Source organism: Pholcus phalangioides, unplaced genomic scaffold, assembly GCF_987345545.1.
Source record: "Pholcus phalangioides strain wild (caught in Gottingen) unplaced genomic scaffold, Ppha-v1.0 ptg000009l_1, whole genome shotgun sequence".
Lineage (NCBI taxonomy): Eukaryota > Metazoa > Arthropoda > Arachnida > Araneae > Pholcidae > Pholcus > Pholcus phalangioides.
The window spans coordinates 19,936,582-20,000,000 of NW_028301602.1; the positions used below are offsets into that span (position 1 = coordinate 19,936,582).

A 63,419-nucleotide genomic window follows, 5' to 3' on the forward strand; every position below is an offset into this window, starting at 1 on the left:
ATGACATATCGTTTATTATATATTATACATAATAACTACCGCAAATGTAATCAATAACATGTAAGTTTCTTTTTTTGATGTTCCTATTTTGCATACTTCACTTTAAAAGTGCGGTTGTCATTACTTCGAATTTGTGAATTTTTTTTTTCTGTGATTGCCAGAATAATATGTTCTCTCAAGGTAAAAATATAAAAAAAATTGATGTTTCATAGTTGTATGAACGGAATACTCACTACTATTAATGTTTCTACAGATGATGTGCAATATTTGGTTTTTTTACTATAGCTGATAGATTTACTTGATGTTGAATGTTTCTGTTTCTTCACAGAACTTTTTTTCCCACTGTTGATAATAATCGTAAAAATTTGGTTTATAAGCATAGAATTGTTTTTCTTCTTCACGACGTTTTGGATCATTTTCTCAAGTTTGAATCACATTTTTGAGTTGTGTATTATAAATAGTGTGCATCTTGTACGAGGAAAATCTTTGTTCAAGGAAAAAAAATTAAATATAATAAGCTATGTGCAACATTAATTTTGTGTTAAATTGTTCTTAGACCCATCTCTTTGTGCTCAAACTTTATGCAAAATGATCACTATGTATCTAGCTATGAATGTTTTAGATCTGGTAATTTATTACTTTTTTGCGAACAATTTTATGAATGATTTTGTGCTAAAATAAGTTTTTGGTGTTTTTTCTTCTCTTCAATTTTTTTCCCTCTCTCTCCTTGTCATAAAATGGAGTTCCTTGTTGATCTGTACATATATATATTTTTACATTCATCTCTGCATCAAAATAGCCTGCACGTATTAGTTTTAGTTACGATATTCTTGTTTATTTTTTTTTAATGTTTTCAATTTTTCTTTTTCAATTGTTAATTTATAAAGTATTTCTTCTCTTCATGCACTTGAATTAAATCGAGTGATTAGTAAAGTAATATTTTTAAGCAGGAGATTTTTACAAATAATGTTGGTTCAGTGTTTGTCAATACCCACATTTAGATGTGGTATTCACTCATCAAAAATTGATTTCACTCCTTCAAATTTTAGGGTTTTTTCTTTTAATAGAGTTATTTTTCACACTCTTATTTTCTAGTAAAAAAAATATATCCTTTTTCGTACAAAAGTAACCCCTTAAACTTTTGGAAAAGAGCGGTAAAATCACTCTTCAAAATTATATTTTCGGATAACATTTGTTGGTAGTATAATAAAAATTATTCTTGGGGCTTGGAGCCTGAATGTTTGGTTTCATCTTTCAATTGAGTCTGTATAATTAAAGAAGATAGGGGCAAAGACTGGTAATTAATCTAGTTAGTTTATGAAGACTTTTTTGTATCAAGTAAAACCGAGGTTATCAAAAATTCAAAGGCTTTAATTAAAAGAGATTAAAGTTTTGTTGTAGTTGATTTTTTTCAAACTACTTAGCATTTAATTTTTTTTTAATTACAAATTAAGCAAAATATGGTTTAGGACAGTTCATGAACATGTGTTATTGATTAAAAGAATTTATTATGACTTTTATTGGCATTTATAGACGATTTCAATGGAAGAAGTTATTCATATTTTTAATGATGAGGAAATCAAGAATTTTGTTGCTAATAAATTGATGTAGTGCATTTTTTTTAAGGATATTTGCTGTCGTTTACAAAAACCCTTTTCTCCACTCGACTGATAATATTTTGAAAGAGGGAAAAAAATTTAAGATCAATAGAGGGCATTGAATAAAAAAAAAATTTAATCAAATTTCTAACTAAGAAAAATAGATAGAATAAATTCAGTTAAGAAAGAGTATAGTTCTTAAGAAAAAATTGCTAGAAATAAAAAATTTGAAAAGATTTTTACATTGATTTCAGCATTGTTGTGTTCAGATATATTCTTTAGTAGTTAGAGCATTTCTATGCTAATTAGTTGATAACCCGAGATGAAGTTCAAGAAAACACATCCGCCATCAAAAATTTCACTTACAGCTTAGCTTATAAAATGTTAAATGCTAATTAGCTTTCCCATTGTGATTTACTTCGATAACTTTGATCAATATAGAGACTCTTGTGTTATATTTTTAAGGTGTTTTCTCAGCGAAGTTCATTGTTTTCTTATAATATTTGTTATCTTCCCCTTTCAGTTTATCTGTAACCTCTAGTGTAATTCACTCGCAACAGATATTCTTGACGGATTCAAAGAAATATTGCGTTGGGGGCAAAAGTGTACTGAATAAATTTTGCTGTGCATACCATACATGATCTAAAAATTTCTTTGTGCTCAAGTGCGAGAATTTTCCTGAAAGTCTTAAAAAAATAAAAGTAAGTTTTGGTTTGTTTGTTAGTTTGATTTTGAGAGTCTGTTTGTACATGTTACCCTTTAAAACGGGAAAATCTGTTTTGTAGTTACTAACTCCCATGCCCATTCTTCTTACAATAAATTTTATTCTCTTGAATTACCAAGTATAAAATAATGCCCTAGAAATTTTTTTGATAATCAAAATGTGTTTCAAAAATATGTCATACTTCATTGTCTGTACAGATATTTTAGGATATATTTTTCTTTTCTTTTTCTTCCTTGTACATAGTGGATATTTTGAACTTCGTTTTTATTTTCTTACAAGTTCGTTACTTTTTAGAGTGGTCAAGATTTATATATATTTTGTGTATATGCTCCTCAGTATCAAACCTTGTTTTATTTTATTGATTTGTGTGTTCTGGTGTGTGTGTTATTTTGTATCATAGTGTACAATTAATTATTATCTTCTTTATACATTTCACTATTTGATGATTTTATTGTGTTATAAAAAGTTATACTTGGATGCATTTTGATTTGTTGATATTTGTCATCTATTCATTTCTGGTGCCTTTTACTTGCCCTGTGCCTTGTTTATAAACGTTATTATCATTTAAAAGTCTTCATTTTTTACTTGTATTTCATTTGGAAATGCAGAATATAGTTTTCTCCCTGTGAAAAATGTCAAGATTGAATCCATAAATGCATGTTTTTCTGACACTTAACGAAAATCTAAAGTTTATGTAGAGCAGCTCTAGTTTGTATGAAAGAGTGAGAAATCTATCGAGTTCTTATAGCCTTGTAGTGAAAGATATTCTGTGTGATGCTGGTGGTAACTTATGGATAGTGTTTTGTATTTGAAGTTTGGATTTGGATAGAGGTGTATATGATGTCTGTAAAGTATGAATGATCAGGATTATATTAATTTCATTTGAATCTCAGAGTTTTCAAAATTGATTCAAAGGTTATGAGGAAAAATGAGAATTCTCAAGAATCTTATTAAGTTAATACTTTCCAACTAAAATATTTTCTTTCCAAAAATCATTTTAGCTTGTCTGTCAGTTGGGTTATATATTTGTTTCGACCTGTCCTTAAGTGTGCAGCTTCCATAAGATATAAAAAAAGTTGTCCAATTTGTTCCCAAAACACTTCATATAGGGAATATCTCTGTGATTCATGCTACCGTTGAACAATATGTAAACATGATTTTTAAAAAGACCAAACTCTTACACAACAAGGTATGGAAATATTTTAATTCCAGTGGAATTCTTAGGAAAGAAAGTAGGTTTTTATTGATATGTTTAGTATATGTATTTAGACATTATGAAAGATATTTATTACTTTAAACCGTGAATTATATTGCCTGCATGTACAGCTCATTTTTGCTGTCATCAATAATTACAACAAGATTATATTATGAGCAGTGAAGGGGAACTCTGATCAGCTAGTATGTGGGAATTAGTACACACACACACACATGCAATATGAAGAAAATGTCTTATGTTGGCTGAAATCTTCATTTATATTCGCTTTGCCTATTAAAAGAAAATCCCATTGTCATCCTCTAATGAAGTTTGACTTCACATTAATATCATTATTTTTGTTATAGCATTTTTATCTTTTTTTATGAGATCTCTGCATGTTAACCTGTCCTTCATGAATATGTGTTGCTCCTGTGCTGTTGAAAAATTCTGTTTTATTACTGCATTTTTGTAGCAGTCATTTGAGCTTTTTATCTTTAATAGCAAGAGATGTGCAATGCTTACTGACTGGACAACAAGCGTTAAAAAAATTCTATTATTGCTGTAAGCTGTCATTCAATTCCTGAACATTAAATAGTACAAAAAAATGGCCTTGCTGGTATATGGTACAAAGAGTAAAAAAATCTTGACTATGAAAATGTGATTAGTGTATTGTCTCTCATAGCATGAGTACTAGCAAGACAGATATTCATCTTGGAAAAAATGTGAGACAGCTCTTATTACTCTTCTGCTTACAGTTAATCCTTGTGATAACGCGGAATGCTTCTCCAGCTTAGTTTCTTGGGGGGGGGGGGTCTTCAACCTTTCAGATATGGCAAGCCAAATTCAAACTTCCAACGAAGCCTGCGGGCCACCAACTTGAGGTATTTAGAATTATAAGATGGAATCCATATTTATTGTGTTTTATCTTAACAGAAGGGTCAATGGGGGCCCAAAATAATTAGAAACTTCATTTATTCTCAAATTATACCTTTTAAATAATTCTGAAATTACTTTAATTTACGATTATTTACTGAAATTATTTATATCGGTAATTCTGTAATTCCAAAAATATTACTTCCATTAATTTCGAAATAATTTCAATGATTCTGAAATTCTTTTTGTGTGCCAATTATGAAATAATTTTTATCGCTGATTCTGGATTTCTTTCACTAATTTTGAAAATATGTGTTTCAAAAATTATTTATTTCAGTAATTTTGAAAATTTTCCCATTAGTTAAAAATAATTTTATGAAATTCAATCACAAAATAATAATAAATTCAATAATTCCAAAATTATTTCTTTCAAAACTTCTGCAATTATTTCTTTTAATAATTCCGAAATTATTTTTCTGACATTCTGAATTACTATTATTATTCCAAAATTCCTTTTCACGAATTTCAAAATCATTTCTTGCAAAAATTCTGAAGCTATTTTTTCATGAAGGTATTTTTAAGAATTTCTGTGGATTCTGTAGGTGGATATGTCTTTTTTCAGGCCGAATTTTCCCTATAAAGCTGTTTGGGCCTCGTGCTCTCTCTCTCTCTCTCTCACTGCCCTACTGGTGTAATAAAATTATTTTTCTTTTCTTAATTGTCTGTCTTCAATGTTTTTAACCATCTTCTAAAAATGGTCAGCGGGCCACGACAAAAAAACTGAGAGGGCCAAATGTGGCCCACAGGCCTTACATTGAAGATCTCTGGCTTAGTCTGTATCCTTTGCTGAGATTCAAATCAAACGAAGATGAATGTATCTCATATATTGTTTTGAACCATCATATTCGCCCAGTGGTCTAAGTGTGTGTTGCGACTTCCAGAGGTATCTCCAACTTATATCAGGGGCATCATAGAGAGATTAATGTAAGCCTGTTTTGAAGTGATCCTTTGTTAGACTATTCTAGGCAACTGCAGATGAGCGTTGATTAAGTCAAGGTATACCAGTAGGGTGACAAAAGTTTGAAAACCATTGTATTGACCTGTTGGCCTCAATCTATTTACCTCGTAAAATTTCTAAGGAATACTTATAAATAGTATCCACAGCTTTTTAGTGAGCATTAAATAATTCTTTTGCGGCATTTCAAGCATGATCATCTATTTCTTGTGTGCTTGCTAGGACTCATGCTTTATTAACCTTTCTGCCAACTCCTCAACGAACATAATTTATCCAACTATGCATGAAGTGCTGCCAAACTATTTTCAGACTCTTATAGATGACGAGTATTTATTCTTCTATAATTTTATAATCAAGTATACATATTTATAATATATATATATCACATATAATTATATTGAGCATCTCTCTCTCTTTCTCTCTCCAACATCTATGCAAATTAAGAAGTGCTAGAGCTTTTCTTTTGTAGGGTATGAAGTCTGCACCTTGCACTATATGTTGGTGTGATTTAGTATCGTGTAATGATGTTGCTGTTTTGTATATATGCAAGCATGTTATCGAATTATATGCTTTTTATATTGTAAGCGTGGATGCTGTAAAACTCGAAAAGATTTATTTTCTCTTTTTTTTTGTGCGTGTGTATGGCTTGTGCTTAATTCCTAGTTTCAAATTTAAGATAGAAAAATAAAACATATCATATGGCAAAATTCCTTTCGAACAGAAGTTGACACGAGAAAAACTGAAATGTGTGCCATATACGATAGAAATGGTTGAATCCTAATTAATTTGTATAATTTGTTGAATTAAGTTTTAAAAATGTTTCATCTGAATGTTTTGTTTTTTTACCGATAAAAAAAAATATGCGGAAAAATATGTGATTTTTTTTCCTTTTCTTTGTGTGTGTGTGTGCGTATGAGTGTGTATATACATACACAGTATGTAGAAGAAAAAAGGAGGTAACAGTTGTGTACTGCTTCAGTCATCTATATATATTATAAATATATATATATACATACATGTAGTGATCGCTTAAGAATTTACATTGTCATCGAGTGATTTCATGCTTTTGATGTCTTGTTTATCATGAATTCATATCTGTACATATGACATCATTTTTTTTTCCTCCCCCCTGTGGTCTCTGGACTGAAGACACTCTTGAAGCAATGTGTACATTTTTTTCTTTCTTCTCACAATTGTGGTAGATAAATTTGACAGATTGGGTGTTATGGTTTTTATGCAGAAATAAAAATGTTGTTGTAAGTTATGCATAATTTAGTGTCTGGTATGCTTGAATGATTAGAATTATCAAGACATTGAATTTCGTGACTACTTTGTTACAGTAGCGATCGGGAAAGATTTTTTCTAGTTTTTAAAATAGGTGTCTATATGAAGTGAATTAAATATAGTGGTAAATGATCAAGCAGATTTTGCTAAGTACCCAGTATTTTCTTATACTCCTATATACTATAATTCTGTGGTCGGATGGCAAAATGTCATAAGTCACTTTTCTCAAAAAATTTAGTTCACATTCCAGAGTCTTGTTTGCCAAAATTTTGGAAGGTAACAAAATTTTGTCTATCCCTTTCGGTCTATAAGAAACCAATGGAGGCAAATTGCAATAAGTCAAAAAACCTTAGTATCACATTTTAGCAAAGTAGTGTTTACACATTTTCCATTGTGAAGTTTTGAAAAAGTAACATAACATTTTGCCATCACAGCACAGAATTATGGGTAATCCAATATCAGGGAGCCAATTACTTATCACTTTTCTTACTATTCGTGCTACTTTTTGGCCCAATGTGTTCAAATTGTCACTGTCATGAGCCAGTGATTGATCAACTAACCGGAATTTTAGTGAAACATTTTTATAATTACTCTGGACGCGAAGATCTATCTCTCATAAGGCAAAAATGATTGTCATTTGTTTTGGCATAGCTTGACCTAATTGGTCCTTGCACCAATAAAATCGAAATCCAATCCACGCAAAAATGTCAAAAGCTGTTTAAAGATGAAGTTATTGAGGACTGATACACATGTAATCATCTAAGATAAATGGCATCCTGAGACAACATTTGTTTCAACCAAAAGTAGCCATGTGAACATTGCAATGTTCTTTGCTTTTCCAAGATGAAGATTTATGAGTGAATGGTACTATATTACAATATAAAGTATTAAATCGAATATAAGATTTCTATGTCTTTTATAAGCTTTCTATATTTCATGTATCTCTCATTCCTTCTCACATAAAAGGAAGGAAGGCTAATTTTTTTTCACAGAATTTTTATCTTTAATTCAGAAATGATGAGAAATAATTATATTCTGTTTCAACGAATACTGTTACAGTGAAAATCTCGTTGTAACGAAAACATTTTAATCCTTAAATAATTTTGCATAGGAACAATTTATTGCAAATTCCGATATAACGAAATGAAGAATCCGTTATTACAAATTCAAAAACAAGTTTGAAAATTAACGAAAGAGTACAGAATGTTCCAAAAATGAACACAACATTTGTTTTAGAGAATTAATTTGCTGAACTGTTTGAGGAAGAAGGGATCTTCTATGGCTTGTGGGGAAGAAATTTCGAACAATACTGTGCGTGGAAAAGAAATAAAATCTATGGTAAGCCATTGCCTAGGAATGTTTCATACATGTACAGTATTTCTTCTGTTTCAAAATGAGTGGCCTCGAAAGGAAACTGTGTTTCAGATTTAAGAAAAACTTGAGATCATTTCTGAAGTTGATCTGGAGTAAATCAAGGAGGTTGCAATCTCCTGGAGGTGATATCACTTACTAAAATTGAAGTCGTTATGACAATTCTATGGGCCATGGCTCCCACATCCTGGAGTAGGGCCCCTAGGCTGAAATCTTTTGCGGGGTCCCCCCGACCAGACTTTCACGGGCCCTTTTATGATGGATTTATAGCGTTAAAAAACAAAAAATAATGAAAGGCGTACCGGGCCCCAGGGCTGGAGCCTTGTCAGCCCACCCTTTGTGGGAGCCATGCTATGGACTGACTCTAAAAGTAAGCCCAAACAAACCGTACTTTCCCCTATACTCAACGTGTTTTGCGAATGTAAATAACTGCTCATAACGCGGATTGTCGTCGCTGCGGCAGACATCAAAAGCATGCCTGGTATCTTCGAGCGCTTCCGAGAATCATTTTGACGTACGTAGTTGTAGACTGCAATGACGTCAGCGGCCACCACTTTTCCAACTCTTGTAATAATTAATCAAATAAGCCTTTTCGTATAGTTATATTATTGTACGTTTTGTTGTTCCAGTGTGACGTCGAAACCGTTTTACGTTTTAACGTGCGTTTTTCGCGATTTTCACCCTCTCAACGTCGTTTTCGACACCATGTCCCATTGCAATTTTCGTTCCTCTTGATGTCTACTAACAACCTTCTGTTGTCTCTAACAATCCTCGGAGTCGGTCGGTCCATTAACAGAACACCCTGTAGGTATGGACCCCTCTTTAGTTAATTTATATCGCGAAAAAACAAACGCGTATTTTTTTTACTGAAATATATTGCCCAAAAAGTGATGAGAATCATTCCGGGCCCAGAGCTGGAGGCATGTCAACCCCTTCCTTGGGAGAGAGGGCATGGAGCTGGCATAGGACAATTAAAAATATTTTTTTGTTTTTCATGCCATAAATGCATTATAGAAGGTTCCGTGGCTTGGGGGGGGGGCATGTCGAGCACCCCAGTATAAATTCATTAATCAAAATTTCGTACACAAACTTCAACACAGCACCCATAAGTCTAAAAGTCTTTCGCTGTCCCTTATGTAGGAAATATTTAGATTTCAGAATCAATTCTGAGGGTGCTCTGTCCGTGCTACAAAATACTTTGTGTTCGAGCGTCCTCCGCCACTGTGTATTTATGGTTTTGTTGCCTTCGGGGTCTCCAAATATCCTGGTGCAGAGCTCCTATGCTGAGATTTTTGGCGGGTCCCCAAGCCAGACTTTCCACGGGCCCTTATATGGTAAATTTATAGCATGAAAAAATAAAAAATTATCTTATTTGTACCGGGGCCCTATTAGTCCCACCCTTGTGGCAGGGCCGTCTTAAGAGCATCATGGGTCCTAGGGTTGTAGTGCGCTTTTTTCGGGGCCCTGGGGCAGACTTTCCTTTGGGCACTTCTTGAAAGGGTTTTACAGTCGAATCCCATTATAACGAACTCCAAGAGACCGGAGAAATCACTTATTCGCTATAACGAAATTTCGCTATAAAGGAATTGAAACTTTATGCATTGTTCCTACGCTAGCTTATCTGGGGGATTAGAAAAATGTTCGTTAAAACGAGATCCGACTGTATTTTGCAAAATAAGTGTAAATTCTTTTGTGGTGCCCCCTATTCTGCTCAAGGACCTGGAGCAGTGCCCCGGTTGCCGCAGCCTAGTTACGGCCCTGAAGGCCCCCTCCCCCCCTTCCGTGCCAAGTGATTATTCTGAGGCCCCACCTGTCCAGTTCTCGAAAAATTCTACTACTTCTCATTTTTCCAAGGCCCTTCTTGTCTTGAGGCCCCCGGGCCGTGCCCAGGTGGGCCCATACGTTAAGCCGGCACTGCGTTGTGAGGGGTATGATCGCGTCAATGAACTATAGGGATCGCGAGAGATTCTCAAAAATGAAAACGTCATAATAAGATGTTCATTTGCACACGTAAGTAAAAATATATCAAACTGAAGAATGTGTCTCAACTCAGCTGAGGATTAATGAAACTTGAAATTAATTGAAGAAATAATTTCAGAATCACTGAAAGATAGAACTGTAGATACCTTCAAAAAAATTCTAATAATTTGAGTGCCCTTTTCTCCAGGCTGACCATGTTTATTCACTCATGGAAAAATGCGGAAATGGGGATCTCAAATACGGGAAATCGCCAGTTGTCCCCAAAAATAATGCTAAACGCAAGCAAATACTGCTTGAGAAGAAATGGAGTTCACTACAAATCACAGTGGATTTAAATAAATTATGCGAAAAGAAAGTTTGAGATGATAAAATGAGAGGAGAAAGAAGAAATGTGTGGTTATATATAAAAATTTGTAGTTTCACATCAAAAAGAAATTTACTAACAGAATCTCTTTTTTTTTTTGTCATCTAGCGACAGACAAAGACACTAAAAACTCATTTATCCCATAACAATAGTCAAATTATCATTATCTAATTTATACATTGGGGAAATTGACTTCTATTTCTTATTTAAATTTTAAATAAAATTTATAAAAAGGCTTCATTTGGCAACATGGAGGGGAAAAAAAACTGGCATTTTTATGAAAAAAGCATCGAGCTTATATTACTGGAGGGAGCATGACGTCAGCGGTCTCCGCGAGGGCCAGACCCACTTTTGAGGTGGATATTCATGCAATAACATTAATTTCAGCTTCTTTTTTTATATCTTCTCAAGCACGAAAATGAAAATTAATGTCTCCGTATCGTCTTATATTATCCAATTGCATCAATCCGTATAGTTTAGGATGTTTTGAAATTAATTATGGGCCCATATAAATTAAATTCCGCAGCTTTAATCAAGCATTTTTTGAAGAAAAAACAGGCAGATCGATTCATTTCTGTTTCTTTCATTTAGATTTGTTCCTTTCATGAGTCGCATGTGGCATTCCTTTCATGAGAGTAATCAAAGATAATTCCAGAATTAATGAAAGAGATACTTTCAGCATTGACGAAATTGATAATTTCAAAATTAATGGAAGTAATAATTCCAGAATTAATTAGTGATAATTACATAATTAATGAAAGTTATAATTCCAATTCCAAAATTAATGAAAGTGATAATTTCAGTTCCAAATTATCTTTCATTATCTTTCATTAAGATAATTCCAGCGTTAATGAAAGATAATTTCAGCTCCAAATAAATGAAAGATAATTTCAGCTCCAAATAAATGAAAGATAATTCCAGCATTAATGAAAGATAATTTCAGCTCCAAATAAATGAAAGATAACTTGGAATTAATGAAAGATGATTCCAGAATAAATGAAAGAAAAATTCGTTTTAATGAAACAGATAATTTCAGTTCCAAAATAAATGGAAGCGATAATTTTAGCATTAATAATGAAAGAAATAATTCCAGAATTAAGAAAAAGGGATAATTCCAAAATTAATGAAAGAAAAATTATAGAATTAATGGAAGTGATAATTCCAAAATTAATGAAAGCGGTAATTCCAGAATTAAAGTAAAAGACAGTTCCAAAATTAATGAAAGAAAAATTCTAGAATTAATGAAAGAAATAATTCCAGCATTAATGTAAAAGTGATACTCCCAAAATTAGTGAGATATAATTCCAAAATTAATGAAAGAGATAATGCCAGAATTAACGAGATATAATTTCAGAATCAATGAAAGAAATAATTCTACCATTAGTAAAAGAAATAATATCAGCGTTAATGGAAAATAATTTCAGCAATAATGAAAGAAACAAATCCAGAATTGATTAAAGCAATTACTCCAGAAGTAATGAAAGAAATAATAATTAATAAAGAAATAATTCCATAATTAATTTCAAAACATCCTAAACTATATGTATTGATTCAGTTGTATATTATAAGACAATACGGAGACATTAATTTTCATTTTCGTGCTTGAGATATAAATAAAAGTTGAAATCAATGTTATTGCATGGATATCAACCTCAAAAGTGGGTCTGGCTAATTAATTTATATTTAATTTTCTGGACTTCGTATCTCTAAGCGAACTCAATATTTCGAAAATCGAGAATTCAATTCAATTTTTAAAATTATTGATGCGGCGGAAAACCTTACTAAATTTCCGCAATTCTATGTTAAAATCGGCAATTTTAACATTGATCTCTATGGGAGATCGTGTTTGTTTGCACCGAATCACGTGGTATCCTTGCATTAGATGTAGACGACGTCTCGACGGCTGAATGCTCCCTCCAGTAATATAAGCTCGATGGAAAAAAGTCATATGGTAAAAAAAAAAGGTTACATGGTCATCCTCTTTGTTATAACGTCACTGCTGTGGAGGCGGGGCTAACAAGATTTTCTAACGAGGAAGAGAAGACTTTTGTGAAAGATGACCGTCATACAGTAGTCATAAAAAGTTGCATTCTCACCAAACCGAGCAAAATTCTAAGGGAAAAAATTTAATCATCATGAAGATTTCATGATATAAAAATGAGGTTTTTCCAGGAACACATTCCTTCTTACCTTGGGTGACCTTAGGTCCCGTATTTCCCGGGACAGTCCCAGTATTTTCTATTGTTCAGGCCATCCCGACTTTTTGGCAAAAGTGTCCCGGTTTTTCCCGTATTTTACACGAAGCCTATTCGAATTTTTATTCTTCATTGAAGTCAAAGATTAAAATCATTTTTCAACGCATAAATTATATAATAATTACAACTAAATAAGAATATTAATCTCCCACATTTGTTTTGGTGAAAGTGGTTTTTTTATCGTGGAATTCATTTCAATCCACTGCAATTCGCAGTAATGCTTCATTTCCCGCCATTGTGATTGTTCCGTAATTTCAGCCGTATTTAGCAACTTTGGCGTCATTTTTGGCGATAATTGGCAATGTCCCGTATTTAGAATCCTAATTTCCAGTATTTCTCTCGATAAAATATGGTCAGCTTATTCTAACCTGGAAAGAAATCACGTAATCCAATCAGAAGTATCGAAACGAGCCACGCTCGCAAGTCCGTAGCCGTCAATGAAAACGAAATAAATTGCATGAAGCGCGTAGTAGCGGATCGTCCGCGTGTCTAGATATTTGTGTTTGCGCTTTCCTCCCTCTCCCCCCACCCCTCCTTTTTTTTCGGTGGTGTTTACATCCGAAGTTCACCTGTCATCATCATCAGCAGCAGCAGCCATTAGCTGCTTCTGCTAATTTATTTGGTGTCGCGTCCCCTCCTGCCGCGAACTGACCCTGAACTCTCGCTTATCACTTCCGCTTTTTATTTTTTTTTATTAGCCTGCTGATTTCTTTTTCTTTTTTTGACCCTGTGAGAAGTGTCGCAATAGGTTTATTTTATTCCCAAGAAGATTGTGTGTGTGTGTGTGTGTTGTTTTGCTTCTTCCGCGGGGAGACACTCCATTGATCTCAACCACGGCATCACCATTGAGATACAGTGTTTACAAACCGTGTTGTTATTAATACTTGAGATGTTTCCATATCACTTCTCATAAAGACAAAGAGAAAAAAAAACATATTATCTTGATTAGGTTAGTATATTAACCTCCACAGCAAATCTCGTATCGTTATCGTGTTTGTTTCCATATCTTGTGGGGAGCCCAGCCATGTTTGTATTGTTTGTTCTCCCCCCCCCCCCCCCATGAAATATTTCCAGTTTTTAAATGGTTTTAGCCGAGTTTGGAATAAAAATGTGCTGTTGGGGGTTGAGTTTTCGTGTAATTGCCATTTGATTCAGGACATGATAATGTAGATGAAAGAGTTGTGGGGGGCCTGAGTACTGCACTGGAGGGACCCGTGGGCTGAGATACGGGGGCGTGGGGGGGCATTGCCTCCCCCCAGCGTCAAGTGCGTTGGAGTCCACTGATCTAATGTATATATGAATTCACATCATCATGCCCCCAGACAGAAGTTTGAAGGTTCTGTGCTGTAAAAGGTAGCATAAAGGTGTGTCTACATGAGCTGCGCTGGGCTGTGCATTGTCCTTGAGTGGTTTGCCATCCATGTGTACGTTGTCGCAAAATATTTCATTCATTATCGCAAAATATTTCATTCATTATCGCAAGCCAAACAACACACTCATTTGAATAGTGATGGGCAAACTATGCCCCATGGAATAGATGCGGGCCGCCGCAGAGGGTTTCCATCTTGCCGGTGTTAAGGTGGGAAAAGTGCCAATGCACGCAACACAATAATACGTAGGCTTACCATAGTTACTTTGGAAAAATATGGGAAACAGAAAATTTGGATCCATATTAGGGGGGAGGGGAGAGGAATCAAAAATGGCTAAAAATCTGCTTACTTAATACTTGATGTCTGCAATACAGTAAACCTCTTAACAGACACCCCTCAGATGCAGTCATCCATCTTTTATGCCAAATAACAATTTCCTCCGTGTAATAAAAGTATGGATTTCAAACCCTGCATTAGCAGTCACCTCACCAATTTGAGAATTGGCCTCATCAATTTTGAAAAAGAACCTTATCCACTTGCTTTTGCCTTCTTTTTTAGGTTTTCTCAGAAATGGCAATTGCATGGCTACAATGCTACATCTAGTTTCGTATCGTAAATATTCACACTTGCATCTTTGTTAATTTTCCGAGTGAGGCACGCTTACTGGAGACTTTAGGAGAGAATATTACCCACAAATCCATAATATGTGTGTTGGCGAAAGTGAGAAACCATCAGCTTAGTTATAATAATATAAAAATAAACAAAGCGTAAAATTTTTGCTTATAATGCAAATCATCATCCCTCAATAACCGAATCAAATCTTAAATGCCTTAAAATCCTTGCAATAATAGGCTTACTTATATCATATTTTATCCCAAAATCATGTTTTCTTGTACATGATACATATTCTGTGGTTTTTCCCTTTGTTTGATGTTTCATTACATAATACAATTACAATGCAATAATACTGTGGCGCACTGTATCTACATAGGCTTGTATATACATATATATTTTTTGTGGTTTGGTTTTGCGAATTTGCCATGTCTTTTGTCTCCCTTTTTTTCTTCTCTCCCCCTTCCCAAGCACAACCCAGTTCAGACTGCAGCCTTGGATATCCAAAATCAGAGAGGCAACACAAGTTCCTTTCCCAAATCCATCATGAGCAGACCCTTCAAATTTTAGTATTTGTTTTGCGCAGTATTTCCCAAAGTGGCCAATATCGCTTCCTGGGGAGCAGTAGAAGCTTTAGTATTTTAGTATAGGATCCTATGGATTAGCTTGATTTGGGGAGGGGGGGGGGGCATGAAAAGGAAAATTTTCTGAAGGTGAGGATGGAACAAAAAGTTTCGGAATCTATAGGGGTTTAGCATTCCTGTTGCTTGGCTCGCAATGAAATATTTGTGACAGCCGTACCACCCCCCACCCATGAATAGGAAACCATTCAAGGCCAACACCAGTGTGCACATGTAGATACCCACTTGACTTGTGTAGCACAGAACACTCCAATTCTGGCTCTTGACACTATTTTCAACGATATGCCATATTTACGACTTTTTCCTCCAAAAATCCAACCTGGTTATCTGGACGCATTCAAATCAATTATAGCATTGAGGGGGAAAATGTGCATTTGTACAGCAGAAAAAAAAAGTAAAAAGAAATACTGTCTGCCCAGCTTAATCGTATATCAATGATTCTAGCACACAATATCCGATTGTGCAGGGAACAATTCAATTGTCATTTTACAGTGTTAGTATAGTTCGTATGTTGAGAAAACTGATGGAAAGGATCAATGTTAATAAAGCTTCTCAAGTAAACCAGACATAAGAAATGAAATGGAAATTATACTTAATTACACTGATCACATTAACTGAGGTTTTTACTTTTCATTAGGAAAGTTAAAGCCCTCTATTGGCTCAATGTGGGGGGGGGGGGGAAATTAAACGTTCGTATTGAAGACAACTTGAATATGTGAGGCCAATACCTAATCTCAAATGTATTTATCATAACGTAACATATTTTCCATTAATTCCAATGTTTCATTCATTAAAAACATGTGTATTAACAGTTGGAGTTTGGAGAGTAGTATTCGACTAAGCAGGGGAACAGTTCAAATTATCATATTGAGTGGAGAACACTGTTTCTATGGGAAAAATATTTGTGTCAGAGGATTTTATTTATTCAAGTGGGGTATCTGTTATCCAATTAAGCAGGGCCGACTGTACACGTATTCTCAGAATAAAGTATGTAAAATTTGTATGCGTTTTTAGAAGTGAGTGGAGTGAGTGAGAGATTCATAGATCACAAGCTGAGGATCTTTGTGCAAGTATGTTGAATAACAACGAGTATGAGAATGTCCCTTCATCGCACCAATGAAATGGCTCATAGACAGGGTTGATTCAAGACATTCGCAAGTGCGCACAGCTAAATTTCAGAAGAGACCTAAAAATGGCCATGAGTGTAAAAAGATTGGAAGACAGTTGCAAAATGTAAAATTGAGCAATTTGATAGCATTTTTACATTACTTTTGTTGGGGAAGGATGTCTAATCATAGTTTTGCACAAATAGAGATCAGCGCTTGGACTTGCTCTGCCTATTGAGATAAACAGTCAATGCTTGAAAAATAATTTTCAGATTGTTAGGCTGATATGATGGAAAGTTCTTATCTTTCTACCTTTAGTTCGCATGGGTGACAAACGTTTTTCAAGAAAGTCCTGAACATCACAAGAGAATCAAAACCAAAGAGCACTTTCTTGAATACCTTTCCCACTCGTGTGAACAAAACACTAAAAGATAAAAGTTTCCATCATGTCAGGCTTAACAACCTAAAAAATATGCATTTTCATTACATAATGGCTATGGAAATGTTTTGTTTTTGTAAATACAACCAGGGCTGTAGCTAGCCATTCCTGTGCCCTGTGCAAAAATTTGAATTTAGGTCCCCTTCCAAGTGGGCCCTGTGCAGGTGCACCTGCATAGTTACGGCCCTAAATACAATACAACATTATAAAGCAGTTTGTTGTAATGATTTCAAGTCTCAGTTACAAATAATACACGTTAAGTCAATTTTTTATTTTTGTTTTCATAAAACCCATTTTTGCCGGTTTTTTAGCAATTTTTGCCACTGTCCGGGCAAAAAGGTATTTTTGGCAGCAAAATAACCAACTCTGCTATATTATTAGGTATTTATAATTGAACTCTGTTATAACAAACTCCAAGGGAGTGAAAATTTAGTTCAATTATAGCGAAAGCAGGATAATTTTACCCAATCCAATAAGGGAACGTCCCATGCCAAAAAAGAAAGAATACAAAAAACTAGGCAGTATGAATGCAGACAAGCATTTTCTGGACTCTCAATATACCTGACCACTGTTGCCAGTTCTGATGTGCACTGAGACAAACCAGCTCGATTCGGAAGAAAACCAATGCATATTAAATTTGGGTAAATATGGTTGGGCCCATAATTGAAACTACATCACATACAAAGCATTTTTCTAATGAAAATTCTAAACATTATTTTGAAAAAAAAATTTTTTTTGGAAAAAGACAGCTAAAAACATTTAATTCTAATTGCTTTAGAAATACAGTCGATGGTCATTTTTAGAAACTCATACAGACTTGAAAAATTAGTTCTTAAAAAAGCTTGTTAATGTGAAAGACATTCAAAGAAGTAACATATTGTTTGGGACCAGCTGACTAGTTCGAAAAATCAAGCATTAACTTAGGGAAAAATATTGATAAGATCAAGAAAAATTATTGTTGTGTAGGGATTTATTGTTAAATCGAGTATAATTGTACTGAAGTTTCGCTGTTACTCAATTGTCTATTTTAAAAAAAATTGGTTTACTAAGGATGAAATATGCTGCTTTCATTGCAAACACAATGCAGGAACCGAAGTATATCAGATGTTTTGAATGCTTTTGTAATACATAACTTATGATAATTCTTTTATTCATAAAATAAATAAGCATATGTATGATGTTAATATAATTCTTAAACCAGAGTTTGGGTGTTTCAAATAATTTTTTTTTGTATTAAATTTTTTTCGGAAATGATTCTAGGTATAAATGAATATAGAAGTATGAATTTTTGATGATTTTTTTTGGCAAAAACCTATTTTGTCGGCACATTTTTACTGCAGTTTTTTCTATTGCAAAACTCACCAACTTCAAAATTTATCAATTCGTGTACAGTAAAACCTCTCTTTTGTAGACACCTGTGGGACAAAAAGAAAAATTTGTCCGGAAAAGAGGGGTGACCATTAGTAAGGTGTTGGAAATGCATACATTTATTATATAAGGAAAATTATTTTCTGGCTGTAAAAGAGGCGTGACCGTTAAGAGGGGCTTTGCTTCATTAAAGTGTGTGTTAAAAACTATCTTATTTACATTTATCAAATGCACAATAATATTTCACATACATGAATGGGGGGGGGGAAAAATCAATTTTTGCCACTTGGCAAAACCCTATTTTTGTCGGGGTGATTTTTATTTTTTTAATTATCCTTTAATTTTGTGTACCATAGTGGTAGGGGGTGTATCATCACTGAATTAGTTTGTGAGATAAGAAAGAATCCACTATTAGAATAATTTACAGGATGTTTAGCAACCTTTGGATCCTGCAATGCTTTCTTTGTGTCAGTGCTTCTGGATATTTATGCAAAGCCGGAACACTCTCCTAATGAATTTTATGTATAGATGTAAATGCATGGTTACATAAAGAAACTATATTTTTATTTTTTCAGGTTTAAAAAGATTTGTCATGTCTTAGGTGAGTCTCTTCACTGCAAACTACTTAATCACATGCAGACTATACGATTACTTTGCTGATATGCCGATTTATGAACCCCTAGCAGCTGCAAAAATCAGTGAGTGGGAATAAAATTTGTGAGACATAGGTGTTTTAGAATATGTGCTCGAGAATGAGAAGAAAAACAAAAACCTAGCTCTAGCGTTATGGTTACGGGAATGAAATTTCAAAAAATTCAAATGATGACACTAATTTTTATGCATTGCTAAGTGTGATCAGCACAGTAAAAAAATCATAAATGACGCTGGCACGGTAATACTGGTACCTATAGGATAATAAAAATCAGTGCTAAACGCAGACAAAGAAACATGAAAACAACCAATACATATCACATTACTGCCGTAGAAAGTTCCCCCATCCGCCGAGAGGTTAATGCACGCACCAATCCTATGGTGAAACTTTTTTCTTTCTTTGTCTGTGCAGTGTTTATGGTGCTATGGGCACTGTTCTAATGCCATTCATGATTTTTTACGGATCACTTTGCAATGAATAAAAGTGAGTGTTGCTATTTGAAGTTTTAAGATTTTGTTGCTGTAATCATAACCACGCGAGAGCTAGGTTTTTGTTTCTCTTCTCATACTCTGAAACTGCTTTATCTCAAATTTCATTTGATTTTTGTGGCCTTGAGGGATTCGTATATTGGCAAAGTTGGTTTGCAATTACCCTGCCGTTTATATGCAATAAAAAACATTTGAGTTTTAAATACTCTTGCAGCTGAAAGAATTTTGTTATCTTCGTGTATTTATTTATCAGTTGTGAAATTCAAAGTGTGTCTGCTATCATACTTTAATTATTATTATTATTATTTTAACATTTTGCAATATTACATAAAATTTTATTTACAGTGGGATGCTGGACTTGCGCAGCGCGATTCAGAAGAGCTTCTCAGATCAAGGAGAAGAAAATAAAAGGTGAAAAAAATGGTTTTTTTATTCTTTTGGCGAGTTTCAACTTTTGCTTCAGCATGTTGTTGCGATTCTAAATCGAAGGAAACACCTGTATAATGATACTCAAGTGATAGCATAAACACATCCTTGTAGATAATAAACACCATATAAAAACAGCATTGGGATTGAAGGATAATGTTTTGGCAATTATTATTATAGAGGACATTGTGTGTTACATAGCAGTGTTTTTCATCCGCCAGGCCGCAGCTGGGCTTCTGAGTGATTCACCATTTTATTTTTCCTCATTTATTTCCCATTAGTCAGGTTTATGACCGGGCCTTCCGCTCAAAAATAATGATAATTCAGCCTAGCAGCAGGCTTCCAAAGGTTGAATATAAGTTTTTTTCCCCCAACTTCTGGTCTATGAGAACTATACCAATCCACAGTATAGACAGCATGTGTGATCCTTCCATGCAGTTCTGCTAAATCATGTGGCAAATTGGGTGCAAGCACAAGATCTTTGGCATAGCCCCACAAGAAAAAGTCGCATGGTGTTAAGTCTGTTGAACAGAAAGAGGAACATATCCAGAAGCTCTTCCAATCCAACGATGAGGCAATTCAGCATTAAGGTACTCATGCACATTCAGCAGGAAATGGGGAGGGGAGCTCCCTCTTGTTAAAAATGAAGACATCACTATGTTCCTGTAACTGTAGCATATCCAGGTACACTCTACAGTGGTAACAGTTTGCTCAGTAAAATAAATGGCCCGTACACACGTGGACCTGACTGCAATTTAGAAAATTCTAACACTCAGAAAGCTTTTTGTTTGCCCGTGAACACAATTTTAATTTACTGACTGCCTTCAGTCAAATGCGTATTGCTATCTACCAGCGACTGCTGTTATAAAAAACTTGAATTGTTTCTGCATTCAGTGCAAGGCTCCCCTCCGCTGCACTGATCATAGCTTCCCCCACTATAGCATATCTAAACCCCGGAGGGAATTATGAATCATCCTGTATATCTAGGGCTTGACAAATTCCAGATCACCATGGCAACTAAAAATTGGTGTCTGATATTTTCTACGTGTGATGACTAAATTGAGTATGAGGACAGCACAAAACTTTCAGAATTTATTTGTGTCCCCACTGACGTGAAACCAAAGCCCGGAAAAATCGGAAAAAATTATATTTTTGCTGTTTTTCCGTAAAAAAAAGTATTCTTGACTCCCAGAAAATTTGGCTGGTACCCCCCCCCCCCCCGATTTGTCAAGTCCTCCATATAGCCTATGTTTGATTGATTGATTTCATAGTTTATAAGCTTGCATATGTTTGAAAAAACATTCATATTTGTTTTCATGAAATATATATTATTTATTCCTATCTGGTTTGAATTAGAAAACTCACAAACATTAAATTTTCATATTTCAAATATATATGCTTGTGAAAAGGTGAGGGTAATGAAAATTTTGTCTCCAATGTTACCGATAATTTAGTGCTGTTAATTAGTCCTACAGTGGGGCTGAAATTTTTGACCAATTTGAATAAATTCACTAAAAATGAACTTTTGCAACATGTATTTCATTTTATGGTTCTAGAGAAAAGAGAAAGAAGATGACAACATCCAATTATTGGGGCATTGAAGATCTGGATATCTTAGCCTCTGATTTGGATACCAGCTTATCTGGACTTGGTGGTGCGGCAACTTCTACAACTTTTGATATGAGGTACAAAAATTAACCTGTCTGTAGAAATAATTATTCATAGCATAGACGTGTTCCATCTACACCCAGTGTTTTTCAGCATGGGCCCATATGGATCACTTGCAGTCTTGGGATATTCCAAAGGTGCCACGAATAAAAATCAAGTGGAAACATCCGTAATTGGTAGTTAGTGGGGGGGGGGGGAAACACAGAGCACATTGGAAAAAAACCAACAAATTTGAAGAAATTAAGATTATTGTTGGAAAAAGTGTTTCAGAATCCAGCAGAACTGTTCATAAAACTAGGATGTATCTATGTGCCCATTCAGGCATTGTCTGGGACCTGGGGACTACCAACATGATTACTTAATTGTAGTCATAACACAACGTTTTTGGAATTCATATACCAACTTAGATGGAACAAGTGTGAAAAAGGGCAAAACTTGAAAAGTGCTCTCACAAGTCTTAGAAAAGTCGAAAAATGTATGACTGTATTCGAACCTCATGACCTCGAGATATAGAGAGGTTGTGGTGATGTATAGAAGCTTGTGTAAATAAACATAGATTTTATTGATAGGAAGATTTTAGTATTAATAAATTGTTCAATAGATCCTATCTTATTTGTAACAACAACCCAAGCATAACTCATGTTTGAACCCCTCAGGTTCAAACATGAGGGAGGATGTGGAAAAGATATTTTCCCTAACAAGCTTGAGGCGACCACCGATAGACAGTGCCTTTATTTCCAACCCATTTCATAAGGCATATGGTCTTGTGATAATTTGTGTCTTGCTATGCACAGTAGACCTATAGTCACAGAGCGAGATTCAATGAAACTACTTATCGCCCCTCTCATGTCTAAGGCCAGTAAAATTGGATTTTGATTAAACATACTCATGAACAGTATGCATGAATGCAACAGGTCCATTAATGTATGTTTGTGAAATTTGCAGATTTTGTGTTGAAGGCATTGCAAATTCCGGTTTTCAAAGTATAATTAATTATTTTTTTAGTGAGGCATTATCAGTGCTACAAGTTTTAAAGACCAGTAATGATAATCTTGACGGGTAAGATATTTTGACTTTTCAAGTACATTTTTCTCATTTAAAGGCCTATAAATATTTGGTTTCATGAATTTTGTATAATTGATTTTGTGACAAAAAAAATAGACACTATTAATTGAATTTCTGTATTTTTTAAAAACTTGTTTCCTAAAGATTTTGATTTTAAACCTTACAAGTTATTTGCTGTTAAAAATGGATAGTTATTAATCCTTTAAGCAGTTTTTAAAATTTCCCTGATCTGCATTATAACTGCCACAATGCTTACTAAACCTTCTAAAAATTGCCACAAACTTTTTAAAGAATATATTTTTTCCAATTTTGTGCAGCTAAGTGCTTCCCCTCGCTTCCTAACACAGAGAGTAATAATAAAACAAGGAGGAGAAATACTCAATCTTTTTCTATTATTTATGCTGTGCTAGATGCATATTCCTATACTACCCAGAAATGAAGGAAAAAGGCAGTTGATCTGACAGGTTCAGGGGTTTTACTGTTAAAAAAAAGCCACAACACAATATCTCAGCTCATCATTGCTGAAATAAAAGGCATCAAGTTAGGCGAAATATCTTTTCAATACTGCTGTAAGGGAAGCAGTAAGCAGCTCTTTTCTGTCATTTCTCTCATGAATAGTACAATATTCAAGTCATCTGTAATCCATCCTAGTCATCATGGTAGTTTTTAGCACATAAAGGTGCTGATCATTCAATCATCTATAGCAGCGTTCTCAATCTTTTTACTCTCAGACCTTTTTTTGGATATAATCCTTCATTTTATTTTCCTCAAGTTGCTGCAGAACCCCTGCGAAGCACATATGGAGCCAGGTTGAGAACCACCAATCTATATCGTATAGGTGCAGCATATTGCTCAATATCGGGTGTAGCTAAATTCATATTCTAAATTCTAAAAAACTCAATATTTTTTGTCTTGAGCATGTGAAATCGTATGTAATATTCAACCCAGATATACTACATTCATTGTATATTCTTAGAAAATCATTATCTCTCACCTTCAGTCATTTATGTAACATAAATATTCCGTCGTTGATTTGGTGTAAATCAAAACTACCTTTGAAAAAAAATTGATTAAATTTATTTTATCATAATGAAGAAATATTTACCAGATAATGAAATAAGAGTACAAGTCAAACTTAAACCTTCAGAACCAAGAAAAATTGTATATCATTTGATGTGATATAAAAATTTATTGGGTGTTGTTGTGCATTGCATTCAACTGAAACTAATCTTAATTTGTGTGTAGAAAGAAGTCGCTTGATGTGACAGTGCTCCCAGAAAAGTCTGAAATAGCACATAGTGAAAAAGAGGGTAGCTACAGTGCTTGGAATGTTTTTGCATCCCCTAAGTCACATTCAAAAGCTGTTAAAAAACCATGCAGGGAAATTGTTGTTGAGCTGAAAGATGCGGAAAGAGATGCCAGGTGTGTTTCTTGCATTTTTGCTATTATGAAAATCAGTGTATTTTTGATGATGTATTAAGTAGATGTCTATTCTTGCATAGTTTAACAAGTTTCCCAACCTTTTTTGTCCCCTCACCCCCCTTCTTCAGAAATTTTTTTCTCCCATCGCCCCCCAATGCAATCTAACCCATAGAATCCTATGCTATACCCGTAGCTGCTATCGCCCCCCAGGGGGCATTAACGCCCACATTGTTAATCACTGGTTTAACACTTTAATTACCAGTATAAGAAAAAAAAAGTTCCTCTAGCAGACAACTACACTTTTTTTTGCAGTTTTCAGTCAGATTCAAGACATTAGTCTGTGGAATGTAAAAATGTGTTACTCATTTATGAGCCATACAGTAGACAAGGTGTTGAGATTTAAGCTGGGTCCACACTGTGCATGCACAGGCTCCTTGGAGAACAACAAATAAACAGTTTTTGCTTTCCCCCTCTATTTTGCACCAACTGGTCGCAACCATGTGATGACAGCCTTCCGCTATAAAAGATTTAAGAGGTGTAGCATGTGTTTCTCTCTTTGATGTACTAAAATAAAATGGATCTTGGTGAACCACACCGATTCTATGCTTATCTTGTAACCTTTCATCTCATTTGCATTATGTGAGGGCTTAGCAAATAATCACTCAAGGGTGACATGCACAGTGTGTACCAAGCGTAAGACTAGAACTCTTCGCATAAATTTTCTTAACTTAGTTTTATTTAATTGCAAATTTCAAAATTTTTGAAAGTTTTCTTTTTTGTATGAAGTATACGTTTTTTTTTCTCTTTGGAATCCAGCATCAGTCCCTCTCCTGAACATCAGTCACAAACAGAAGAAGGACCTCTGATGAGGGTGGCGAGTGCTCCATCACTTTCTCAGTCACTATACAAAAGTTCTTTCCAACCTGGTGTCTTGGTGAAAGAAGACAGTGGTGTAAAAACAGAATTCCAGTATGTGCTTGCAGCTCCAACAGCTCTGGGATCAAAATTAGGGGAAGAAACTATGACCTATCTTAATCAAGGTAGTTTTCGCATGAATCTGTGTGTGTGTGTGATGGATTCTTTTCTTTCTTTTTTTAATTAATTTGCAGTGCAAGGTATTTTGGTACTTAAAGGACAATAGACCAATGTACAAAAATATATTTTCGTAGTTATTATATAGTTTAGCATGCATTGCAGTAATGCTAATTTTTCTAATTATTATTATTAATTTTTTTTTTTTCATATTAAAGGGCAATCATATGAAATCAGATTGAAAAAAGAAAGTGGCTTGTCAGAAATGAGAGGAAAATTATTGAAGGTAACTAATTCAATGTTTTATTTTTATTTTTTATCATTGTGTAAACCTGATCAAATACAGTTGGACCCGCCTATAACAAATGCCATGTTTCCCCCATGCTCTTTTATTTACTATTGCTTACTTATGCTTTTTTGATTAGTTTTAATCAAACATCATTTTCATTGAGTACTTCTCAATCTTATCCACAAATGTTTTCTGAAAATATGTTTTGCTACACTTGAGTAGTCATCCAGTTGCAAAATTTGTTAAGTGCCAACCAGATTTTTTCACAGAAAGTGAAAAAGAAACTCTTGTAGGAGGTATTTTTTGAACTGACTGCCAGTAATTTAAAATTTTAACTACATAGTATTAACATTTTAACCGTTTAAAGGCCATTGTTCCATAAATGGAACATAGTTTTTATTTACAAAAATATCAGATAAAAATTGATTTAAACATTTCAGGTTTTTTATCGTATATAGACGAGAGTTCAAAGTATTTTTTGAAATAAATTCGGAAACTTCAGGTTGATATAAAAATTTTTGGCAGAATTTTGAAATTTGACATTTTTTGGGTATTTTTTCCCCATTTCTATAAAAATTTGCCAAAATTTCAATTTTGAAGTAAATTAAAAATTATTTTGTGGGCTTTTACCTCTTAATATATCAATCAAATTAAATTAATTAATTTGTTTGTGCTGTTAACCCTCTGGCTGCTCATCCCGCGATTTCCACGGGCAACTCAAATGTAGCAAACTCTGCTCATCCCGCGATTTCTGCGGGCATGTGTTTTTCTTCCTTTATTGAGAAGCGCATCCCGTTTTTTCCCCGTTTAACCACTGAAAAAAATTATGTACAGTATTAGACGTTTCATTTACGTTTTGGCCAACAGATGTCGTTAGTTGTCCAATAAATTGCGGCATTTGAAGGCACGTGGTATTATCGCTCAAACTTCACTTTTTGAGTGAAAAAAATTACGCAATTTTTGAAGCAATTTCGGTCCACAAATTGAGCAGTCAGAGGGTTAAACGTTAAAGAGCTACGTGCGTTCAAATATGCATGTTCCATTTATGGAACATTGGCCTTTCAAGAGAGCGGAATTCTAAGGATATCTAATGTGCAGTGTGCTGCTTCGATTTTTCCGTTCGAACCCAAGGGTCTTGTCATCGTTCCACATGTGTATAGGGGCTAGTTCTGGGTAATATGACACAGAGGAATGTGCTTTCTGGGGTGGATTGTTTATATTTGGCGAGTATTTTTTTATTCTTGCATTCTTAGAAATGTATGTTTTTGCAAAATTCAGACCAATCAAACAGAGTTCGACAATCCTAGATAGTCTTGTTGTGTTCAGCTGAGTGTAACCATATCGAAAGATATCTTACATTAGAAGAAGCTGTAAGATATTTAGAAACTTTCAGATTCCGAATGAGAGGATGCAGATATATGCCAATTATGTGCTAATGAAAATGGAAACATCACGGATGAAGCTGATACTGTTGAAAATGGTCTAGAATCAACAGTGCCAACTGATGTATGTGAAATGCTAAATAATTTTGCAACAATGAGGATGAGCTGTTAGAAAACTCCTGAAATGTATTCTTCAAAAGATGTAGGGCAGAAAAAAGGAGCAAAACGCAAGTGCAATACTCAAGTTTCATGAAAAGGCAAAACAGTTTTGGGCTATTTGGAAAAAAATTAATACATGGGGTAAAAAAAATTCTTGCTAGAATCCGATCAAAACCTCAGCTCTAGATTCCATTGGAATAAAATTGAAAAAAAAAAATTCCCCCCCCCCCCCCGTTTATGTAGATTGTATGTCACAGATTTTACACCAGTGGTAATAAACTAATGTTCTCTGTGTACTTTTGTAGACAGTAATGCGTGTTGGGTTCCAAGAAAGACGACTGCAGTTTCGGGAAAAAGCAGAGCTTTTAGCCTGGCAGAATCAACGTCCGTGGGATAGGATATTAGATATTGGTATGTTGAATATATATGCTCTTTCAATCACTATAACATGTATCAACTCAACTTTTCTATATGAGGTTGCATCCTTCATTGAACTTTGTTTCAATTTCTCTCACCCACAGTGACCTTCAAATTACATTCTTATTTTCCATTGAATAATAACTTATATGTGGAATCAATATTCCGTATTACCGAAAAATTTGTATCTTGCACTCCTATTTAATAATCACATCACATTTAATAATCACCAAGTTTGGAATAGTTGCTTGAGCTTTTTTGCAGCTATTATCAAAAGGGCAAAAAACTTTTGCAGGTAAAAAGGCAATGTGTTCCAGTTTTTTTTTCCCTAAATTGCATGTCAAACTTTCCCTAAACCTTTTCTCTGTTGCCATTGTTTGGGTTTGTCAGATGCTCTTGTAATGGTAGAAAGTGACATTAGCACTTATGACACCTTTTTTTTTTTGCAATGAGCATTCTTAAATCGTAAATTGTGGTAATTGAAAAAAGAGGCCCAAGCTAACAAGTCAAACTAAAGACAAATGAGGGAATTTTAATGGGAAAAGAAAACATTTTTATGATTTTAAAATATGTAAAAATTAACACTTTATAACTTGCATAATTTTTTCATGCTTGTTCTAATGCTCGGATCTGACAGCTTTAGCAATTTGATATAAGGTACATACTCATGTGGCTTATACACATATATACTCGTGTCTAGGCCAAGTTTTTTGTTGAAAAATTTGTTCCATAATTTAGGGGGGGGGGGGTCGGCTTACACATGGGTCAGTTTTTTAGGAGAAAACATTGATCTTCCCCCCCCCCCCATTTTATACAAAATCATATAGCTACGTGGCCTCTGAATAGCTAGCTCGAAGGTCTGCGACATCATTGGACCACTTTAGATAGTATCACTAATCAGTACAGTAATTTTTGTAGCTATAAATGCATTACTAGTCAGTAGAGTTTTTTTTTAATCTATGTTCGAACCCGACAGAACCGAAGATGTTAAAGCCTAAGCAAAAAAAGTCATTAACATTTTTGATGTTGATACCCGGTGGACTAATATTGATTTTACAACCTTTAGATGTGCCACTGTGGTGGTCGAGTGGTCATAGTGATGGACTCACACCACAGGGATCCGGGTTCACCGTTGCCATAGTAGTAGTCGGCTGAAGTTGGTTTTTTGTGGTTCCCAACTTTGAGGTGCAAATGGGAGCAGATCTCCCCATTAGAAAGTCTCACCGCAGAGAGCATCAGGCCTACAAACAGTACAAGTATTCAATCATTGCACTTCACGTACTTCACATCTGAAATATAGATGGCAACACTGAAAAACCTGACAAGACTAGATACGCACTCAGACTGTTAGGTACATACACTTACACTTCCGGCACAACTCACTAGATAGTAAATTGCCCACGGCGATAGACCCGAGTTATGTTCAGTTTGTGAAAAAAAAACTTTAGATGTGAGCATCAACAAGATTTTTAAAGATTGTTCAAAAAATTTATGAACCAAATGGAAGAATGCCAAAGATAAAGAAACAACAAAAAGTGGTGCCTTAATGAAACCTGTTATTGTGCCAGTGGTTTTACAAGTCATGGAATTCCACTGAAGTAATCATAAAATCCTTTAAAAAGTGTTATATCAGTAACATGATGGACAGAACTGAAGATGATGTGAATATATACAAATTCTCTCCCCTTTAAATACACTGATTTTTGGGAATTGGTTCAACTTAAAGTGAAAGATCAGCTGCAACATATATTTTTTATGCACTAGCATATTTAGAGTGTAAATTGGATTTGCTGGAAAGCCATTTGAAAGAGAATATTCAGAATTATTTTTCCATGTGTGAACAGTTAGTTCATCAATAAAAGTCTTGATGTGATGGGGTAGAATTGCTGATATTTATTGTTTATTAAAAGAATTCTTTCACTTCTCTTTGCTTCCAAGTGAAAATTTTTTACATGTTTATAATTAATTTTTAATTATTAATTAAATTTTAATTACCAAATAACATATTTCTGTTATTAATTAACAGATTTTTAATTATTAATTTTAATAACTCACGGCCCACTTGAAAGATAATTTTGAAGCAAATGGCCTGGGAAGCAATTGAGTTTGAAGGGTGAAGGAAAATATTTCAAATGACCATTTCAAAATTAATAGTTGTTCCAAAATATGCAAAGTGAACCTATTCACTGATTCAACAAGTTTTACTGCAATGATGGTTAGATGCTGTATCAATATTAAAAATGGTATTTAATCATCTAAATAAGAGTTTCTCAAACTTTTTTGTTCTACTGTCCACTTCAAAAATTTCTTTTTCCTCACCACTCCTCAACTTGAGCCAATCCATAGGATTTTACGCTATTCCCATAGCTTTTATCACCCCTAGTGAAGTGAGAGATATTGCCCACTTTTTGGAAACACTGAAAATAAATAAATAATTCAAATATTTTATTTCATATGGTACATTTATGCTGATATATGAGTAGGGTTCATTATTTTTCTAATGACTAAATTACATAAATTGCAGATCTTGCGCTCTCATATGGTATATTTGATGTCAGGTCTGATAATAAAGATATCAATTGCTGTGAGTTCATGTGGGATCCAACTAGAGAAGCATCAGTCTTTATAAAAGTAATTTTATTGTATTTTATTAATATTTTATATACAGTATTGCACATGTTTTTAAAAATCTCTTAATAGCATCTCTCATATATTTGCATAGTCTTTTTAAACAAATGTTTGTTTTTAATTTTGATAATAAATTTAAAAATTTCATGTGTTCCAGATTTAAATAATCTGATAAATTCAATCCTTAAACAAGTAAAAACTGTTTTGGTTATGAAACCTTTCTGTAAAAAAAACCAAGCTACTTATCCTGCGCACATGACTGACTTTAACTGTAATTGTAAATTACTCAATTTTTGTTTCAGCTTTTTTTTGTTGGGCAAATTTTCCTGTTGTAGCCAGAATTATTGTTCAAGTTTGGGGTTTATCGTGTTCTAATTTTGACAAATCATTAAAAAAAAATTGCTTCACACATCTTGGCTCTGCCGGTGTTCCATTACATCCACAAATCCATTGCAAATTCACATGAATTAAGCTGTTGATCAATTAAGTTCATTGCTTGTCAAAGTATGTCTACTAATAGGTAAAGTTTTGTTTGCATGTTAACAGTATTTTTATTTTTAATTTATTAACTTTTAGCATATACTTGTGCTTATGTTTGATTTTATTAATTTACTTTTATAATTTTTTGTTTTTTTTATTGTTCTTTTTTATTAATGTATTTAAAATAAATTGTGTTAATGAAATTACTGTCGGTTTGATCAATATTCTTTGTAGATCAATTGCATAAGCACAGAGTTCACAAGCAAACGGAAAGGAGGTGAAAAGGGAGTGGCTTTTCGAATTGTTATTGAAACATACAGCAACTGGGAAGACCCACCAAAGAAACTTCATGCAGGTTCATGCTTAGTGAAAGTTTTCAAGGTTTGTAAAGTCTTTGAACTGTGAAATTATTGTGTATTCATTAGTATATTTTATATGTGTGATTTGATCTTATTTTTAATTTTACCTCTTAATCTTATCATATTTGATAGTACATTTTGTTCCATTATTACAGTATTTAGATACTTTCTTCCTATACCTATAGCTATACATTTCTTAAGATTTTATTTTTTCAGCATTAAATAGTAAATTTTATTTATATTATTGACATTGTCTTTAAAATATGTTGAAAATTGATTAATTTAATTAAATTGGCTCTTAACTTTTTCTTTCTTAGAAAACCTTCCTTTTGTATTACCGAAGTTTTAAACTAGAATATTTTTGCAATGAAGGGGCTAATTTTGAAATTTATGAGAAATGTTTTTTTTAAATCTGTAAAAGGCCATTTCAATACTTGAATAATTATAGGTGATAATGTGTGCTTTTTTGTTCTTCCTTTCATCGTTTACTAATGAAATGTGGTATAATTTCTGATCATACAGCTACATAATATAAAATGTTTTATATTATGTAGCTGGTTCTCAAGTTGTGTGTGTGTGTGTGAGAAAATACCTGATGAAGACAGTTGTCTATAAAAATTTAATTGTTATCTGGTTCAGAAAGGTTTTTCTTTCTAAGAGTGCAATGCTTTAATTTATTCAAACAGTTTGTTTGTTTGCAGTATGATTACACTTGTTCTGTTGACCATTTTGAATCATATGAAAGTGTTACTGAGCATCTCTACCATAAACTTATAAGCTGAAGTAGACGAGAAAATTTATTGAGATATTATTTCATACAGGCTAAAGGTGCTGATAGAAAACGGAAAACTGATAAAGAGAAAATAGAGAAGCTGCCTCAATCTGAGCAGGTACAGTTGAATTGATGAATCATGATTTTTCCCCGTACATTTTATGTATATCATGTTTTCAAAAAAATATTTACTTAATTTATTTTTGCAAATTGATTCCCTGCTCACAAATAATTGAATTTTTTTATTTTCATTGCAGAGAGATCTTCAGCCTTCTTACCAGTTCACAGTGTTTTCTGAAGTAAGTTTTTGTATTTGATATATTATCTGCGCTTGTGTGTGGAAATGGCTACATGCATAACTATTTTGAGAATGTAGATTGAAGTTACATAACTTGCATAATATAAAAGCCAATGCAATTTTTTTAATGATTTTTATTTTACATGAGTTATTTTCCAAATGAAATTAATGAGATAATGCATGATTTTTTTTTGTGATATTTATAAATCTCAATTTTTAGTGGTCAACAGAGACAGAAGCCAATTTTGTCAGGAATTGTCATTCAAGCAGCCCCCAATGCCTTTCAAACTACAGCAGTGAGAAATCAGTGAAGTCTGAACCTCCAGAGCTACTACTTAACACTGAAAAGTGAGTGTAACATATTATGTTAGATACATTCAAATTTTTAATAGGTTATTTTAAAATATTCATAACAAACACATTGGTAAGTGTATAATATTAAATTGATGTAAAAATTTATTTTATTCATTTCACACTCCTATTTGCCAAATGTAAAAATGAGAATTTAACTAGTGAAACCTTGCTACAACTATACTTGACATAATGAAAAATCCCTCTACAACGATATTTTTTCAAATACTTTTTGGAATTGTCTATAGTCTAATGCAGTGGTTCTCAACCTTTTTGATTCACAGAGCCCTTCTTAGTAACAAAATTTCTATGGTGGAGCACTGTAGGCCTATTCTTTTATTTATTCATCAAAGTTACTGATTTATTTTTATTATTTATAAATATTCATAATTATTATTTTTTTTCAAATTTACTATTTTTTATTGTTTTTCTCGAATGGCCATAGAGCACTGGTTGAGAACCGCTGGTTTAATGTTAAATTCCTCGATACAACAATATCCTTTATTGCGATAAATTCTTCTATAACAGTAATTTTGAGATTTCGAAACTGCTACAATATTTTTTGTAGTTCCCTCAAAATCACCTTCAATATATTTTTAAATTCCTCACCTGTTTTTGAGCTTTAGAAGATGTTTGGTAATACAGTCGAATCCCGTTTTAATGAATACTGTTATAGCGAAAATCTCATTTTAGCGAACACTTTTCTAATCCCTCAAATAAGTTTGCATAGGAACAATGCAAACAACCCGAAATTCCTTTATAACAAAATTTCGTTATAACAAAGTGATTTCTCCGGTCTCTTGGAGTTCGTTATAACTGGATTCGACTGTATTGGTATTTTTTTTGCAATTTCTACTTATGTTGTTGTTCTACTCTTTGAAAGTGTTAATAAAGTTACCCTGAAGCTCCATTGTATGTAGTACACAAGAATGGTGTGAAGGAAAATATTTTACAGGGTGAATCAACTAACTGAATTTCATTCATCAACTATTAGATTAGATTTTTTTTGTTGCAAATAAAATGTATTTTATGTGGCATTAACTATGCCAATTCGGAAGAGATGCCAACCAACAGTATAAATTTGGTGGTTCCTGATGATGCACCTTCCCTCTTGGTGTATAATGATAATCTCTCTACAATGATATTTTTTCTTGGTCCACAGAGTATTGTAAATTGAGGTTTCACTGTATTAACTATCTTTGTTGAATGATATAATGGAATGGGTACAGGTACTAGACACATGCATCTGCTTATATTTCACCTTCTAAGAAATTTTTCTCCGACCCTATTATCTGGTATCATTGTTTGTGTTAAGCTTGTTATTTGTGTGCATATAGAGTAGCATGTACATAGAAACAAAAAAGCAAAAATACTCCATGTATTTTGCCCTTTTTTAGTCAAACTGTTGAGTGCTTTAGGGATCATTCATTTATTTTTTAATCTGCTAAAAGTAGGGTGGCCACATGACCATGTGTTATGAAACTCTTCATATTATTTGATTGCTATCGGTTTTTATGAACATGGCATTAAAATGGCAATTAACATGACAATTTTCTGAAAAGTCAACTGTAATATTTTGAAAATTACAATTTTATTTCTTATTTGCAGAATATTTATTAAAATGTCTCAGTGTTTTAACGCACATGGTCATTTATTGCACATGATATATACTTGAGTAAATGTTATGTATTTTTAACTCATTAAAAGAAACCGAATTATAATTAACAGTGATGGCTAAAGAAATACCAGTTTTATCTGGTTTTCAAATCCACATGATTTCAAGGTTTAGATTGATATGAAATGTGATATGAAATGGACACACTAATAAATATGTTATTAATGTATCCATATTAACTAAAAATGATTTAACCATGAATAATGTTTTACCTTTAGTTCCAATTCCACAAGGTCCCCCCAGTCCAGTAGCATGCTAGAAGATAGAATGTTTCATCTCCAGTGCAAAGAAGAAGAGGAGGAAGCACAAGTATAACTTATATTTTTTTAAATATGTGTATCTACATGTGCTTTGCGGGTTCTTTTCATTCAAAATGGTCTATTTTATGATTGATGATTTAACTAATGGAAGTTTACGGAACTTCATCTCTTTCTTTCATAAAAAAATGATTATTTTATCCTTCTTCAGAGCTCCCACTCATCCTACTTGTCCTACTTTCTATTTTTTGTCCTACTTTTTACAAAATCCTATCTACAAAATTTGTGTAATTGGTTTTAATTGAGCAGGGAATCATTGATATATTGCCATGTAGTATAGATGTTGTAAATTGCAATTGTGATAATTCTGCCAAAGAAGAAATTGTATCATTTTAAAAGTTATTTGTGGGGGGGGGGGGCGTATGGTTTATTAATTTTTCATTTGCTTAGTTTAAGGGTTCAACAAGTAGACTAGTCATTAAAAACTTCTGTTTGGATGGGAAAAATAATTTTGTATTTACTTTTCATAGTAACTATCCTTCAAAATTATGGTGCACATTTTGTGTATAGGTGAAACAACAGTTTGCATTACTAAGCAGTTGGATACATAGGCCTATTCTAGGTTTGGTGATCTTGATGCTACTCAATAGCATTCCATTGTCTTCTGTATTTTTAGGGGATGCATAGGCATAAACAATGTATACAATACTCAGCAAAGAGCTAGAAATGGAAGTGCTTCATTTTTCAAAAACAATTACACTGGTATTGAACAGTAAAATGTAAACAAATCCCTTTAAAAAAGGGATGGCAATGCAGTAAAACCATCCGGTTCACCTTGACTTATTTATAACGGAGCTTGTAATTTACACATTTTGCACTGTGCTTTTAAAAGTGGTCTTGAAAGAGCATCATTCTTAAAAATCTTACATGCCTTTATGATTTGCTGCGCATTGTCGAAGAGAGTTGACAAATTGAAGTGTGGAAGAATTTAATTTATATTGTGAGGAAAACCTCAAAAAGAATTATCTGTGGTTTCTAGTGTGCTATTTTGGCCAAAAATTGTTTTTGTAATCAAGTCATTTGTTATTTTACTTTGATTTCAGTCAATCTTACTGAAATTGTCCTATTAAAAAAAAAATGAATTAAAAAAAAATTTTAATTTAAAAATTATATTTTTTGAGGATTTTTTTTTATTATGCTATGATTATATGTTGTCTAAGGGGGTAGTGTCCCCGTCCTACTTTTTAATCTTGCTTTTTCCTACTTTTTCTAATTTTTTGAGTGGAAGTCCTGCTTCTTGAGTGTTTTTTTTTACATGTGGCAATTTAAAATATTTATTTGTGGTGGACATGTTTATTATCTGATTTGTGGTGTTAGCTGTAAGTGATAAGCAGAGAATATTAGTACAAGATAAGAGAGTATGTAAGAAAAAGTAAGATATTAGTAAATAGATATTTAATAATTAAATAGCTATTTTTTTTTACTGTTCCCAAATCAAATTTCTTCTGCATTTTTTATTTAAATTAAAATTGTTTATTTATATCACCACATATACGAGACTCCTTCAAGCGTTGGACCCAATGTGGTTGTACCTATCATACACACCTCTAAAAACGGCCCTGGTCAATTCGATAGAAAACTGGATATATCTACAAAATAGTTAGTCATAGTTGTTTGCAGTGCATTTACAGTGTAAAAAAAAAATCAAATTAAACCGTGAGCCCTGTCAGCTTCTTTCCCTCCCTGTGTGAGCTATAACAAATCATGATCTCAGGACATTCATTGGTCAGCTATACATATACAATGCAGCCCAATTCGTGAGTAAGATGTTATGTGAAGTCTCTGGGGGAAACAAATATCTAATTTTCCTCCTCTTTTCTAATACAGTCATGCATTCATCTGAAATAAAAATATTCATGTCTTCATGACATGAATATTTTTTTTACGAGTCTTCAAAACATTCACGCCATCTGGCCAAAGTAAAGTTAATGTATGATAACACCAAGTTTTCTGTATTTCAGGCACCTTACGCCTAAGCACGTTTTAATGGGACTGGAAAGGGGATGGGCTTCCTGATAACAATTAATATGAAGAGTTAGAGAGTAAAAAAAAACAATTATTTTGAAGTTCTCAATGCTCAAAATATCCAAGTTTTGCAGAATATGGCTTCTGATATTCACGAATAAACTTGAAACAATGTTAAATAGGCATTTATGGCAGGAAATGTTCAAAAAAGGCATTTAAAAAAAAAAATTAAAAATATGAAAAAAAGGCATTGGTGACATTTTCCCTGAACTTTGTGGCTTTAATTATAAAAATAGATTAGCAGTGATTTGAAACTGTGTTCGTTTATTTTTACTTTCCTTTAGTTCCTTTATGTGTTATACAGTCAGACCTCTGTAGAATGTCAACATTGTTAAGAGATTTCTGTGACTGGGTGATGGTATATCATAGTATGATGTTTTACATAATTTCTGTGCACACACACATTTTTATTATTACTTTTATTTATTTATTTTTGTGTTTAAAATATGCTTGTTCATTTGCAGACTCCTTCGGAAGAAAGATTGACTGTTCAGACGTCATCAACAGATGTATGCACTTGGTTAATGAGGAACAGGTTCAGCAAATATCTCTCACATTTTTCCTCATTTGATGGTATATATTTTCTCCATGTAGTTTTTTCCTTTTTAATTAACATCTGTGATTATATATATTATTTTTTGATCATTCATTGTCAATTCAAATATCAAATGGGTTTTAAGTATCATGTGAGTGAGAACATTTTAGTATTTTTCTTCTCCCTCCCAATGAACATTAAAATTACTTATCTAAAGTGTGTGCTTTGCTTTGTGCCTGCACAATTCAGTTAAATAATTATTTATACTTAGTGATGCAAACTACTAAAGTTTTTGTGTCTGCATAAAAATTATACTGTGATGAAAGATTTATATTACAAGGAAAACAGATTATTGATTTTATGACAAGTTGTAGCAGGCTTTTTAACAGTCTTGCACCATGAAACATATAAGTAAATAAATTTTTGCTGGTAAAAGCAACATACCCATAATACAGGCTGGCCTACTATACGAAGGTTTTTTAACAACTGGCTGTTGCGAAGATTAATTTTTTGGAAAGATAGAAAATTCAACTGCCTTTGTGGGGAAATCAAACCCATGTCCTTTCACTTTCCGGGTGAATGCACTAAACTACAAAGGGAACAAATCTGTCAATCTTTCTTGGAGCTCATGTGCACTGAACGGGACCGTACATGGATGACCAGACCTGACTCAGGCCAAGCTCACAGCTGCTGATGCTGCCACCAGATGGTGACTTATGCAAGGAGAGTGATCTTATCCTTGCATATAACCCATATAATCTTATTATATGGGTTGAAATAGCCCAGGTGAATTAAACATCTGACTAGAGATGCAGAAGCATAGTGGATTTTGCTGGTTCAGATCTCAATCCACATAAATATAATGACTTTCCCTTAAAAAAGTTGGTATCTGTAGCTTACAGTTACCTCTCCATAGATGCTTACTTTAGAGTAAAAGCATTCTGGCCTGACTCGTCACCCTTATGCCATGATTGGAGTTGATGCACTCAACGTCTATAAATTTTGATTTACGCTTTATTTTGATTACAGCAAATAAAATTAATGATAGCTGAAACTGATATAAATATTTTTGCTATAGATTTTCAAGATGCGATCAGGGTATTGATGGAATTACTAGCAAATTCACAGATGATGTGAAGCTAATGGGGGTAATCGGGAATCAAAACGATAGGGAGTCGCTCCAGACCAGTCTAAACAGGATTGCAGCATGGGCAAATGAATGGAGCATGACGTTTAGCGTTGATAAATGCATGGTCGCTCATTTTGGTTCGAACAACCCACGGTTCTCTTACGAGTTGAATGGTGTCACTATCCCGGATGCAACTAGGGTCACCGATTTGGGAATTCTCATTGACGAGCGGCTTAGGTTTTCTGAACATTGTTCAGCGGTGGTCAAAAAAGTGAATAGAATGCTTGGTCTCATTTTCAAAAATGTCTCTTCGCGTTCTCCTAAAGTCATTCTTCCGCTTTTTTTAGGCTTAGTTCGTCCTGGACTGGAGTATGCTGTAAGGTTTTGGAGACCATACCTACAGAGGGACATAGACTTGGTTGAAGGGGTGCAGAGAAGATCTACGCGTGTCCTTATTTTCACGCAGGGCTTGAGCTATGAAGAGAGACTTCATTTTTTGAATATGTTTACATTGGATGAACGCAGGTGTCGAAGAGATATGATCAAAGTGTTTAAATTTTTCAATGGGATGGATAGGATGAACCATGAACTTTTAGTACACCGCCAATCGACTGCTTTTACAAGGGGACACCAGTATCGATTGGTGAGGGACAATGCAAGGTTATGGTGTCGCAGGGAATTTTTCTCTAATAGGGTTGTTAATAAATGGAATAGTTTACCCCCGGAGGTAGTAAATTGTAACACAATTGACATGTTCAAAAAGAAATACGATGAACATGTTGGGGTAAATCGAGAAGCTATCCATACTTAGAATAAGACAACCATAAGTATTCTTTTTGAGCATTGTATAATATTTTATCATGTGTATATATTGTTTATAATTTTTGTTAATTGCATTTTTAATTGGGTTGCTGTATTTTTGAAATATATGATATCCATATTTTTATGGGCATCTTTTTCTCAGCCACCTCGTTGGGCATTTTGCCTGTTGTGGCATTGTATTTGTATGTGTCAGTTTTATGACACACGTTCATTCATTACTTATGGAAGTATGCTTTGATGTGTGATATATGAGTACTCTCATGTATTTTTATTGTTGTTGTTGCAGGTAGGGATCTATTATGCTTAACACGTGATGATGTAATTGAAATCTGTGGAACTGCAGATGGCATTAGGCTGTTCAACAGTTTGCATGCTAGGTGGGTTTACAAAAAAAAAAAGAGCAAGTATGGATATTTAGAAAATCTAAAAGTGCAAGTATGCATATGAAAAATTGACAAAACAGGTGCATACAAAGTGTAATAAATAAAGAAAAAGAAATAGAAGAAATAAAATAAATTTTTATTTCTTCTTTCATGAGGTGATATGTAAATATCACATTTAATAGCTGAATTAATTTGCTTATTCTGAATCATGTTCTGTTGGTCTTTATTTGTGCAAACACATGAAAAATTTGCATTTTTTTGAATGAAATAATTATGAGTATTGAAGTAGGAAGTGTTGTATTCCATAATAAATAAGATGATGGGGAAAATTTTCTATCAATTTTATATACCTAATGTGTTCATGAATGCTGTGATGTTAATATTTTTAAGACCTTTTGTTCTTTGTATTGAAAATTTAATATTGAGCAGTATATATATATATATTATGTTCGTTTTAGTTATTTAATTAATGCTGACTTTTCATTTTGTACCACAGTTTTGAAATTCATTTAATTGTTTTAATATTGAGGTTTGCCCTTCTATTTTCAAAAACTCTTCTTTTTTTTTTTCTAAATTACAGACACGTTCGTCCTAAACTCATGCTGTATTTTTCCCCATGTGAAGAAAGTAAGTTTTCTATTTTCAGTAAAATAAATGAAATTTCGTTGGATATTGATTCATTAAAAACCATTTGTTGAAATGAATATGAAAATGTCATAAAATTCACTATCATTATTATATTGTTGTGTTATCATATTCATATTAAGTTCTTGTCTAAATTATTTTATTTTTTTTATTATATACCTGTTGGTTTTGATATAAATATATGATTTGTTTTGCAATGAGAACCTCCATCTCTGACAAAAGAAAATACTATTTGCAATGCAATCAATTCTATCCCCCCCCCCCCCCCCCCCAGAATAAATTTAAATTGCTTAACTCATGAAGTATATACTCAATATAATTTTTTCAAATAAAAAATTTTCATTATTTACTTATTATTAGTACAAGTGTACTTTACTTTGCATGGCTAATTGGTTCCACAAAATAATTGTATAAGATGAAATCACCTAAAGTGTGTTGAATTTAACATGGGTGGGATAGGGTTTTCTTCAGAAGGATAAGAAGAAAATGAATCCAACTTTTTTTCAGCAGCAAAATAAATTTTTTTTAATGGATTAATTATCCAAACTCATGAATCAATCTCATCAGTTTAGGATGTATATATTTGATTAATACTTTTTGCTTCTATCTTCACTACTGCATATCGATTCTATTGAGTGTGAATGTTTTCTTTGCTGGAGAGCACGATATGATAGGCTGATAACATTTTTAATGAAAGCAGTCAAGATTCAGCTGACAAGCAGCATTCTTCATCTCTTTATGAAAACTTTGGGGGTAAAGCTAGAGAATTTTGAATATTCCTCACGAATACAGCAATTTCAGATTCATTGGGATCAATTTCTGTTAAAATCCTGATGGTATTGTTGATATGTTACCACTCTGGTGCGATGAATTTGAGCATTTCTTCCATACAGGGTATTTGTCTTATCTAAATCAACAAATACAACAGATTTTGTCATTTTCACACTCATATCTTTAATATGCAAACCCATTTTCAGGATTGAAATGAAACTACAGACAAAATATTGCGGGACATCTCTAAAATTAACTTTTCAAAATCATGTTATATCAAAATTGCGTAAAGTGAGAGGTACCTGTACTTGTTATTATTATTTTATTTTTATTTTAACTAGAAAGAATAGAGGAAGGAAATTAGTGTGTTTTGTTTGGTACAGTATTAGTGTCATTGAAATTTTTCCTTTTTCAGTGACCAAGTTTTTCTTCATATCTCTGATTCAAAAGGATTACTTGAAACAAAAAGATATATATAAAATGAAAAAATAAATGGAACTGAGAATCATATAAACAGGGGTGGGAACTCTGCGTCAATTGCGCCGCACTGCGCCAAAACTAATATCTTGCGCCATCCTGCTCCAATAGCGTATTTTTGAATTTTTCTGCGCCAAATAGCGAATTTTGCTTCAGTATGCCCAGAATTTTGGAAAGGACGCCAAAAAATTTTTGTTCCTGCTGGCCACGAAACGTTTCTTTACGAGAAGAGCGTGTTTTATTCCACTATACTTAAACTATCGGCCCCTGATTGGGCTTTCCATCGCGAAACCCCGATATTGTCTGTGATCGTGGAACTGAAGATGGTTTGCAATGCCTTTCAGCTTTAAAGTGCAAATTCGAGTGTTTCCGTTTAAAAAAAAAGTCGTCACTGGAAGCAGCAGAAATTAATGTAGTCGATTGTCATTGTGCTAAATCCCGATGTTTTGTGAAAAAAATTTTCATTCCGGGAGTAAAAAGTGCATGTCCGCCGAATTACGAATGTTAGTTTAGAAACTTTGCCGAATATCGCCAATGTTGCCGAATAACGAGCGTTAAATCGTCAATATCGCCAAATAACGAGTGTCAGATCACCAATCTCGCCAGGTAATGAGTGCTGAATCGCCAAACATCGAGTTGATTCATCCGAAATTCTCTCCCATTTTGCAACAATTTCTTTCCAAATATAAAAAAATTAAAAACTTATAAAATTTTTTTAGCTCATTTGAAGTGCTGCTGTTCCAGGCAGCAAATAGTGCCCTCAGTAAGCAAAAATCATCTTAAATAGACGGGTGCAAAAAATTTTATGATAGCCGCTCTTTTAAACAAGGTGTCAAAAGCCTAAAACACCAAAAACAAAAATCAAGCTGACGAACAGATATTTGATAACAAAAGACAGTGCAGTTTTATTTTGAAAAGGGTTGAGGGTTAATGAAAATATTCTTGTTAATTTCACTGCTCCAATTTATAAATATCTGCTCCGAATCCCATATTTTGCTGCTCCAAAATTGCTCTAAATCCCGAATTTGCTGCTCCAAAACTGCTCCAAATCCTGAATTTGCTGCTCCAAAACTGCTCCAAATCCTGAATTTGCTGCTCCAAAACTGCTCCAAATCCTGAATTTTGCTGCTCCAAGGCTGCTCCAAAATGGACTTAGTCACTTCCCACCCCTGTATAAAGAAACATCTCTTTTTGAGTTCATTTTATTTTTCCCACATTAAGGAGATAATAAGCTTGATCAGGAATGAATGTCAATCACATAGTCTATCAAAATAATCTCACACCTTATGTCTTGTTAGTGATTTAGCAGAAACATACAGCAATTCGTTGAATGATGAGCATAAAAAAAAATAGCAATAAGAAATTGACCAACAAGAATTTTAATCAATCTGTATCAAAATTATCATTTGCATTTCCTCCACAGAGTAGAATAAAATTCCTAGGCAAGCATTTTTCATGAACCCCAAACTATTAAAATAAGATTCATCCAGGGTTCCGGGACTTAAGAGCCATGCCATCCTCTCCCATGTTGGTCAATGGGGCATCTATGTGTGCTAAAATGATTGATCAGAATCATCTGGAAGACATCTCATTGTGAATGTAAATTATTTTCTGTCAATATTCCATTACCATATTATTTTATATTCACAAATTACACATTCAACATTTTAATCGTGGTTCAAATAAGATTTTAAATAATCAATTTTATTCAAATCAATCAATCAATTATCAATTTTTGAAATCAAATTAAAAAAAAATTAAAAATGTATATATTGTATTGTGTGTGTATGTTGTATGTATAATAGTGACAGAATTTAATAAGTATTTTTGTTGGTTATGATCTCCTCACTAAATGCAGGCCCTACTTTATTTTTGAATTTTTGTAATATATATACATTCTTTTATTTCAGGTACCTTTTTATTGGTTTAGAAGTTTACAAGTATGATGTTAATTTGTGTATATTGCTTTCAATTTTTTTAAGTTGTCTTCATTTTTGCAGAGTTTCATGCAATCTGTTTGGAGAGTTTGACTGTCAAGGAACTGAAAGAACAAATATGCCGGACATTGAATTTACAAGAAGAACATTTTCTCAGCATTTTCGTTGTTGGGCCTGCTGGCATTCTTGTTTTTCTCACAGACAAGGTGGCTTATAGTTTTATTTAAATATGATTGATCATATTTATGTACAGTAGGTCCTCTCAAATCCCAGACCTGTACCTAGATGATTCTTGATTATGGATCCACGTTTGCTTATTTCCCAAATGTTCATATTTAAAGCAAAGATGAACTTCTTTGAGCACTTTGATTCATATTTTCCTTTGAAAACAATCAATACAAGTAAAGCAATAAGGCCATATATTCGTTTAGTAATAGATAACTAAGTTACCTCTGTTTAGTAACATAACTTAATTTTAAACTATAATTTCTAATTTGAATACCGTTACTAGTTGTCTATAGAAAAAAATTTTGGTGGTGTTTGTTTCCTAGTTTGCGATTCGATTCCGAGGGTGGAGGCCGCCATGTTTGAGAGTTAGGTTGTTCCTAATATCGCCCACTTGAGTGTTCCCATTATCGCCCTAGGCAATATTAAGAACACTTTTGAAGTATTTTTTTTTCAAATGTCACATAGAAAGACGTGGAACAAGATCAAAATAAAACAGATGTAATAGCGGTAAAAAATGAAGATGGGACTATTGAAAGCATCCGAAGCTTTTCAAGTACTTGGATCTACATTAAAAAATCTGAAGATGAACTTCAAAAATTAGTTGATGTGCCACTATGACAAAGACATTTTTTTTATCTCCTTATGTAGAAGATAAATTTGTTGAGTATTATTTACAAATGGATAAAGCTTATTATGGACTAACGTCAAAGGATGCAAAAAGGATGGAACTTCGACTTACCAATAGAAATAATTAATGCCACCCATTTTCTGAGGGAAAAAAATTCAGGTGGGAAATGCCTCCTCCTTTTTTTCAACGGATACCCTGACTTGTCTTTGGAAAAGAAAAAAAGGGGGAAAATCATTATCACTTGAAAGTTCGTCTGCTTCTGACAAGACACTGGCAAAAAACATCAGGCAAAGCTGTAAAGGAATCAGCTCCGAAAAAACGGAAGGAAGAAGGATCTCTTAAGAAGATGAAGAACCTTCATATATGTCAACTGACGATAACAGCAGCAGTTGTGGCGAAGAAGATAATGATGCTCAATTTGTGGAGGACTGTGCTCAAACTATTGTCATGGAGAAACATGGCTAAAATGTTTGATATGTAACAAATGATCCCATGAAAAAAGTGATAAGAGGAAAGTAAAAAAAAAACAACGTTATGTTTGTGTAGTGAATGCTCCTAAGTTTTTTTTCCCTTGATGTTGTATTTAGGAAAAGTGTTAGAAGGGTATGTTAATTACATTTCTAAAAGTACAAAAACCTATCTTGTATTACTTTCGATTTTGTTGTTTTTTAATTTTCACGTTTAATAAAGAAATTATAATCATAACATAAATTAAACTTTATTTTCACTCATTTTAGATGTAGGTGGTATTAGGAACACTTTTTTGTAATAGGAAAAATTCAAAGGTTGCAAAAAAATTTTTTTGGGTGTGTTAAAATTATCTGTTATAGAGTTGTAATTCAGTTCATTTTTAGATAACAGTCTAGACCAGTGTTTCCCAACCGATGTGCCCGGGGGTGGCAAACTAAGGGGTTCCATCTGTCAAGAAATAAACTGCAAGACGTTGAGGACAATTTACTTGTTTTGTTGTCACCTGTAAGGCCTGATTTCAAGTATCTGTTCTCTAAGCATCAATCACAAGTTTCACTTAATGATCAATTGAACAAAGCTCATGATGTATTTTTACTCAGTGATTTTTTTTGTAGTGAACTGTATTCTGTATTCAAGGAAGGGAGTGTCCGGTACGGAGGGAGACTTACCTGCATAGTGTGGACCATGCGGGTGGCAGCACATGGTGCCTCTTGGAAATTCAGGAGGGTTTATCACTTTTCCGGCACACCTCCTATACGTTAGAAGTTATCAAGAAATATTAACGTGGAGGTGCGTCTGGTTTTCCTGTATTTAAGGAATGGTGTCTAAGGGTGCTGTGAACTTCAAAAGGTTGGGGAATGCTGGTGTAGACAACAAAATAGAACAAGTTTTACACAAATTGCGCATGAATTAGTCTTGTAATTAAAATAATGGCTTAAGTGGGTGATATTTGATCTCCCTACCCTATATAATTTTTCCAAGTCTTAATGAGTTCAACCAAAAGTTAAATTGTGTCAACTTTTAACTCGTTTTGTGATATAATGGTGTAAATTTATCGATTTTTCAAAATAACCACTCTCACCTTTAGTCATTTTTTTATACCCATTATTAATAATTTTTTTAAATGAAATATTGTTATGTCATTCAGTATTGTGTAATTTTTCCTCTAGTTCATAATTGGAATTTCTGTTATCAATTAGATGAGAATCTTTGATAACTATTGAATGCCACCTTTTAAATCACTATCTTTAACAAAAAATAAATAATATGAAAAATGAGATTAGCTTTTTACGAGAAAATTATGCCATAGTTATGTTGATTTTATGACTAATTAACAATTTCTGCCGTGAAAGATTGTACCTTTTGTCTTCATTGGGAGAAGTGCTCTATTTATAGTGGTGCCTTAAAGTGAGACACATTTCTAATTCTTTGGGACTGGGCATGCATGTAATTACCGGGTTGACTTATACAGATATCATTGTCCTGCAATTCAACAGTAGTTCAGCAAGGGAATGTTGTCTAATTTTAAGGCACCATAGTATAAATTAGTGTCGTAATTGCATTTTCCCAGTGAAATCCAAAAGTGGGGGGGGGGGGTAAGGCAAGTTTGAAGTGAAAGGGTTTTTGTTATGAAACAATAAATGACATATTTTATGAATGAGGAATACAGTTGCATACTTATTTATAATAACATTAAGTGCATGAATTTACATTTTTGCAAAAACGGGTAAGAGAAGGTAAGTTTACGAGAAGTATTTTCATAAACTGAGTTTCTCCGAATCTATAATTATCAATCAGTGTGGAAAAATTTATATGCTTTTCTCACTTTGTTATAAATTTTCTATTTTTAGTTGGTTCAAAACATGAAGAATGAATCAGTCTACATGTTCAAGATAGCCAATGGTAAGTGCTTATCACATAATTTTAATTAATATTCATAATATGTGTTAATCAGGTAATCATTTTGATACCCATCTCAGCCTTTCAAGCCATATGGAGGACTTAATTGGACAAATTTCCTTATTGGGGTTTTTCATTATTAAATCCTTTTGCCATAGCTTAGTGTGCCATCAGCATTAATACTCAATGTATGTCCATTATTTAAGAAATACAATACGATCCCAATTATCTGAGCTAATATGAAACAGACTTACAGCGAATAACCAAAACCTTGAATAACCCAGACTTTGCAGAATTTTGGTGTTAAATGAAATAAACACAGCCACACAGAAATAGTAGAAATAACATCACCATAGAAGTTGTTTTTAATTACTGTATAATGCAATACAAATATAATCCATGAGAATTGTATTGTATCTGTAGTTTCTACTCTGAAATTGCGTGCATTGGGAGTATGGGTTCCCAAGTAGTGCACCACAGTGTCTTGGGGCAGGGATGCCATGATCAGATATAGCGGTACTGCAATGACATGCTCCACCTAATAGATTTACTAATTCTTATGATATTATATAGTTGGGCATAGGCATACACAGAATTTTCTCAGGAGGGGAGGGGGGTTAAATTTTTTCCTGCAAAATAACACTATAATCTCGGCTGGAGGGATGTTAGAACCCCCTTTGTGTACACCGATGTATTTGGGTGCTGTATCCCAGGTTGATAACATACTCGCCTAAAGTACTAAAGGATGCTCAGATTTTTTGCAAATTTGATGCCTGATTTGTCTTTGTCAGAAACTTTGCTGAGGTGCAACAGATACAGTGACAACATGGCCACAGAAAAATATTGCCACTGCAGGGAGTCTCATCCCAAGGGGTTAGTGCACCAACCCCTCTATGAGTATAAAAGGGCAAAATGTCTAGCACTGCTGTTAGGAATTGGCAGTAAATCCTAGGTCCCTGTCTAATTAATCATGGTATTCAGAAAATGACTGTGATGTGTTAAAAATCATCAATGATTATGTAGTTTATTAAAATGCACTTGTTTCCTATATATTATACATGAATTGTTTGGAATTCTTTTTTTTTTTTTTTTTTTTTGCTTAACCAATTTGCTTGCTCTGTAACTGTTAGGGTAGGCCTATGCTCTCATTTGGGGTGCCATTGAAATCATTTTGGCGCTGCATATTGAAAATTCAAGAACTACTGCATTGAAGAGATACAATGTGCAGAGGTTTATTAAAAAAAGTTTAATCAATATGAAATGAACAATAGGTTCTGATGAAATTACCTCCATAAAATGACTGGTGTAAAAAACTATATATATATGTGTACAGTCAAATCCCGTTATAACGAACTCCTGGAGACCGGAGAAATCACTCAGTTATAACGAAATTTTGTTAAAAAGGAATTCCAGGTTATTGCATTGTTCCTATGTCAATTTATCTGGGGGATAAGAAATGTGTTTGTTAAAACGAGATTTTTGCTATAACGGTATTCGATTGTATACACACCATCATGCCACACTCATGGTGCTGAGATAAAAAGTAGAAGAACCCCTAATACACAGTCTGCACTCGTTATAATGATCATTATCACAACTATTCCATTGTAATGATTGGTATGGTAAGTCCCATATTTTTTTTCTGTTCATGCCACATTATTTTTCATCCAATATAATGACCCTCAAAAGACCATTAAATCCAATACAATGTCCTAATTCAGCTCTGCCTCAACTTTTTTCTTTGGAAAGAAATGAACAAAATCCTTTTTTTTTCTATGCCAACATTGTATTTGACCTCAAATTGATAGCCTGTTGGAGAAGTTGTTAAACATGAGTGTGTATGTAATTAGTTATTAAAATTTTATTATTTTCTAACTTGATGCATTTTTATTGTGACTGCTTAAATTACACTTCTCAACACTGATTTTGTTCTCAAAGATTTTTCGGTGATTTTAGGGAGCTGATTCTAAATCGGGTATTGGTTTTGTCTGAGATTGGTTCTATTTTTTGAGATAAAGTGAAAGTTAAATTTCAACGGTAATACATAAGCAGCATGCAAAACACATTCAAAGTGTGTGATTATCAATAATAAACTAAACATCAATAAATGAAGACCACTGATGTCTGATCATAATATAATTTGGAATGATTTCATAATAATGATTTGGAATGGGCAGTGTTTGGATTAGCTAGATTCTAATAGAGTATTTCCCAAAGTGGACAATATTGCCCCTTGGGGGGACAGAAAGGTCCAGGAGGGCAGTAGTAGAAGCTATGAGTGCAACATAGGATTATATAGGTTATCTTAAGTTTTGGGGGGGGGGATGAGAATTTTTTTTTTCTGAAGAAGGGGGGCGGATGGATAAAGTTTGGGAACCTCTGTTCTAGTATAATAAAATTGACATGCAAGATTTATTTTGTAATTAATGTAAGAAATGGATAATAAATTTGTGTATATCATTATCATATAATATTTATTATATATTATAAATATATCTTTTTTTTTTTCCTTTCCAGAAGATGAAAACGAAAAATTCTGTATCATTCTACAACCTTACAATAGCACTCCGTCTTCTCATACAAGTGTATTTTGTATTGCAGACAGTGGACAGAGTACATGATCCACAATTCACTGCAGCATTTATATATCTTTTTTTTGTTTTTCCCTCTCATATGATTTCGTTCACATGTTATTCTCTCCGTATGAATGTTTTGAGTGCATTTTTTAGAATTTTTTTTAATGCTTCATTTTACGAACACTACAGTGATCAGTGGTTGCTGTAGAATTATGTGTTGTTCATTTTGAGCACAGGTTGTGCTCTTTGTTTATAATTTACGATTTACTTTGAAAGGCAGCCATTTGTTTAATCAGCGGGACCAGTATGTTGTTGTAATTAAAATAAATGTTGAAAGTTTATGAATGGAAATGGTTATGATGTGAACATTTGAAGTGGTCTGAAATTACTTTATCGCAGCACTGCTTTAAGTTTTAAACATTTAGCTATATATATATACACATACATACATATATATATTTTTTTAAACCATAATTTGAGGCTACTTGGACCCCAAAAGGTGAACATTTTGTATATTTCTTACTAAAGAATAGCCTTAAAAAACATTAATCATGTTGATAACCTAATTTTTATTACTTATGCAATATTTTTCTCAGATTCTAAGTTTTTTCAAACCAAAATTTTAGTTTTATGTATGTATAATAAATTATTGAAATTTGGATTCAAGTAACCCCCGGGTGGGGGTTACTTGGACGCAAGTTACATTTCCCATGAAATAAACAATTTAATTAGGTAATAGGCGAAAGTAGTTGTACCTGGAATCTGGGCAATTTCAGGGTATTTTAATTTTCAGATCTGCAAATAAATGTTCATGAATCGTGTGGCTAAACCAGTTAATGAAAGAACGCCGCCCCTAATGACGACCCTACCAAGAGGCTGATAGGGCTTTAGTCAAGAGGGAATCTCGAGATAAACCTGGTTTTTTTTTCAGAAGGAAGCCACACACACACACACCATCGACTACCATACAAAATTTTTGTGACTATATGTCCCGTTTTTTAAGCAGATTTTTCAGCTTTTTGTTCCAGAATTATTTCATAATTTTTAATAAAGCCAGATAACTCAATCCTTGAAACAGCACTTATTGGTGAGCCATCATCAATTATATATATATATATATCCTGTAAAAAATTATGTATAATGAAATTATTTTCTATCAAGACATTTATTTGAAAGGTATTTCGGGGACTGTACAAGTAAGAAGACAATGAATGAAGTGTATAATTGAATAATTGTAAGCTGTAGGCTCTCTGTGGACGGGGAGATTGGCTTGCGTTTGCGCCTCTAAGTTGGGAATCGCAGAAACTCAACTTCAGCTAACAACTGGAAAAAAATACTGAGTGAGGGGAACCAAAATGCACACTTGCCCCCTTTGATAGAGTGCAGGAGAGGCTCTTGGACCATTAGCATGCTACCAGCATGCTTGCCCGGTATGCAAGAGGGCTTGGGTTCGAGTCCCGGCGGAGACGTGATGACTTTTCTTTCCGAGCTCACCTCAGCATAATATCCGGAAAAAAATTGTTTCCTTGATATCTCCGGCTGAGAAAGAAACCATCTATATATCTCTCTCTAAATTTCTTTTTAGTTTTGCTTATTTACATTGTTTTCGATACCACATTCTGTGAAGAGTTTCTTAAAATATCTATAGATAATACTATAATTAAAGTACGGGGGGGGGGGGGGTTTATAAAAAAAACTATCCCGACATATGGGCCCCTAACTATCATACCATTCACAGAAACTGAATGAAATTTTGGCATAAGGTATTTTGAGGTATGCGCTCAATAATGATATGGAAAACAACAGTGTCACTCTAACAGTTACGGTTACAGTGAGAAAATTTCGAAAATATCAAATGGCAACACCAAGTTTTTTGTATTGGAATGCGACATACTGAAAAACACTAAATAGCGTTGGAATGGCACCTGTAGCACGAAAATCCCCAGAGCTAGGCAAGGAAAAAGTAAAAAGGACTTTGCCGTGCACCAGAGCATTAATGTTCGTTTCATTCGTCACACCGTGTCTTCGGCTGAGATCCCAGCCTGATTAGTCCTCCACAAGGTCATGTGGAAAATTTGTGAAACACAATAAAATGCTTTATTTTATGCTGCTTCTCTGTCCTTATTGGTTGTCCTCACTTTTAGCCTATCTACTGCCGGTGATTTTCATGCTGCGGTTGCCGTTCGAACGCTATTTAGGGTTTTTCACAATGGAGATCACATTCCAATACAAAACACTTGGTGTTGCCATTTGATATTTTCGAAATTTTCTCACTGTAACCGTAACTGTTAGAGTGACACTGTTGTTTTCCATACCATTCTTGAGCGCATACATCAAAATACCTTATGCCAAAATTTCATTCAGTTTCTGTGAATGGTATGATAGTTAGGGGCCAATATGTCGGGATAGTTTTTTTATAATCACCCTGTATATAAGGTGTGAATCTTAATGGCACAACATTTTTATATGCTATGACAATTTGGTAATTTCATTTTTCCCTCCTATTTTTTTCCTGTTTTTTCTCAATGGTGTTCCTATTTTTCCTACTTTTTTTTTTCAAATTTTCACTTCTAGGCCTGCAATCGTGATCCACACGCAGCAACAGCGTCAACAAACCAGTGTCATTTTAAGGCACGGGCGGAGGGGGGGGCTCACAAAAATTAGATCCGGTCAGGGGCGTCGGAAATGTTTCGAACCTGTGGGTGCTCGTCTTGAGCTTTATATTGGAAATTACGATTTCTCAATCAATTCTGGGGGTGCTCAGACCCGTGCCACAAATTACCGTGGGTGCTCGAGCACCCCCCCGGCTCCGACGCCACTGGATCCGGTTGAAATTTTCGAGAATTTGCCTGGTAAAAGGGCCTCAGAAAAATCACTTGACACTCGCATGCAACAAACAGTATTAACGAAATAAAATAGCATTGTTGGCGCTCAACAGACATTGATGTTGTGTGTATTTTCAGTGGGAAAAAAAAAATCATCGTTTATACTCCACTCGTATTGTCCACTCGATAGAATCATTTCATCGCAATCAATCGCAAAAAAATTGTAAAAACACAATCGTATTATTTCAAATCCCTTGATACAAACAAGATGGTGTACTTCCTCGTGATTTCGGCTCTGCTGTGGTCAGCGACCTTCTTCAGCATCCATGTCAGGACGGCGATCAGCGCGAAGACCAGACGAAAATCCGACAAGTTCGTGCGCTTTGAGAGGGCGCCTCATCGCAACAACGAACCACCAGCAGCCTTCGAGCCCGGTATGGTCAATAATGGACTGGAGTAAAAAGGGTGGTGCATCCCCTCGGTTCGAGAATGATCGGCTGTCGGACGCGGATCATCATGGCCAAGCCGATTAACTGTTAGACACTTTCGTTTAGGTGGAACATCCATGGGGGAAAGTGACTCGTGTCTTAAAGCAACTAATTATCGCGATCTGTAAAATGACGCTGGTTTTGTGATGTCACGGAAAAAACTTCTCTAAATTAAAAAAAAAATAATATCTGTACCTTCATTAGTGTTACTTCAGTCGCATTGCTGTAGGAGAAATTGCTAAACCCCATAGTCCAGTGGTTCTCAAAATGTGATCCGCGTTGAGCTTTCCTTTATTAATGTGTGCCTATTGAATACCATGAAGTGCTGGAGCGTCGGAAGTGTTTTAGTCGTGTGGGTGTTCTCGACTTGAGTTTTATGTAGAAAATTTTAGATTTTTAAATTAATTCTTGGGGTGCTCGAGCACCCACAAGCAACCCGGCTCCGACGCCACTAGTTGATTAAGCATTTCTTTGTTAGACTAGTCTGGGGAGCCGCGGAAGACAAGTTTGAGAACCATTGCTATTATAGTCTTGTACATGGCCCTCGTAAGGGTGGGGATGACAGGTAGTGGCGTCTAAACGCATGGGCCCACCCGGGGGCCTCAAGTGAAGAGGCCTCACAAAAATGAGATCCTGTTGAAATTTTCTAGGATTTACCAGGTAGGGCCTCTGAAAAACCACTAGGCCCAAGGGTCCATGATGCTCTTAAGACGGCTCTGCTGACAGGGTTCCAGCCCTGGTTTCCTGGACGATTCTCAAAAAATTTGTTTTTCTTTTTTTTTCACGGTATAAATTCACCATAGCAGAAGATCCCAGCCTGAAAGGCCCCCTGCTTCCGTGGCTATCGACAACGGGCACTACTTTCGGATCCGATCGCTGGGAGAGGGGGTTATGGGGGGGGGGGGGTGCTAGGGCCTGATTTAAGCAGATGCGAAGGGTGCTGCAGCACCGGCGGGCCGCGAAATGAGCAATATTTTGAATACATGACTTAACTCAAAAATACGTAGCTTAAAATCTTTTCGTAGACGGAAATCCTAGTACTGTATTGAGACTAAATCCTTTGGCTGGCCGAGGGTTTAATAGACACCCCCAGAAGTCAAGAGGTGGAGGGTGCATTTATATCTGGTATTTAGTTTAACCACTTATTCAAAATTACACGCCGGGGGGGGGGGCAAATTCTTTCTCCGACTGGAAGAGTATGTAGTTGCTGCCCTGGGTAGATTTGCGGGACTTTGCCTGGTCCAGCACGCAAAGTCCTTACATCTCCCCGCCCCTACTGGATAGAGCCCAGGCAACACCTTCTAGAGCAAGAACTCTTTCTGCTTTAGAAGGTATTGGCCCAGGTCATATCTGGTCCTACAGCCTAAGGACCCCCACTCCGCTTCAGGAAATGGGGGGCGTGGTCTCAATAGGGGAAAATCGAGGCTGTTTCACTGCATAATAAGATATGCTCTAAGAAATGCTTATTTTATTACAAATAGATTTTTTTTTAATATGGTATTTCATGTGTGTGGTATAGTCCTCGGATTTCAGAGATTTCCATCAACAGATAATTATGAATCTATCGAATCTGCAGAGGGGGAGGGAATGATAACTTCAAGTGGTTGCTGACTGGGCCGCAATACTTTGGCAGCTGGACCGCAAGCACGCATTTGAGTATACAATGTAACACGCACTCCCCCTACTTCCGCACACAGGTTTTTCAGTTCCGTATACAGGGTGCACAGCTAATAATAGCTGCGCCGCAATTTACTGGCGAACCATTGATCCTAGAGAAGTGTTTCCCAAAGTGGGCAATATCGCCCCCCCCCCCCCCGGTGGGCGATGGAATTGTATGGAATGAAAAGTTAAGGAAAATGTGAACTAGAGGCATATTTCCTAGGGGAATTTTTCAATTTTGAAACACTGGAAGTCGTTAATTCACCAAGACTACCTCTGACCGAATCCTAATGAGACTATACGGGGCCGCCACTGGGAGCAGGGCCGTCTTAAGACATCTTCTCAGTTGAACTAAAGCAGGTGTTGCTTAAGATCATCATGGGGCCTAATATAAAAGTGATTTTTTTCTGAAGCTCCTGACTATAGAAATGTTTAGCAGCAACCAGTTTAGTCCGTGACCTGCCTAAAAATGCTTTCTCTCGAAAATTTCAATCTGATCTTTTTTGTTTTTGAAGGTCCCCCTCCCCAGGGCTTCAGACGGTTCTGTTTATGAGGCCCTTCCCGGGCAGGATCGCAACTAGATATTCGTCCCTTATATACGGGACTCGAACGCGAAAGTTCATGAAAATCTATACAGTGCAACTAAAACATATAAAACCACCCAACGCACACTACTATAAGGTCCAAGGTTTGTCACCCTTGAATACATGGTGTATTCAATTTTTGAGCTCACAAAAAAAGTGTTCCTTTTGTATTAATTTCCTGAATTTTTTAATATTAATTTCACGTCACAACGTTGATGCCATCTATTGACAAGCTGCAAAACATCAAGATTATGAAACCGATTATAGAACAGGTGCTGTCATCTGATATTTATAAAAGAAAAGAAAAATCACATCTTGTACCAGCCTTGAAAACTAGATGACAGTTACCTCTTAAAGAAATATTTTCACGATGAGAAATTTTTTTTAGTCTACGCCGAACAGCTATCAGGAGTAACCAGACCATATTTACATCGGTACTGTGTATAGAGATAAATGTTAAAATTGCCGATTTTAGCATAGAAATACGGAAATTTAGTAGGGCATAGGCGGAGATAGACTTGGAAGTCTGGGGGGGGGGTGGTGGCAAGATGATGATGTCGATTCATCTATACATATATACATTAGATCTATCGACTTCACCTTTGATGCTGGGAGTGGGGGAGCAATGCACCCCCCGTATCTTCGCCCATGGGTTTCTGCCACATCAATAGAGTTTTAAAAATTGAATTTTTGATTTTCGAAATATTGAATTCGCTTAGAACATATAGTTTTCCAAACTTTTTGTTGCATCGCCCCCTTCAGAATTTTTTCTCTCTCATCGCCCCCCTTACTCAAGTGAACCCATAGGATCCTATGTTAAACCTGTAGCTTTTATCGCCCCCACTGGACCATTCTATCACCCACCAGGGGGCGATATTGCCCACTTTGGGAAACAATGGCTTGGAGATACGAAGCACAGAAAATTAAATATAAAATAATTAGCCAGATTCAACTTTTGAGGTGGATATCCATGCAATATAACATTAATTTCAAACTTTTTATTTATATCTTCTTAAGTACGAAAATTAGAATTAATGTGTCCGCATTGTCTTATATTATCCAATTGCATCAATCCGTATAGTTTAGGATATTTTGAAATGAATTACGGGCCCATATAGATTACATCGAAGAAATTCTACAGCTTTAATCAAGCATTTTTTGAAGCAAAAACAGGCAGATCGATTCATTTGTGTTTCTTTAATTTAGATTTGTTCCTTTCATGACTCGTATGTGGCATTCCTTTCATGAGAGTAATTAAAGATAATTCCAGAATTAATGAAAGAGTTACCTTTCAGCATTGACGAAATTGATCATTTTTCAGAATTAATGAGTGATAGTTCCAGAATTAATGAAAGATGATTCCAGAATAAATGAAAGAAAAATTCTAGTTTTAATGAAACACATAATTTCAGTTTTAAAATAAATGAAAGCGATAATTTCAGCATTAACGAAAGAAATGATTCCAGTATTAATGAAACAAATAATTTAATCTTTTTTCATCTTTGATAAGGATAGCTATACCCAGCAATAGCCCTTATTCTAGTGGTTATAGCTCGATGCTTCCTCCAGTAATATAAGCTCGATGGTGATATCATCAAAAACATTTCATCAGATTCTGCAAATTGAACAGGCGGACCACCATGTTTGTTGACATATGAAAATTCGGATGGCTTTGCCAATGGTGAAAAATAATCGTATACATCTTTGCCGCCACCTCTCTTGTTTAGAAATGGCCTGCTATGGTGGTCGAGTGGTCATAGTGACGGACTCGCATCGTGAGGACCCTACGTCACCAAACACCAACTCTGGCTAAGACGCCTTCATATTCGTGTATTAAGGAGTTCTAACTCTGGCCATATCGCTATATTGCAATTTGTGACATGGGTTGGAAGTGAAGGCACTGTCTATCGGTGGTCGCCTCGAGTTCGTTAGGGAAAATATCTTATCTACATCCTCCCTTGGGTTTAAACCCGGGACCCTGACGACAACTTTCACGATGGTAGACGAACATCTTACCACCATGCCACTCGGGCACACATCGTGAGGACCCGGGTTCGAACCCCACCGTCACCATAGTGGTAGTCGGCTGAAGTTGGTTTTCTGTGGTTCCCAACTTCAAGGCGCGGCTGAGAGCTGATCTCCCTGTAAAAAAATTTCGCCACAGAGAGCAATAGACCTACAAACAGTAAAAATGTAATTCAGTCATAACACATCACACACTTCACTTCTGAAATATAGATAGCAGCACTGAAAAATCAAACACAACACTACATACACAATCAGACTGTTAGGTACACACACAGTTACACTTCCGGCACAACTCACTAGGTAGTAAATAATCCATAAGCTATGTCCTCACTGAAGCGCCTTCTTTCAACAGCTTTCAATCTCTTTTCTTTACTGCTGAACACTATCGCATGCCTCGAGTGGCGTGTCCTTTTTCTGTCTACACCTATACGGCAAAACCTTTCAATTCAGATGCTGATGCAACTGTCTCGCAGACGATAAAATTTCCCCATTGTAATGTAAAAAAAAGTGAGGGGAAATTACGTTATAAAAGACGGAAAAATATAGGTGAAATCATTCAAAATGCACACCTTCCGAATAAGTTAAAATTATATTAAGTCGTTTGACAACTTTACCCGAATATAGTCAAGTCAAAGAAATTAATAAAATAGTATCCTTCTATTTTGTACCCACTTGCTAAGGCGCAATCTCATGCGTATTTAAAAAAAATTTTGTTCAAAATTATAGTCGACGCAGTATTTTTCTCAAGTGTTAACTGATACACCAGGGCACTGAATTCGAGGTAATAGAAGTGAATTTTTTTTAAAATGTTTTCAGATGAAATTATCATTCGTAGTAATAAAAAGTAACAGAATATGGTGACCTGTGATTGTCTCTCCCCAAGACGATCAAAAAATTTAAAATATTTTAGCACAAAAGTCAGAAAATCAAAAGAAAATTCTTTTATATGTTTGTTTTAATCAATTTTTAAACTTACCTGTACTTTCAACAGTTAGTAGCGCAAAATTTCTCTAGAAGAGATTTCTCGTGGGTTCTTTCTCAAATTCGGTTTGGCCTCCCCTCCCCTAAAAGTTGGTCCTGCAAACGCCTCTGGTTGCAGCTACAATAATGTTCATGAAAACAAAATCTACATGAAGCTGTGGAGTTTTTGAGAAAATAGTGAAAATTATTTGTACGCTGAAGGCCACAACCTGTTCTTCATAAATCCGGGCCCTAGGCAAAAATAAATTTTTTTCCTCCCCCATCACTCATTATACAATCTTCTTTGAGGCAACTTTTTTCTAGTTGCAAGCACCCTGCTTGTACCCATCATCGAAAAGGAAGCACCACTACGACAAGTTTGGCATACAAATTCTTGAAATCAGGATTGTGTTCTACAAAGTGTTCAAATTGGGACGTTTATCAAGTGCTAACGAGCATGAAATCGGACACGAGTTGAGTACTCTGGGTACTTCAGGAATCACCATGGTGCTTGCGAACAACATATTGAATGTCTGCCATAGAGGTCCATTTGTCCAAAATAAATTCCACGTTTGGCAATATTCTACAGAAAGGAAGGTTAAAAAAAATGATACACATCAAATTTTTAGGGGGGCCTTAAAATGTTAAGGGCAAAGGACACATGTCCCATTTGTCCATTCAAGAAACAGGCACTATCGAAGGGGTCCTGCATCCGGATAAGGATGATCCTGTAACAGTTGACTAAGTATTCTTCGTGTGCTTTCACGAAATGTTTGAAAAAATAGGGAAGAGTCGAGTGTTTCAAAAGCACTAAGAGTCTCCGGGGAAAGTGATACTCCGAATGCCTCTTGAAAAAATGGTCGCCTTTTAACACTTTTCCGTCACGCCTTAATGATTACGATACGCTTGACGAAAGCTGATGACGAAATTTTGCTGACAGGAGGGGGGGGGGGGCTAAAAATTTGCTTACGTAACTTGAACGGCCCCAAACATGCGCCAGTGGAAAGCACATTGCCGCAGAAAAAATGCACCAGTGCAGACATAACTATAGATGGTGATAGTAGTTGAGTGTTTTTAATTTTCTTTTCAAGTAACAGATGGCAGCACAATGCTTATTTTTCTGTTGCGATTCATGAATGAAGTTCTCAAATTTGTGGGCAAATGGCAGACTTCAAATTGCTTGACGGACCATATTTTTTCGGGGAAGATATGCTTATTCGGTATTTCAAATACGGAAGAACACAGGCAGTTGCAGACTTTTTGCCAGAAAATGTCAAAGGTGAAAGAAACCGCTATTTCAGACAGGAATCTCTGAAAAACTGCCAAATGCTCAGATATTTTCATTCACAAATATGTATAAATAAAATGAATACTGTTCCATTGATTTTGGTTCAATGACAACTGTGCAGAAAGTAACACCAACTCGTGTTAAAATTAATTTATATCAGTGTTGTTCATTGCTATTTGGGCAATTGGTGATTCAGGTACATGTGGTCCACAAGCAGAGTTGACAAAGTTCCACCAAAAAAAAAAAACCAGGCCCACGTGTAAAGATTCAGTGTTCCCCCTACTTTCGTTTGAAAACAATTGTGAATGACTGACCTTTCAGAAGGATTCAAACCCCAGACCTTTCATCGTATTTAAACTACACAAAATGAATCAATAGCGAAATAAAATTTTTGCACAAGCACAAGGTTTAGGAAAAACAATTTCATTTATTCGTACGCTTCTTCAAGCAAGAAACTTAGACAGCCAACATTTTATCTCCCGAAAACCTCTCAAGGTGATACAGCTGGATTCAATAACGGTAACGTCTTGTTTAGAATGTTTACATATGTCTTTGATTCTGAGAATGTACTTGACATCTTCCACAGTAGTCGATGGCGGGATGTCAGTCTTATTGAGAACTATGAGGAAATTTTTATCGAGAAGATCTCTGTGGCTCATCGCCTCCAGCAGTAACACGCAAGAGCAACTGACTTGACAGATGTTACTAGCGTCGATAACAAACATCACAGCGGAACAATCTCTGTAATGGTTATTCCAGATCGGTGCCATTTCACCTCCGAGCTCAAGGATCTTCACGCTCTTCTTGTTTTTTCTCATTGCGGTTACTATATTGGTGCCGACAGTGGGAACGGTATTCAAGTTTTCGTGAGAGATGTTGGCATGATCTTCTCCTAACTTACGGATCAACAAAGTCTTTCCCGAAGAAGATGGTCCAATACAAAGTAACATTATGATGATGGTCCTACAAAATCAAAACAATATATTAATTTTTCAAACATGGGATTACACTATAAAAGATATTTAAAAAAAAAAGAAAAACCACCACAAATAAGCCTGTCAGTTACATGTGTCCGAATATAACCAATGCTCGTTTTAACCATTATTCAGCAGAGCAAACAGTGATTTCACTGCTGTGCAGAGGTGCAGACATGAAGAAAATATTGGAGGAGGCTGAAAGTTGGTGGTCGTCACTTATGTACGGGACTCAAGCACATACGCAGGAGGAATGTGCATTAAATTGTTTTTTCAGAAATTATTCAGGGGGGGGGGGGGCGCCTCGAATTGGCTCACAAGTTCTGGCTCCCATACTGCTCCGAGTCCATTCCAAGAAACGCATGTCCATTAGTAGCAAGAAGATGTTTAAAAATTAAATTAGGACTTCGGCTTGCATCTGCTGTTAGACCAGTTGTAAAATCTGAAGGCAAGGCTCTCTTAAGAGCATCATGGGACTCTCAGCCAAAGTGACTTTCCTCTGGAAAGTTCACAGAGGTTGGGAAGCCCTTCCCTATTTCTGTGAATGGGGCAATTTAATTGGGGCACTATGCAGAAATACAGTCTCCTCGTTTATAATGAAACTGTATATAGCAGAACCGCAATTGTCAGGGATAATGTCGACTACAAATGATTGCCTATGCAAGAATGACATCACTCTCTGCTACCAGGTTTTTTAAGAACATCTGCGCAACAGGCAGTTGTTAAAAAACCTTCATATGGTAACATAGAATGATGTTATCCTTGCATAAATCGTAGGCAGAGTCTAGATGTAGCGTCAGCAGTTAAAGACTTAGCCTGAGTCAGGTCCAGCCGTCCATGTACAGTTCCGTTAAGTGAACACAAGCTCCAAGGAAAGATTGAGAGATTCGTTGCCTTTGTAGTCTAGTGCGTTCACCCGGAAAGTGAAAGGATGTTGGTTCGATTCCCTGCAAAAGGAATTGAATTTTCTATCTTTCCAACAATTCATCTTCGCAACAGCCAGTTGTTAAAAAACATTCAAATGATTCCTTGTAAATTAACATGCTTGGTAAAAAATTTGAACCAGATCTCATTTTAACAACCACTCTGCACTTGAGTTCTCCGGTAGACCTTTGTGTTAAAACGACACTATCCAGAGATTGATGGTTGAAATCCCACTTGCCATGCCATTTTTTTCCTTCTACCATTGAAATTTTGGATGGTAATCCATTTTTTTTTGTTTTTCAAAGCTAATATTAAGCGTCCAGTCAACCCAGAAGGGTTCGCATTAGCATGAGATGTCTAGCCAATTGATTTCTTTTTAATTACTTAGGCCTATGTTTCGGGGTATAGGGTGGCAGATCAGATAGTGAGGCCCACCCACGGGTCATGAAAAAATGAAACTGAAATCACCATACGCTCAAGATGCAACAATTTTGTTTTTAACAGCTATGGTAAGCCGGTGACGTGACTTTATCAAATCTACTATAAACCGAATAAAAGTCCAGTTCTACATATAGCCAGAGGATACATATACGGAACAGCTTTGGTATAAGGGACACGCCAAATTGGAGACTTTTTTTCCGGCGATAAGTTGCCATCGTTGGCGCGCTCTGGTTTGTTGTTGTTCCAGAATGTTCGTAGAATTCTGCCAGTCGGTGGCGCTGACTGTTGTTTTTCCGTGTTCTTAGCGTCCTAGCGCGTCTTTCAAACAGGTTTTACTGCCATTTTCAAACTGGTTTTCTCTTTTTTTCTTCCAAATGACGTCACTTAATAGCCCCGGCGTTTTGAAAAACCGTTGGGATAGTTCTTCATATTTTCTCTTCCTTCCGTATATATGATGTAGTGTGTGTGTCGGATTAATTGGAATTATTTTGGACATCTTTTCCCTCAGGTTGTACCTTTAATATTTTCCAATATTTATTCTTTTCTACATGTAGGATGCCCCTACATCCTTTTTATTTTATTTATTTATTTTATACCGTTGATTATTTATAAGAACCCGGATTCTCGGAAAGAGAGTCCGGGTTATAATTTATAATAAATAGAATATTTTTATTTATACAACATGCAGGACCATTGATTATTTATAAGAACCCGGATTCTCGGAAAGAGAGTCCGGGTTTTAATTTATAATACATAGAATATTTTTATTTATACAGCAGGACCGTTATTTATTCACAACGGTCCGGGTTTTATTTAAACCCTGATTTCATTTTTTTTTATCCAGTTTTATTTTTTAAATACTCCACAGCTTATTTTTGTTTATGCCATTTGTTTTTACTGTTTTCTATGCTGGCGACTTTTTTTTTCTGGCGAACGTAGTGTCTGGCGGCTTTTTCTCAGGCCGTCTGACATATTTGGCGCCGGGAAAAAAAAGTCGCTGAAAATCGCCAACCTGTCCCTTATACCCAAAGCTGCATTAAGAGTAAGCGTAAACAGTCCTATCGTTAAACTGGTAGCCAAACGGCATCAGCGCCCTCTCTGTTTAGATGGGTGCCTGCTGGCCTGTGATTGGCTGCTAGCATCGGGTAGGAAAGTCATTTCCCATAATGCATTTCCCCATCACGGCGCCATTTTGTTTACTTACTCATGTGAAGACTCTCGGTTAGGTTGGTTAGCTATTGCTCGTGGTGATTTTGGCAAATTGTTCATCTTTAAAATTATAAAAACGGGCCTTCTGAGGGCCAACTAAAATTATATTTATTGAATAAGTCCGCGTGCATTTGATGGGTGTAAAATGACACGAAGACGGGTGTTCACAAGTATAGATTTAGCTGTTGAAGTGTCGATAACATTGTTATTGTTACTGAGTGATTTATACTTTTAGGCACAAGTACGTCTCCTATAAAGAAGTAAAAAATGTCCGCTTTAGTGGGAATTAAGATTTTTAGGTTCCGTAGCAATAGACTGAAAAATAAATCAAAGTTGAAATCGGAATAACGCGATCAAGGGAAGGGGGGATGAGAAGCGTGGGAGCCACGTGATCAATCGGCAAGTTTGACCCATCAAACTTCAGATGGCGCTGCCATCAATTCCGCGGCCTTTCTTTAACATTGAGTGGGTACGCTTAACTTACAAGCGGCTTTGCTTATACCAAAGCTGTTCCGATCTCATTTTTGAGAGGTGTACGCGTGGTGCATGCCCTAAGACGGCACTGCTGTTGGTAAAGGATGTTTGGCTGTATATAAATGATATGGCTGTACATTGTAACAGGATTCAACTGCATTACATCTATACATTTTTGTACCATTTACAGTGGTAGCAGAAACATTTCAGGGGTACTTGAGTGAAAATGATTAACACTACTCACCTGGTACAATGCGATTAAACAAAAAAAGGGATGGGAGGGGCGAATTGTCCTAAGCAAGGGAGTCCTATTCCTCAGCTCTTTCGGGTGGAGGACCGCAAGGCTGGAGCATCTTTTCCGTCAGATTGAACCTGACGCGGGCTTTGGACTCGTTCTCGGCGATGGCGAAATAGTTGAGCATGTCGAAGTGTGCGATGTACGAAGCGAGGCTGTCGCGGTGTTGATTCACCAACCACTCGAAATTGCAGGTGTCAGCGTGTCCCGTGCCGATGCATTTCGACTGCAGATGCTCCAGCTGGCTGTTGATGTTGTATCTCTCGCCCATTATTTCTAGCTAGGATACGAAAAATATGACAAACTAAAATGATGGTATCCTCAAAATCACACGACGCAAATCTGAAATGATGGTGTTGCCAACTTTTGTAAGGTAAATAAACACCACAGTATCCGTATGATTATACACGGCTTTTGGCTGCAAGCACATTTCCTGCTCGGTAATCATGAATCAAAATTTTCTTGAAATCACATGATCAATACTGACCAATCAGAGCTCATTTTACTCCTTTTCATTATCCTTCTGACCATACTTGTCATCATAATTACGGGACATCCAGATTGTAAATATGACAGGGCTAAAAACACGACCAAGAAACAAGACTACCGTCCACACCCGCCACTTAAAAATAATTTGTCATAAGTAAAAAACAAATTTCAGTTGAAAAT

General features: G+C 34.9%; 3 protein-coding genes across 5 annotated transcripts; 1 reads left to right on the forward strand and 2 right to left on the reverse strand.

The window, feature by feature from the left end:
* Positions 1 to 13,095: 13,095 nt before the first annotated feature.
* On the forward strand, positions 13,096 to 48,952 carry LOC149082202 (transcription factor CP2-like protein 1). Of its 3 annotated transcripts, none has more exons than XM_089235716.1 (21): positions 13,096 to 13,608; positions 18,771 to 18,796; positions 19,681 to 19,746; positions 21,318 to 21,446; positions 22,435 to 22,488; positions 23,740 to 23,916; positions 24,733 to 24,956; positions 25,167 to 25,234; positions 27,084 to 27,189; positions 29,720 to 29,826; positions 30,538 to 30,684; positions 31,484 to 31,552; positions 31,692 to 31,733; positions 31,953 to 32,080; positions 33,977 to 34,067; positions 36,565 to 36,673; positions 38,873 to 38,963; positions 39,550 to 39,596; positions 42,863 to 43,005; positions 45,977 to 46,028; positions 48,543 to 48,952. In XM_089235716.1, the coding sequence occupies exons 3-21, from the start codon at positions 19,685 to 19,687 to the stop codon at positions 48,644 to 48,646; spliced, it is 1,950 nt and encodes a 649-aa protein (XP_089091842.1). In that variant the 5' UTR covers positions 13,096 to 13,608; positions 18,771 to 18,796; positions 19,681 to 19,684; the 3' UTR covers positions 48,647 to 48,952. The 3 variants fall into 3 exon arrangements, with proteins under 3 accessions (XP_089091842.1, XP_089091843.1, XP_089091844.1); XM_089235718.1 differs by having other exon boundaries at positions 13,246 to 13,608; positions 18,771 to 18,893; XM_089235717.1 differs by lacking the exon at positions 18,771 to 18,796.
* A 9,888-nt stretch (positions 48,953 to 58,840) lies between these two features.
* On the reverse strand, positions 58,841 to 59,383 carry LOC149082203 (ADP-ribosylation factor-like protein 16). Its single transcript, XM_089235719.1, has one exon. The coding sequence runs from the start codon at positions 59,381 to 59,383 to the stop codon at positions 58,877 to 58,879; it is 507 nt and encodes a 168-aa protein (XP_089091845.1). The 3' UTR covers positions 58,841 to 58,876.
* Positions 59,384 to 62,763: 3,380 nt separating this feature from the next.
* On the reverse strand, positions 62,764 to 63,114 carry Sf3b5 (splicing factor 3b subunit 5). Its single transcript, XM_089235720.1, has one exon. It carries the CDS (start codon positions 63,019 to 63,021, stop codon positions 62,764 to 62,766), a length of 258 nt encoding a protein of 85 aa, XP_089091846.1. The 5' UTR covers positions 63,022 to 63,114.
* Between the last annotated feature and the right edge of the window lie 305 nt (positions 63,115 to 63,419).

Bases quoted from the DNA above. Each gene is read 5' to 3' on its own strand.
- LOC149082202 (XM_089235716.1), top strand. From the start codon at position 19,685: ATGCTGGACTTGCGCAGCGCGATTCAGAAGAGCTTCTCAGATCAAGGA. The intron at 22,489-23,739 runs GTAAGATATTTT...ATTTGTGTGTAG, and splicing joins AGTAATGATAATCTTGACGG to AAAGAAGTCGCTTGATGTGA. The intron at 27,190-29,719 runs GTATGTTGAATA...CATAAATTGCAG, and splicing joins GGATAGGATATTAGATATTG to ATCTTGCGCTCTCATATGGT.
- LOC149082203 (XM_089235719.1), bottom strand. From the start codon at position 59,383: ATGTTACTTTGTATTGGACCATCTTCTTCGGGAAAGACTTTGTTGATC.
- Sf3b5 (XM_089235720.1), bottom strand. From the start codon at position 63,021: ATGGGCGAGAGATACAACATCAACAGCCAGCTGGAGCATCTGCAGTCG.